Source organism: Tympanuchus pallidicinctus, unplaced genomic scaffold, assembly GCF_026119805.1.
Source record: "Tympanuchus pallidicinctus isolate F22 unplaced genomic scaffold, pur_lepc_1.0 scaffold4, whole genome shotgun sequence".
Classification (NCBI taxonomy): Eukaryota; Metazoa; Chordata; class Aves; order Galliformes; family Phasianidae; genus Tympanuchus; species Tympanuchus pallidicinctus.
Genome location: NW_026294758.1, coordinates 47,029,474 through 47,101,562, shown reverse-complemented (window position 1 = coordinate 47,101,562; position 72,089 = coordinate 47,029,474). Strand labels below are relative to the sequence as shown.

At 38.3% G+C, this 72,089-nt stretch overlaps 1 protein-coding gene across 1 annotated transcript; it reads left to right on the top strand.

Moving 5' to 3' along the window:
• Window positions 1–14,436: 14,436 nt before the first annotated feature.
• On the top strand, window positions 14,437–67,287 carry SLC1A1 (solute carrier family 1 member 1). Its single transcript, XM_052700944.1, has 12 exons — window positions 14,437–14,617; window positions 29,796–29,936; window positions 44,366–44,458; window positions 45,995–46,109; window positions 48,104–48,146; window positions 49,489–49,596; window positions 52,107–52,291; window positions 54,281–54,388; window positions 60,265–60,387; window positions 61,021–61,215; window positions 62,386–62,520; window positions 65,265–67,287. Exons 1-12 carry the CDS (start codon window positions 14,527–14,529, stop codon window positions 65,509–65,511), a joined length of 1,584 nt encoding a protein of 527 aa, XP_052556904.1. The 5' UTR covers window positions 14,437–14,526; the 3' UTR covers window positions 65,512–67,287.
• The last annotated feature ends 4,802 nt before the right edge of the window (window positions 67,288–72,089 follow it).

The following is a 72,089-nucleotide window of genomic DNA, read 5'->3' as shown; positions in this document are numbered from 1 at the left end:
ATGTTCCTTAAATTGACTCTTTGTAAGTTCTTAATGATACCTTGTTAGGGACCACGGCATTGCTCTGCTGAAATCTATTGGATGCATAAACAGGGGCAAATGTGGAAAAGGCATTGAGGTCTCAAGATATGCAATGGCAGAAAGCCAGCTGAGTCCATAGCTTAGAGGAATAGAAAGGCTACCACCTCATGGACACCATTCTGACAGCTTCAGAAATTGACTTGCCAGTTTGCAGCAGACCTGCAAATCTTATAAAGTATTTACCGATAATTTATCATGCAGAGACAAGCCAAGAAATCATCATAATGACAGCACTATTACTATTACCTGGAAGGCATCTTTGGAGAAAACATTTTTATTTAATTATGCACAACAGTTTCACAAGAAAAAGAATGACCCCAGCATATTTTTGAATTTCAAATTTGCTGTAATGGGTGATTCAAAGCATTCTCTAATTCCACTAGTAGATAATACCTAATTTCAAGGAAGAGAAAAATCTTTCTTTACGTGTAGATGCCATGAAAAATCTGTGTCACTTGTGAAGGTTTTCCAATGTGTAAGTAATGAACAGGTCAGGCTGAAGAAAGCTCTAGTTTTTCTAAATAGTTTAGAGGAGGATGTCCTGCAGGATTATAACAAGCAAGTCTACTAAATATATCTTCAGAGTAAGCCTCCTGGCATTGTTAAGTGTATGCAAAAATGATTCCCTGGTCATCACATGTGATTTTTGCAAGATTTTGAAGAACATAGGACCAAGTCCAATTCCAAACTGAGTTCACTAGAACTTAAATTGTTCTCTGATTGTTTCACCTACTTCTAGGTGAAAATTATGGCAAACATTTGTAGAAACTTGCACTGTGTCTATAGCTGTAGAGAAAGTTTATTATCTAATTATTATTTAATACCAGAGAAGATCCAATTGCTTGTTTTTTTCTGCTGACTTATTCTCACCCAAAATTTTTATCTTGCTTTCCAAATGTATTGAATGAATGCTCTGATTGAGAAGGTCCTAATTGAAAGCCTAATTGAAAAGCCTAATTGAAAGGCTGCTATTCACTAGTCATCTTGTGTCTGGGATGGTACACTCACACTGCGTGCTTCCAAGACCAGGACTCTTGGATCATGGTTCTTTGATTCACAGGAATGCATTGGTTTGCCCCAACTCTCCATGTATGTCCGGGCCCTGTTGCTTCCAGAAATCAGAAAAAGTACAATAATAAACTTTCATCATACTTACAGCTAAAGTGGCATGCAGTAATAAAACACTTTAAATATTGATTACAAACCTCCTTGCCAAACAAGTGTCATCAACTGGATACTTTTTTTTTTCCCAAAGCGAGAGAAAAATAAGCAGTGAGAAGCAAAAAAAACAAAACAAAACAAAACAAAACAAAGTTGGCATACAGATCTTCAGAACTTAATGTATTCTTTTAGCCCAGTGTTTCTAATTTTTCTCCAATTACATACATTCAGAAACTACATGTTCTGACATTTTCTGCTTTGTTTTGTCTAGATTGAATTCTTTGCTGTTTGTTGCAGTTTGTGATCACTCACAGTAAAACTGCTTCTAAAAACAAATTGACCAACACATCAATAAAAGAAACCTCTTCTAGTACATATCAGAATTTCCTCTTTAACTTTCCTGTAAAAGGTGACATTACAAACCAATAAGGTTTATGAACCCCAAGTTGTATACATACTCATTCATAACAAAATAAGAAATTATTTGATGAATATCTTAAACGTGGAACTTCTTCAAAACAAGCTTAATTGATCTTACAGTAGAGCTCTATTTCAGCATCCTACTGCTGACTTTTGCATTCACAAATTCTGAGACTAGACAATTCAGTGACTATACAACTGTCACTATTTCAGTACTAAATTTTCATTTACAACAGACTGCATTTTATTTTCAGTAAACCACATGGTCTTAATATGGAAGTAACAATCTTCAAAGTTATATTCACAATTTCTTTAGACTGATGCAGCTGGACTATCCCACAGACACAGATAAGGAGGACTTTCCCCACATCAGCTTATCTTGTGAGGAATATACACAGTGTTGTGATTCTTGTGATGTGACCCTTTCTTTGACAAATAACATGTTCTAACACTCTGTGCTTGACTGCATGATAATATCAGAGGCTACTGCCATGGTTGTATCTTTGTACAGTCATGAGATTCAGAGAACCAAGGTCTGAGAGCAGGAGACATCAGTGTAAAAATTCTGAAGCAAAACTACAGTTCAATCTATAACCTTGAAATATAATATTCTGCTAGACACTCGGTCCCAGGATTTTTCTGCTCTTTAGCAAGTGAAAAGAGGACAAAGTGGAAAAGCACTGGCATAGAGGTTTTCTCATAAATTGGGTTGAAGTGCAGAGCCAGATGTTCAGTGCAGACTATATATGTGAATGCTTTTATGTAGACAAAAAGGAAAGCTAGGAGAAAGCTGGAGGCCCAGCAGCAAAGGCCTTCTTCATCATTTCATTTCTGCTGCCATGGGAAGGGCTGCATTCTGCTGGTTTCTGAACTGACTGCACTGACCTCAGGCAGTGATGTGGAATCACTTTCATGCTGTTTCTTTGCTAGCACAGGAAAAAATCAACTCCTCACTTGTTAAAATGTTTTTGTAATTCAGTCAGTTGAAAACCTTACTGTGCAAATTTGCTGCACTGTCATAAGTCTGATGCATGGAGGAACTTTGTCTTCTTGGATGACAATGGGCCTCCACTGCTCTGCCTCTATAAAGACATTTTCAGAATGATTTATCTTTTCTCACTGGACATCTCTGTCAGAACTGTGAAAATGTTCTTAGCCTGCTGTGAATACACTTGCTTATAAACTTTGCTGTAAGCATTGGTGGAAATCCTACTGCTTGCCAAACTACAAGTTTCTTTCTGTTTGGAAAAGTCTGTTGTTTCAAATCCAGCAGCTTTTCCATGACAACAATGTGTTATAAAACTTGCATATTAACTCTCTAACGAATAAAAAGATCATTTCTTATGTTCTTCTTTCTATTTCCTACTTTGTATTTTAGTTATCTCTAGCTACAGAATTTCTAACATGCTAATTGCCAGGTAGACTTAGGGACCAAGGCAAAGCCTCAAGACTTCTCTTTTGGCCAGTGTAACTAAAGAAATAAACTAGAAATATTCAACTCCTATACAGTACTCTGTTCAGTTCTCTTATCAGTTACCTCTGGTGAGGAACAAACATCATCATCCTCGTTTCACAGATCTGAGAACTGAAGCAGAAATAAACAAGACTGAAATATTTAAAAGGTAGAAAAGAAGATGGTAAGAATGATAGTAAATCTTGCATGACTTGTGACCCAATATCAATGATGATGTTTATGTGTTACATTAAAACAGTGCTCACATGACAGCACAAACTGCTTGCAAAATTTGAACTTAAATGCAGTCTCTTACTTACAAGAAGTTGTGTGCAGATTTACTTATCAAATTGACTGGCTCTTTGGTGCTGCACTGTATTCATCACTTTGTTTCTTTCAGTATTTTTTTCCAGCAGCTAAGAAAATGAAACATATCATTGGTCACTTCAGGCTTTGCTACACCCACAGAAACTTGGCCCTTTTCTTCCACTGCCACTGAATGAAGTCCTAAACTTCAAGTCTCAAATTCTGCCTCCTCAACAAAAAAAAATCAAATATCATCCAATTTCTTACATATAGACTTCCTGGTATTCATTTTTTTTCCCCATTCAAGGCAGGCTGTGACTTGCCAGCCATCCCTTCACTGAAATTTGAGCAGATATGATGGCACAAAATGCTCACCATGTTTCTCTTGTGCTTTCATTCCCTGGCTCTTGAAGAAATTCTGTCTTTCCCAGAAGACATTTAAAAGTATGGAGAAAAGATACACAGAATGAAAGCTGTAAGGGTAAGGTTCATCATCCATCAGAAAAGCTTCATGACTTTAGGATCATGGGTAAAAATACCCCTTTTGTGCTTCAGAAGACATAAGGGGTTCTTCTGCTCTTACCGTAAGACCACTTAGCTTTTCATAAGATATAAAAGCTTGTCTAAAGCTTCTTCTCATCAGTTTGCCTTATTTCTGCCAAACATGGTCTCTGATATAACTATATCAGTCATCAGATGGGTCATAAAGAATGAGGAAATGCCGAAGACAAATCTACTTCAGATTTCCCACTGTAACCAAGTTCTGTGTTTCACAATCACATAGACCTATTACATAAGGAGGTTGTTATTAATTCCTGTCTGACCTGAACTGCCAGATAATGCTTTAAACTTTTGCACTATTCTACTAATCCTTGTAGACATACTTTGTTTCCCAGTACATCTTGAAAAAAGATGGACAAGTATGACTCAGAGGCATAGTTTCAGTGTAACATTATATATCACCTATATTTACCTTTAGTTTTGAATGTGAAAATCAAGAATAAAATCTAGTATATTGAATTAGCAAAAGAACATAACTACAGAATTTTCCACAAATCTCCTACTTATCTGCTAGTTGCATTTGAGCCATTAAAATATCTATACTACAAGACAACAAAAGTAAATCTGTATATTGAACTGAAATACGATATTATAGTGCAAGCTAGAATGCCAGAACTACTGGAAGAAATCAACATCATTCTTCTTCTGCTGCTCCCTATTTTTTTTTTCCAGAATGGAATGGAGTGGAATGGAATAGTATAGAACAGAATAGAATATCATTCAGTTGGTAGGGTTCTATGAATGTTCAACTGTCTAACCTCTTATGGGCTAGCCAAAAAGTTACAACATATTAATGATGAAATTGTTGGATATTATTCATATATATATGTCTATGTAATGAGGGCTCTTGAACACTTACATGGGGCATGTGGCATCAGGCACCTCTCTGGGAGGCCTATTCCAGTGTTTGACAACCCTCACAGTGAATAAATTTTTCTTGATGCTTAGTCAGAACCTCCTCTGGCACAGCTTTGTGCTGCTCCTGTTCATCCTGTCATTGGTGACAAGGAACAGAGCCTGGAATATCCCTCTACACTATCTGTCCTCAAGAAGCTGCAGAGACAAATGAGGTCACCACTCTAGCCTCCCTTTTTTTCCAGACTGGACAACTCAAGTTGTCCAGTCCTCAACTTCCTTCCTCACAGGACATGCCCACCAGCCCTTTTGCTAGCTTTTGTTACCCTCCACTCGATGCTTTCAAGAATCACAGCAACCTTTTTATACTATGGATCCACGTTCAAGTTCTGATTCCCCCAGCCCTGTGCTCAGTCATCACTTGTCCATCCCAACAACAATACAAGCTAAATATTTCCCTGCAATATTGCAGATCACTTTCCTTGCCAGGAAATTACATTATCATTCCCTTAAGATATCCAACAATCTGCTTTGGTCACGGAAAACTATCATCTTAAAAAACCTTACATCTCCTGCCATGAATGGTCAACGAAAATTTCAGTTAAGTAACACCTACAAGATCATTGCAGGACATGGTGTTTCTTATCCTCTCCTTCAATTTTGTATGCTAGTAACTTGAATACGCTGGTGTTAAGGGCATAGAAGCCACTGCAGATGGCTCTCACCATACCATTTAGAGATTGCACTAATGATAATGAAAACAATAACAACAATAACAATATCAATAACAACAGTATGCACTATCAGTAATTATACTGATGATAATGACTATTATTATTTTGATAGTGTATAGGATTTGAGACTGTCCTGGATCTCAGTTGCAAGAATTTTAGTATAATCCACACAACATATAGACAACACATAACAACAGATAGAAGTGATGTCTCTATCAAAATGAGTTTAAAGTCTGCAAAATCATACTGTAATTGAATAACTGAAGTTCCCCAGATATGAAGATCAGGTTTGAGACAACGTTAGGAACCTGAAGGTACACAAGTTCATGGGACTCAACAAGATCCATCGCCAGGTTCTGAGAGAAATGGCAGATGAAGTTGCCAAGTGGCTATCTATCATATTTGAAAAGTCACGGCAGTCTGGTGAAGTTCCCACTGGCTGGAAAAGGGGAAACATAGCCCCCTATTTCAAGAAGGAAAAAAAGATCCAGGGAACTACAGGTCAGTCAGTCCCACCTCTGTGCCTGTCAAGATTATGGAGCAGATCCTCCTGAAGGCCCTACTAAGGCACATGGAAAATGAAGATGAGGTGATTGGTGATAATACATTGGTGATTGCTTCTCCAAGGGCAAATCATGCCTGAAAAGCATGGAGGCCTTTCATAATGGACTTACAGCACCAGTGGATAAAGGAAGAGCAACTGACATTATTTACCTGAATTGTGCAAAGCATCTGACACCGTTCCATATGACACCGTGGTTGCCAGATTGGATAAAAATGCATTTGATGGATAGACTACCCACTGGATAAGGAATTGACTGGATAGTCACACTCAGAGAATTGCAGTCCACGGCTCAGTGTCCACGTGGAGACTGGAGATGAGTGGCATTCCTGAGGGATTGGTGCTGGGACCAGTGCTATTTAACATCTTTGTAGGCAATATGGACAGTGGCATCAAGTATACCCTCAACAGGTTTGCAGACAACACCAAGCTGAGTGGAACAGTTGATATGTCAGATGGAAGGGATGCTGTCCAAAGGAACATGGACAGTCTTGAGAGGTGAGCCTATGCCAACCTCATGAAGTTTAACATAGCCACATGCAAGGTTCTGCACCTGTGTTGGGGCAACCCCAAGCACAGATACAGGTTGGGTGGAGAATGGGTGGAGAGCAGTCCTTAGGAGAAGGATTTGGGAGTGTTGATTGGTGAAACATTCAACATCATCTGGCAATGTGAGCTTGCAACCCAGAAAGCCAACCATATCCTGGGTTGCATTAAGAGAAGTGTGACCAGCAGGTTGAGGAAGATGGTTCTACCCCTCTCCTCTGCTCTAGTGAGGCCCCACCTGGAGTACTGCGTCCAGTCCTGGAGCACCCAAGGCAGTAAGGACATGGAGCTGTTGGAGGAGGTCCACAGGAGGGTCACAAAGATGATCAGAGGGCTGGAGCACCTGCCCTACCAGGACAGGCTGAGAGAGATGGGCTCTTTAGCCTGAAGGAGAGAAGGCTTCAAGGAGACCTTTCAGCGGCCTCACAGTACTGGAAGGGAGCCTACAGGAAAGCTGGGGAGAGACTTTTGATAAGAGCATGTAGTGACAGGACAAGGCAAAATGGTTTTAAACTGGAAGAGCGTTGATTTAGACTAGATACCAGGAAGGAATTCTTGATGATGAGGTGGTGAGACACTTGGACGGGTTGCCCAGTGAGGTTGTGGCTCCCTTCTCTCTGGAAGCATTCAAGGCCAGGCTGGATGGGGCTTTGAGCTATCTGGTTTAGAGTGAGTTGTCCCTGCCTATAGCAGGGGTATTGGAATTAGGTGATCTTAATGATCTCTTCCAACCGATACCATTGCGTGATTATTCTACGATGATTCTGTGACAAAAGCCTGAGAGACCTGGGACTATTATCCTGGAGACAGTTGAGAGGGAACCTCCTTAATGCTTGTATATGTCTGCTGGAAAAGAGTCAAATCAGTTGGGTCAGTCTCCTTTTCTTGGTTAGAGAGGAAGGGGTGATGGGTAAAAAACAGTGACACAGGAAGTTCTATATGAACATGAGGAAAAAATTACTTTGGGGGAGATGTAGCACTGGAACAATTTGCCCAGAGAGGTTTGGAAAGTCCTTCTTTGGAGATATTCAAAACCCTACTGGATGCTTTCCAGTGTAATCTAGTCCAGAAAACCTGTTTCAGCAGGGGGCCTGGATTAGATGATCTGCAGAGGTCCCTTCCTACTCCAAGTATGTGATTCTGTGATTCCATGTGCTTAGGCAACTAAAAAAATGAGGTTTAGGCACAGCCCACTAATACTCTGAGTCTTGGTGACAACTTGGCAATACAATGTTTATCTCTGTCTGGAACTCATTTCAAGGGCACTGAGCATTTCCAAATTCTTGAAAAAATCAGAAGGTCAGATCATTTGTCTGTAACTCATTTTGGAGAGTTGCATAGCCAATAATTCTGAATGCCTTTCTCCACTTCACCTTCCAGATCTTTTAGTCTATAAATTAACCTGTTTCTTCAAACTTGCTCAACATTCTTCAAATTTGTCTTCACTCATTCAGCCATTTCAATGTGTGTCAAGAGACTTAAGGATTAAAATAATTTTGTCATTTGCTATTATTGCCTTCTGTCAAAAAAGTATTCAGCTTCATTATGTCTTCATTAAAGTAAGACTTCAAATGGTGTGTGCATGAACAAAGCCCTCAAATTCTATGTATGCAATTTGTGAAGAGTGGTAAAGAGCAACTGTCTCGAATAATCAATAATTTTGTAATTACATATGTATTGGAGTAGAAACACATATGATATATCACATAATGAGTTATTCTTCAGAGTCACTGGAGCAGCAGCAGAATATTTTCCTGTACTTAACCCTTTGTTCACAGTCACTGTATATTAGTGAACGCACACTTTTCACACTATGGAGATAAAAACAATGTTACTTCAGCATACGGAGGTAATTCATCTTTGTTTGGGGAACAATTTATTACTCTTCTAACAAAATGGTATTTAACATACTTTTACTTCCTTGTTTTTCTAGAATATAAGAGTCGAGTGCCAGGACAGTCAGGTGGTCCTGTATGTTGGACACAGGTCCTGTTGTAAAGGAACCCTTGCGCTGAGATGAAGGTGCCTTGTAGGTACTGGAGTCCCAAAGAATAACGTTGAATATTATTCTTTCCCTTTAGGAGAGCCAATAGCATATAATGTTTTCAAACATGACTGTTCCACTGCTCAAAAATCTTGGAAACATGCACAAATCCCAGTTCAAATTCCTTGCTAGTAGTTTGCTATGAGCAGTACATTTATTTCTGAGTCGGTGAGAATCTATTGCAGAAATCTAAAGGTAAGCCTGCACCTCATTTCACAGAATCACAGAATCATAGAATTGTAGGGTTTGGAAGGGACCTTCAGAGATCATCAAATCCAGCCCCCCTGCAAAGCATGACCCCTGCAGTAGGCTGCACAGGTTGGCATCCAAGTGGGTCTTGAATATCTCCAGAGAAGAGACTCCACAACCTCTTTGGGCAGCCTGTTCCAGTACTCCATCACCCTTGCTGTGAAGAAGTTCCCTCGCATATTGGCATGGAATTTCCTATGCTCCAGTTTATGGCCATTTCCCATTGTTCTGTCCCCACAGACTGCTAAAAAGAGGTTGGCCATGTCTCCCTGACTACTACACTTAAGATACTTATTATTCAAATGATTAATCAGATGATCAATCAGATGATCATTTGCTGATTTGTCTTCTCTATCTGATCTAATGTTAGCCTACATTTGGACCTGTCCAGTTTCTATAAACATTTAAAAATTGGTTTCTGAACCAGTTTGCCCATGATGGGATCTCTTGCACACAAATCTCATTTCTACTAAAATTATCTGCCAGGCATTTTTAAATGCTTTCGAGGAACTCTTGTTGGTATGTAGGGATAGGACAAGGAGTAATGGCATAAAAGTTAAACAGGAAGTTCCATACAAGCATGCAGAAGAACTTCTACACAAGGGTGATGGAGCACTGGGACAGGTTGAAAAAGCAGTTATTGAGCCTCCCTATACGGAAATAATCAAGATCCAGCTGGACATGTAACTTTGCAAACTACTATAGGGTACCCGCTTTAGCAGAGATGATTGGATGTGATCTCTTGAGGTCCCTCCCAATGCCTGTGATTCTGTGATTCTGTAACAGAAGTTTTTAATCAGCATGCATAATGAATTCATTTCTTATTACTAACAAAGATTCTTCTCATATGAGACTAGTGCAGAGTGCAGTGGGAAGTGTATGTTATTTAAACTCATTCTTTTATGTATTTAGGAAGGAAAACTGCAGTCATGTTGGTCTAGCTCTTTTCTAGCTCTTTTCATGCACATCACAAATTAAATTATTAACAAAAAAGAAGGACTATTTTTAAAAGCAATTGCAAAACATGCACATGGATTCTTACAGCTGCTTGCTCACTTCACAGCTATTTCATAATACTTTCTAGCAGGTGAAAACTGCTGGACTTTGGAAAACTTCTGTGTTTGCAGATTATGGTTTTTCCATATATCCATCAGAATCTTTATTTGCAAAACACTTTTTATGCCACCTTCTCACTCTGCAACCCTATCCTCTTACAACATACAAGGTGTGCAGACAGGCAAACTTACAAGTACCTTATGAATTGCTTGCATTTATTAAAATGAGAAAGAAAACAATAAAAACATTTTTCATTGATACAAATTCCTAAGATTATCATGATTTTGTTCCAGTTTCCATCAAATTCTGTGGTAATATTCACATAAAATGTGAACAAAAAAAAATGAAAGTGATCTAGGACATAGTGGTTTTAAGGATTTAAAAATGTAGCAAGCAGGTGCACCACTATCAAGAACTTCAATAGCATTTTATCATTACCCATTTATACTAGTTGGGCATGGGTGAATTCTTCTAAAGTCACAGTGTGAAGTGACTAATAAAACTAATATTTAGCTAATAGAACCAAATTTGGTTTTGGTAGGGAAAATGTACCATTATGAAGTGGCTATACATTGGTAATTAGAAATTCCAGCTTCAGATGTCATCTTCCTCCTAGCTGTGACTGTTGTTTTTGATAAAAAATCTCATAGATTTAGCACAGGGTTTCATTTAACAAAATTTTATTTTAGGCCAAATCTATTCTATTTAACCTACACAGAATGTGTTTTGATCATTAAATGAGCAATAATGGAAAAAAAAAAAAAAAAAGAAAAAAAAAATTAAGAAATCCCAAGCCCTCAATTGTAGAAAATAGAATAACTAATTTCGTAAGGGTTAGAGCGTGTTTGGTACCACAGCAGAAAAGCCCACGCAAAAGGAAGATAAAGCAGCTACTGGAAATCTTACTGGAAGTTAGAAGTAGATAAAAGGACTCCTCTGTGTTTCAGAAACAGCTACTGTAATAGAAATAAGTGAGTTTTTAAAGTTTTCTAAAAAGTGGATCAGATTAGTTACACATACTAGGAGAGTATGCACCTATATATCTTCAGCACCTTTAATCTAACTTGCATTGAATTAAAAAAGTTTTTTTGCGAACAAATTCATTATTGCCCTGTAAACTGAACCTCCAAACATAAATAAAAAGCAGCACCCTGCCAGCTCTGCCCCAGGGGACAGCCAGAGCATGTCAAAATCAAGTCTCATTTCTTTACTTATTTTAATGTCCAGAATTTTTTGGCCTGTCCAGCTATTTTATATAGCAGATGAGGCATGTAAGCTTAGAATTCAGATGTCAAGAAGTGCAGGTTCCAGGAAGGAACCTGCAATTTTGGATGCTTAGTAACAGTAGATTATTCTTAAACATGTAATGAACAGCTTTGTCCACTTCCTTGAGTCTTGGCTCTTGAACTGAACAGTGATCCAAGATCACTGTTTTCATTTCCACCTCTAATTTCATCCTTCACATTTGGCAAGAAAGATGAAAAATACAACCGAAGTTAGGTGACTTTGCTAATGACCTAATTCTGGAATTTGGAGTTAAAAGCACTGCGTTTGGTGACTTATGCTTAGTTAACTACATAAAGTTTATAGTCTTCAGCTCGCTGTATTCCAAAAACCAAAAGACTTGTAGTTGCATTAATAGTAAAAGAAAGCAGAGAAGCAATATGGTACAGTGGCAAAGGATGACAACTGGGAATGTTTACAGTACTTAAAACATAATCCTTTTTACTGTATTATTTTCTCATTAAGGATTCTATGTATTAGACAGAAACCAATTACTTTATGTTTTCATATTTCCTATGTGGTCTCTGGCTTCATAGAATGAAAAAAAATAGTTGCAAACTTCCCATCTTGTGGACTGGTTTCAAATAATAAAAAAAACCTCAGTTATTCTATCTGCATTCTAGGTAGAATATTAGAATTTTATTTATTTATTTATTTATTGAATCTGTGCTAAATATTTCTGATATATCAGTGTAATTTCAAAGATGCAATACGAACAATAAAAAAGCCCCCTTAAATTCAGCTTTTCCTTGTGATTTAGTATCTATAGCTCCTAAGGAGTATGAAGAACTCTTCACTTGCTAGGCTGTGCACTATACTGTGCTGTATATGCTTCTGTAGGATATCCCTGCTTCTCCTAGTTGAAACATTTGGATGCCTCAAAAAGGCATTTCACACCTGGGAAATATTTCTAGCAGTGAAATTACTTACGTTCTTAAGTAATTCACTTAAAACGCTGTTAAGATATTTCTACGTATTGTAAATGAATATTGAGACCCAGAGCTAAACATCAGGCCAGCAAGTGGTAAAAACTTATCAAATAGCTATTTATGAATTTATGTATAAACTCAGATCTACAACAAAGCAATGCAGAGAGACTTCAAGAAAAGAATCAGGCATGTAAATGCATTTCACATTTCTCCATGCAAAGGCCCTAATTTTCACAGTTCATTCATCTATGCCTTTCATTAGCATTTAACACAGATTTAGACCACAAAACTCCAAACCGTATTGTCATTCATACAAATTTATCTGTAATATATTCTGAGAACTTTTTAATAGCAATGTGGCTTAAGAGTGTATTCCTGTTACTTATACACTTAAAGTGCATTGACATCTTTTCATACACACATCCAATCTACTTCATAGTTAATGCAGGATCCTTGATATCTCTTGCTAGAAACTGTTTACATTAAATTTGTATTCCTGTTGCTCAGCAGTGTGTTTGATAGCTTCACAAACAGCTAGTCTCCAAAAATATTAGTTCTTTCTGTCTTCTATAGCTGTGTTCCTTTTTTTTTTTTTTTTTTTTTTTTTTTTTTTTAAATTAACTTCAGTGTTTCAAGAGTGACCCATGAGCTTCAATTCTTTTGCATTTTATTGGGACATTTTTATTACAGTTTTTTTTTTTTTTTAGCTCCCCATACCGAAACTGCCAGCTTGACTCTATATCCAGGACCAAAGCCAGCATCTGTCATTTTGTAATAGGAAGATCAAATTAAAAACAGCTTGCTCATGAGAATATTTAAAACAGTTCTATTTCACCTGCCTAAGCCTTTCAAAAATGCTTCTTTAGGTTTCTACATGAGTTATAATTTCCTTTTCTTCAAGGTCATGTTGAAAAAGAAAAAAAAAACAATACTCTCTGTTCTCGTAGGCCTGCTCCTTACCATCCTGAAACTCCTGAAACATGCCCGTTTTCTTTTTACACTTTTTCCATGACAGTAGTATAATGATACCCTTCTTTACTAAACTCTGAATGTAAGCATGCCACTCCTTGCTGTTTCTTTGCATTAGTTATTTTTGGTTAGCTTTTTCTTTGGCTTTTTAACATGGCAGTATGCCAGCTTTCCTTTCAAGCAGTCTTTTTTAATTTATTGATTGATTGATTTAATTATTTAATTAAACTAAAATGAAAATTATACTTCCTTTCTACCACTAGGCTTCTTTTTTTTTTTTTTTTTTTTAATTTTTACTTTTAATTACATCTGCCTGATGGTGATAGAAGTAGACAAATTACTGCAAGTGTTCAAGACACTGGAAAAATAAGGCAATAAGATTAGGGTTAGTAGTGTCAGTGTAATGATATAAACTAATCTTTTGTTCTGTACTCTCTTTCTACCTGTTGGTACTCTTGTCATTATTTTTTTTTTTCTTTCTCATTTAATTTACTGATTAATCTTCATGTTTGAAAATTAGAATCATCACTTTTATGAAGTGAAGACCCTACTATAAAGTTCCCCACAGGGAACTGAGTCCCAATACAGTACTGACCAGTCATGCTTATGAGCTACAGGGCGCAGAAGACCATCGCATAGAAATGAACGCTTCTGGTATAAATCCCAGTGGCAAATCTTGAGAACCATTTTTATACTCCCCAGCCTCCATTTTCTCACCAGGAATACATCGTAGAACATTTCACCTGGCTATTTAACTAGAAGCTATCCCCAGTGACAGCGATGCCGGCTTTCCACCGGCCACAGCACAACATCCCCAGCCACTTCTGCACGGAGACGCAGAGACTCCTCCGTCCGGGACGGTTCCAGGCACAGTGCTCATCCCGGGGGACAAGCTCTCCTCTGCCGCGGGGGCCGGCTTGCCCGCCTCTTTGCCCTTCTCTCTGGGACGGAGGCTTCACTCTGCGCTGCGGGGTCAGAGAGGGACAGCGCTACGGACAGCGAGCCCGCGGACTAAGCGAAAGGACCCGGCTCTCTGCTCTTCCTTCCCCGAGCCCTAAGCCGGCAGGAAGGCGCTGCGCCTGGGGCAGCACAGCGGGGACACCACGCCGTAGCCTAGCCGAACGGGCGGGGGGCGGCAGGGAAGACAGGGAAGGGGGCGGGAAGCAGCGTGGGCGGACCGTGGGCGGGCCGCGGGCCGGACTCCACTGTTGCCAGGTGAGAGCCCCGTCTCCGCCTCCCCGCTGTAAGCGCGGAGAAGGGCGGTTCGGCTCCGAGCAGCGCGCCCCAGGCCCGGCGACCCTATCACTGCCACCACCATGGTGAAGGCAGGCAGGAAGGGATGCGGCTGCCTGGGCTTCCTGAGGAAGAACTGGCTCCTGCTCAGCACGCTGGTCGCCGTGCTGCTGGGTAAGTGAGGGAGCGTGAGGGGGAGCGCGGTGCCTTCGCCCTCCGCCCGGCCCTGCCTGGAACAAGCCAGACCGGAGCTCGAGCAGTGCCAGCGAGGAGCGCTCTGCGGCAGAGGGGTTGGACAGTGTGCGGTGTGGGGCGGCGGCCCCCCGGCTCTCGTCACGGCCGGCGCTGATGGTTCTAACTGCAGGCATGGAATCGACCGCCCTCCCTTGGCGACGAGGTGCCGGGCGGGCTGAGGTGCGGTGCGCAGCCGGGGCGCAGTGTAGCTGTGCCTATGGAGAACAGGTCTGCAGTGACAGGGCGCCGCGGCGGCAGGCTGGGCCTGGTTCCCGTGCATCCATCGTCATAAAGTCTGGTGACTAGCAGGGTAAAACTGTATAGGGAAAACCCACGAGAGCACTACGCCGACTGGAAAAATGGGAACTGTTTGTGCTGGGCTGCTGTGGGTGTCCTCAGCAGGCCTATGGTGGGCTAAGCCTTGGGCTGCCTTTGTGTAGCTAGTGATAGAAGGCATGCTGGCCTTGTGAGCACGGTTGTGAGTGGCCTGTCAAAGAAAGCTGAAGGCCTGTGAATGGGGACTGCCCATGAAGAGCTAGCTGGACTCATGGAATATAGCTGGGCTGACAGTGCCTTCAGTTTGATACAGGTAGGAGCATCACTGTAATTGGGGCTGCTGCAGGAAAGCATTGTAGCAGCTGCATGATGGTCTGAGGGGCCAGAAAAGCTTGGCAGTGGCACACAGTTCACAGTGAGGTTCTCTGGGATGTCCTTTTAAACATAGAGTTATTCCTCAGCTTGCTGGCAAGTTTCTGAAGGTGCTTTCTGATCAGTAGATGGGCAAAAGGGCACAGTTAATCTGACAAAATGACTAGGACAGAGACATGTTTCTTTATGGTGTAAGCTATATGCCTTCTTTGTTACTTTCTGGTGATTATTTTTATGCTAAGCAAGGAGACCTTCCTTTACATAATTGCTTCTGTAGGGAAGGACTGCTTTAGATGCTTCATTAATGACACTTGGTGGCTTTGGATGCTTCTCTTTCAGGTGATGTTTCTGCTGATTAGGGTTCTGTCTGGAACGTATTAATTTCTGAGTATGTTTGTTAAGGAGAGAATTATTGTTTAGGAATTCCACTCAGCCATTTCTAAGCTATGATCAGAGGTGTATGTCTATGTATATAAGTGTTTTCCTCCACACATTTAGTATTCAAAACACCTCCATTTATTTTTGCCTCTTTAGTGAGCGGAAGGATATCTGTAAGTCCTGAATACGAAGCACAAAGGGATTACATTGGAAATCTGTAACAAGTGGAGATGTCTATGTGTGTGTTTTTGTGTGCAATCACCTTTTCATCTGCACTAGCCAGGTACTCTTTTGTAAGCTTACATGTTTTTGTAAGCTTCCCAGTTAGTAGACTGGAAAGTAGACAAAATTTGCCTCTCACCCTCTCCAGTGGGTATGGGTAGAGTACCATGCTGAGTACCACAGAGCCCAGTAATGTGGTAGCTCTGGCAATAGTTTGCTTCTAATCCCACTAAGCTAATACCCAATGGACGTTTGTCATGAGATGATGATGGGCATCCAAATTCATAATGTGTCTTTGAACATTTTAACTGCTACACCATAATTATAGTTCAGAACTCAGGGGAACTTTATGATGTGGCAGAGTAAGTTTCTATAAAAATTCTTTGTCTTCTGGATCAAATCACATTTTGCAGTAAGGTATATATTTGTGTATTTTCAGTATTTCTAGAACATGAAATAAGTTAAATCCTTACAAGGATGGCTTAGTTGCATTACATGTCACCTTTTACAGCTTCGGGGTTTATAATATACTCTGAGTCCACAAACACTTTCTAATTACATACTTGTGCTTTCTAAATATACATTGGGAAATTGCTCTGAGATTTATTGATCAGTGTAATTTGGAGCGACTACATTCATAGGCAGAAGAGTATAACTTACTGTTTTGGAAGCAGAAAATACATTCAGACTTTCCAAAAAAATTTGCATCAGTGAGGACTAGAAATACCAGACATGCGATATTGCATAAGTGTAATGCAAAAGCTGTCCAACTATACTGCAAAGTGTCTGATAGTCCAGCACTTTGATGACATCATGCTCAGCGTCCTAACAAGGTATATCTGTCCTTGCTAGTAGCTTTCCTATGCTGAAAAATTTTTCTGGTTACTTTTTGTCCTCATCTCTGAAGAGGCAGAGACCTCTCCTAACTCCAGACAGCTATTCCTTTAGGAATAGTTACATTGTAATTACACTTGAGACCTTTGACTGGATGCCTGCTATTTGTGTTTTTGAAAATACTGGACTTTATTTTACAAAGCTATCTGCAGGGGAAAATGATTTAAAATCTGTACAGAGAATATCTTAGCAGTGTCACATCTTTTTGGTGAAAGCACCTAAATACATTACTCAAAGAAAATACCACTTGAGATTTGATTGCATATTTCTCTTACCTCAGTAGAAATTCTGTTTCAGATTAACAAACTAAATGATGAGGGCCTCTGAAGTCATGTTCAGAGTTTGAAATTGACTGAATTTCAGATTCATGACTAATTCTGAGACTACCGTAATTCAGGGATTTGTATAATTTGAGTGAGAGATCTGCCTGATTACTGGATCTCAGATATTCATTCGTGCTTAGTACAGAGTTGAGGTATGCATTGGATCCTCTTTATTGACTGGTGACTCAGGGATGAAGGTTGGGCTCACTTGTACTTTTTCTGTCTTACTGACCTTTTTCTACGTGTCAGAAGGAGAGGTGCAGCAGAGTAGCAGCCTCATGTAGCTAACTGGAAAGGAGAGATGTTTTAATGTCTTTTTGTTCTATTGGCCTTACTGAAGCTAAGGCTATTGGGCTTATGAAAGCAATTTACAAGTCAGATTGCTTCAAGGCTTCCTCTAACAAATAGGGTTATATTGTTTCCAAATCATACAATCGAATCAGTGAAAAACATAAATATCACTGAAATTCAGTCATTCTGAAACAGGTTTCTGAAAAATGATTGAAAAGGCACAGTTTAAGACACACTTCATAAGTTTCTCATCTATTTTTTTATTTTCACTTTGTTTCCAAGAGGTCACTGCTGAAGCACCACCAAACCAGTCATAATAAATAAATAAATAAATTAATACAAGTTTGACATGTGAATATTGATTCATTAGTCTGTGGGACGTAGCCTAGAAGCGTGTATTGCTGAATATTTTTCACTAGAACAGGTTTATTTATTTGTTTGCTTGTTTTTGTTTATTTATTTATTGAGAAGATGGAAGTGTTGGGTACAGCAGAACTAAGCACTGAGTTGCAGCAGCACGCCGCTGCCATGTGGAGGTGACTGGATGGCACGGCTGGGAAGAGCAGAGGCGGGAGAGCCGGGAGCTGTCCAAGGTAGCTCACGTCTTCGGAAAGGGACGTCCGCTGAACGGGTGAAACTCAGAGCTGCAGAAATTAGGAAACGGGACGCGGTGGCGTTAGGCAGAGATGAAGTGATTGAAAGAGGGAGGAGGTCGGTGGACATCACCGAATATCTGCTTTTACATCTTTCAAAAAGCGGGGAAGCTTAGGCAGTGTTTGCAGCTCAGACTCCTTCTTTGTGTAATTCCCGTACTGGAAGATTGTGACTAGCGTCACACCTCATTTCTGCCTGCATTTAGGAGAGACTGAGATATATATAGGTCTGGTTTGTAACATAAGCAATGCAGAAAATGTGAGTGGTGTCACTATGCCTTTTTTCAGCACTTGATGGCACAGCCTCCACCTCTTACATCTCTGTATCACCCTAACATCCCATATGCCATTTTTTTTTCTCATTTTAATTAAAATGATTATATTATCTTACAGTAATGAGCTGTAGCATCTCCCTACGGTAATATGTTTTTTTCATTAAAGTGTCTCTGTTAAAAACAAATAAATAAACAACACTGGTGTATTTACACTGTAGCTAGATGGGATAGGCTTTCTTTGTAATCAGATGCAAAGGAATGTAGCAATTACTTTTAAAAACATTTTTAGTCCATTTAAAAGTCATCTGTGTCTGCACATACTAGTATTACTGGATGCTCATGAAAGTGAAGACAAGAACAGAATAATTAGTAACATATCACTCTGTTGATAATGTCTTGCACATGGAATGCTGTTCTAAGTGCAGAGACCATGCTGTATTCCTCAGGGGAAGAACTTTCATGTACAAATGTGGCCTGGGAGCTCTGAACCTCATCAACCTATAGAATCTTTCAATTTCTCTCAGTAAGCTCCTTCTGTCTCTAACACAGGTGTAATTTAAACAAAACAACCCCATTGTGAAAGCAGAGTAATGTTTTGCTCATTTCATTTCCATCTCCTCATACCTTTACCAAAAAACCAAAACAAAACAACAAAAAAACAACAAAAACAAACAAACAAAAAACTGATAAAAAAGAGGTGTGTTGTGTCAGGTTGGGCTTTCTACTGTACTGTTTCTCTCTGCTTACACTATGCAGTGTATTGAAAAGAAGCAGATTAACTAATTCAAGTTGCTCTAGCAAAGACAGAACTCTTTTGTCCATAGCAGAAAAGTGTAAATTAAGGAAATATACTAAAGCAAAGGAATTACTATCCCGTAGTTTTCTGACAAGTGTAGATGTAGAATTTGAATCTTTAAACAAAGGAAGCTTTGAAAAGAATGAACTTCTGGTCAGTTTGCAGTCTACAGAGCTCCAAAGTTGATTAAGCTAATAAAGTAAGTGAAATATGCCTTTATATTTGAGGAAATAACACCACTACTAATACCTACAAATGATTTCTTGTTTCTAATTTCCCAATACCATTTATGGAAAAATGCTACCATTTAATTACAGGAATATTTTTTTTGTGTTCTATTTACATCTTTACAAAATTTAAGAACAATGTTTCATAATATACCTCATGAACCAGCAATGTTGAAGTTACTCACAAACACTGTTTTGTACTATTGCAAATCTATTTCTTTTACAGAAGACAAATTTAATGGAATGCCTGCTTTTTTTCTGCTATTTTACTGTCTAACTCTTGTTTCAAGTATTGTCCATTCCACAAGACCTGATAGCATGTCAGAAGATTAAATGTGACTCATGATGACAATTCCATGAATTTTAAATAATCCAGCCCTAATTATTTTCACAATATATTTCAAAGTAGCCATTTCTCATTTCTTTAATGCTTTCGGAATAACAACCAACCTGGCCCTGCATAATATGAATTAACTTTTTAGATCATATCTCTGATATCTCAATACTTCAGTGTCTTCATGAGTTTCTGAATAATGATATTTTGAATGTCGCTTTCTCTCTTTAGTACTGCTAAGTAGTTTTTCCAGCTATTTAGTTTGAATTATGACAGTCAGAACCATTCCACTGCCTTTCCAGTAAGAGAGTAAGTAGAATGCTCAGTCCTGTTTACTGCTGTAGCGGGAGAGAAAGAGTGAGGAATTCATAATATTAGGATAGTAAATACTGTAACTAACCTCACATATTTAGTGGGTCACCAAGTTGGTTGAAAAGTTATGAAACAGCTAAATTATATTTCTATTATAGCCTCATTGTCTCAAGAGAATTAAGGACTAATCAAGACAAGGAGCCAGGGACCACTATAACAGCAGAAGTCAACAGGGAGACTGAAGGAAAATGCTTCAAAGGAAATGAAAAGTTATCCTCCAGAAAGGTGACAAGGTGGGCTGCCCAGCTGAAGTGCCTGTAGGTTAATGCATGCAGCTTGGGAAACAGACGGGAGGAACTATAGGCCATTGTGCTAATTGAAATCTCCCAATGTTGCTGTCACTGAGACCTGGTGGGATGATTCCCGTAACTGTAGAGTGGCTGTTGATGGGTACAAGCTGTTCAGAAGGGGGAGGAAGGAAGGAGGAGTAGCTGTTACCTCTACATCGAGAAAGAAGTTGAATTTGAAGAGCCCTCAAGAGTGGCCACAAAAAAGTTAAAAGCTTATGAGTGAGAGTTAAAAACCAAGGCAATGAAAGCTTGTGGTTAGTAGAGACTACAGGCCACCTGATCAAGTGGAACCTGCTGGTGAAGCCTTCTTTCTCCAGCTACAGCAGGCATTGAGTTTGCAGGCTCTTGTCCTTCTGGGGGACTTCAAACACCCTGGCATCTGCTGGAAAAGTACCACTGTGATTTACAGGCAATCTAGGAGGATCTTAGAATGCACTAAGGATATTTTAATGAGCCGAGCAATAGACAGCCCCACTAGTGGGATGTGTAAATGAACCTGCTGCTCACCAACTCCACTGAACTTCTTGTTTACATCAAGAGTGGAGATTGCCTGGGTTGTAGCGATTGTGCAATGATCGCTCCTTATTTGAAATTATGCTCCTGAGGGAAACGGGACAGGCAAAGAGTAAAATCAGGATGCTAAATCTTAAGAAAGCCAACTTCTGTCCCTTCAGGGAGTTAGTCAACAAAGCCCCTTGGAAAACTGTTCTCAAGGACAGGAGAGCAGAGCAGAGCTGGCAGATCTTTATGGAAACTCTGTAGTGCACAATAGCTCTCCATCACAGGTGTAGGAGGTCAGAAAAGGCATGGCTGAAGTGGTCAAACTGGAGCGCAAGAAGAAAATGCATAGGCAGTGAAAGCATGGACAGGTATCCCCGGAGGACTACAGGGATGTTTCTAGGCTGTGTAGGGATGGTGTCAGGAAAGCCCAACTAGAACTGGACTTGGCAAGAGGAGTGAAGAAGAACATGAAAGAGTTCTGCAGGTACAGCAAGCAGAAAAGGAAAATCTGAGAAGTCATAACTGGCAACTGTGGACTAGGGGAATGCTGATTTACAACAACTTCTTTGCTTAGTCTTCCCTCTGTAAGTGAAGATCATGTTCGTAACTGCCTTAGGAACTATACTGAGGTAAATGGAGACTTTTTGGTTATCATAGTGCTTTACAGTTTTGTGAGAACACTGATTCTGTAGAAGTGTAGTCACTTGATAGCTAGTCTTCAGTGATTTAATTTTCCTTTTCCTGGTTGAATGAAATAGCCTCAAAATAAACATATTTGGTTTGACTAGTGTTGTGGTGACTCCTTTGTAGGTCTGCAGTGGAGGGTCTTGTCAATGTAATCATTAGCCTGAACTCAGGTTCCTGTGGAAAAGAAAATGGAGGTTTCATTACTTTGCTAGGAAGGTTTGTAGAGACCTTGCTACCTGCTGTGAATCATGGGGGGCGGGGTGCGCCACAGTAGAGAAGCTGGTTATTCCCCTCTGGCAAGTACTTCATCTACTTCATTCCTTAAAGTCCATCATAGAGATTTACTGTCCGCCTGAACTTTCCTTACTCTGTAGTCAGATTACACTGTGTCATTTGCATGAAGGAATTTACAGCTGCTGCACCCAAAGCAGGTTAATCAGCAAGAAGACCCAGTGGAGTCTCACCACAGCTGAGGAATGAGCATACCTTCCTCCAATACTTCCCTACGAAATACTTTTCTGTAGATCAAAGTCTCATTTTGGAACTGTATTCTTCTAGAAGTTTTTCTGAGAGGACTTTTCCTTACACGTATTTCTAATGAAGCTGATAGCCTTGGCAACAGCAATATTTGGAGAGTGAAGATTTGTTGCCATGCTATTAAGACTCAGCTACTCTGAAATATACCTCAGTAGTTGCCTTTACTTTTCTAAGAATATTTTTTTGTCAGTCAACATCACTATGTTTATTAGAGTGTTAGTTGTAAAGTAAAATGTGAAACAGCAAACTGCATAACATTATAAAAAGTTAAAAGTAATCAAAAGAGAGCTGAATCAATAGATTTATGGTAATATTCTCCATTTTGAAATTACGGAGTTTGCACTATGTACTCTCTTGTAGGTAAGAAATAGCTGGTAATATTATAGAAACTTTATAGAGCAGAAACAAAATGCATGTTACAAAATATTTGTGAAGGATTCAGACTGCAAATATATTGCCTGCATGGACTACAACTTGATGTACTTATATGGAATTTTTTGTACTGTGTATTAAATCAAATCAGTGAACTTTCTTTGCAAGCCTTTTCTGTCATGAGTCATCAGCTATAAAGATAACCCAATTAAGACACAGCAGTGTGATACAATTAATTGTATTTTTGTTTGTCCTTTGAACTGCAAAACTGAAAATATTAAAAGGTTAATCATTTTGTTGATAACATAATCCATGTTGCTTCAGAACAATTAAGTAATATAAGAATCACCCCATTATAGTTGTCTGCATTTTTTTTTTTTTCAATGCCATTATCAGAGTTAAATACCCATAATTCCCCCACTACCTTATCAGTACTGGGCAGAATGACCAACTCTGCTAAAATGAGTTCCTACATGCCAGAATTACACCAAAACAGAAAAGAGTAGAACTGTGTCTTTGTTATGAAATGACCAGCATGGTTTCACCAAGGACAAGTCCTGCCTGACCAACCTAGCAGTCTTCTGCGGTGGTGTAACTGTATCTGTTGACAACAGGAGAGTCACTGATGTAATCTCTTTGGATTTCAACTAAGGCTTTTGGTATAGTCCCCCATAACATCCTTCTCTCTGCATCCAGATATGGACTCAGTAAAGGAGAGACATACTCCTGTTGTAGTGTGTCCAGAGAAGGGCCACAAAAATGATCTAAGGGATGGAGCACCTCTTGTACAAGAACAAGCTGAGAGATCTGGGACAGTTCAGCCTGGAAAAGAGAAGGCTTCAGGGAGGTTTGATAGTGGCGTTTCCTTCTCTAGAGGGGAGCATTAAGGAAGATGTGGTCAGGGTCTGTTATGATAGGACACAGAGATTTTTTTTTTTTAATTTTTTAATTTTTTTTTTAAAGGGTGATTTAAGTTGAACATAAGGGGAAAAAAATTTGCAAGAAGGATAATGAGGCACTGGAATAAGTTTTTGAGAGAGGTGGTGAATGCCCCATCCTTGAATACTTGGAGATTCAATATCAGGCTGTACAGGACTTTAAACTACTAAATCTAGCTATGGATGTCCCTGTTCATTGTAGAGGAGTTGGTTTACATGACTTTTGAAAGTCTCTTCCATCTCAAATGATTCTATGGTTTTATGACTATATTTTTCAGAGAGGAACATGGTGTTATTCAGAGTAAGTCATTTACAAAATGACTAGTTGTTCTCTAGTAATACAAACTGGATTTGTTTTTCTTATCTTCTTATGGTTCATTCCTAAGGAACCTTCCCACCATAAACGTAGTAGTGAAGATTGCTTGCATTTTCTCTGGAGTCAGCCCAAGTTGGTGGAGTGATAACTCCCTGCCAATTAACATTATGCAACCCTATATCACAGTTGTCATCAATGAATGCAAATAACATTTTAGAGAATTTTAGAGAATCCTGTTGATCACTAGGTATGTCTTTGTATGAGCATCACTTATTTCTTTCTAAGTTGTAAGTTGTTTGACCTGCTAGAGAAAGTAAATCCAAAAAGTGTTGCGTTGACTTGCTCTCTGAGGTATAATTATGTTGTGAAGATTATCTAACCCACAATGAAAATTATATAAAGCAGTTAACTGTAGTCACTTTATACTGCAAGTCCTGGTCGGTTTTAATTACTTTAGTGGTTCTGAGCTTCTGGATGCAAGATTTGTCTTGCATCAACCCCACATTTTTATGCAGGAATACCCTCAGGATATAACTATCACTGTCTGTAATGCAGAAAAAACTGTAAATAGTCTCTACATTTGGTTGCTCAGGTGAGAGGACAGGTCCTCCTGAGAGGACAGCACATTCTGACAAGTTTACTGTAACTGTAATAAAATCTGTGACATTCCCTATGTGTGCTAGTACAAATGAGCAAAGAGACGATTAATTTTTTTTTTTTTATTAAATCACAGAATCACAGAATGGTGCAGGTTGGAAGGGACCTCAAGGATCATGAATCTCCAACCCCCTGCTACAGACAGGACCACCAACCTCCCCATTTAGTACTAAACCAGGTTGTCCAGGGTCCCTTCCAACCTGGCCTTGAATACCTCCGGAGATGGTATATTTCTTTTATTATTCATTTCCAGATCTGTGTAAAGAGTTGCAGCATGCTACTTAAAGAGAAACATTGTACTTCTGTAGTTGTTCCAGTGCAAATAATACGTATTTTTTCTTACAGAAAGTTTCAGAAGCAACAGCAGTATGGAAAAAGACATACTTTGGTGGTAATAAATGGCTTTTCACCTGGTGTCCAAATTCACAGAGTTAGATTGCAGATAAGCAGAACGTATGACTTACTGATCTTCCAAGATACTTTTTACCAGATTATCACTCACTGACTGATGGTCAGCCAGTCCCCAGGCGTAGGCAGCCTCTGCAGCCAGCTACCCATTTCATTGTTCGCCATGACACCACCATGGTGCAGAATATTGCTTTGGTCAGTTTAGGTCAGCTGTCCTGGTTCGGCCTCCTTCCAGCAACTTGTGCACATCCAGCCCCCTACTGGTAGGAGGGTGTAAGAAGCTGAAAAGTCCTCTATGTTTAAGTAAAGGTTGCTCTGCAGTAACTAAAAGATTGTGTGTTATCAGTATTGTTCTCATCCTATGTCCAAAATGCAGCATCATACCAGCTGCTAGGAAGGGAATTGACTGTTGCAGTTGAAAACAGGACACTGAGTATCACAACAGGAAAATGATGTACTATGCTTTAGAAATAAAAAGTAAATTATTCCATAAAAGTAAAAGAGAAAAACAGAAAGAAAGGAAAAATCTTAACAAAGAGTAGAGATGTTGCCTGCTGCAGGGTGTTTTGTGGTTGTTAGAACTGATTACATGTATAAGAATTATCTTCACAAACAGTGGACTATGACGTTCTACCAGACTTTCATTGTGACTTGCTCAGGGCTGCTATAATTGAAATACATTTCTGCTGGCTCAAACTTTTTTTGTGTGTGTTATAGTTCCTAGGAAAAAAATTCGAGTGACTTGATTATTGAGATGAAGATCAGAAAGTTCTATACTCATCTGATTCCAGAATGTAAACAAGTCTACTTCCTGACCCATCTCTTGTTGCTGTCACCAAAAAAAGTTTCTTCCTTTATTCTCATGCTAAATGGGAATAACAGATGACAGATGTCAGTTCCACTTAAAGGGTTAGCTACGTTTTACAATACTTTGTCATCCTACACAAGTTAGCATGAATATCATTGTTGCTGCATCTAATAAAACAGCAGCATTAAAAATGAAGTGAGAGCAATAATGCAATTTGGAATTTTTTTATTTATTTATTTTTTTTAGGAAGTCTGTTCTGTGTTACTGCCACTAGGTAAATAATACCATGTCCAAAAATATACAAATACAGATACAAATATAAGCAAAAAGCTTCAAAAAATCCTGCAATAATTTTGAGAGGGTGTGAAATGGTAATGGTTTTATAGTGAAATCCAAAGAAGTAGAAAAGAGGACTCTGAAGAATGAGAATGAGGGTAAAACTTTCTGTCTTTTAGTAATCCTGATAAATGATCAAACTTTCCAGCTAGTGAAACATAATTGTTGCTGCTGGTAAGGAAGGAATCATAATTAGAAAATGATCTGGTCACACTAGCTCAGAGTAATACTCCCAGCTGAAAGAAAGGAACAGAACATGCTGCCTCTTTAAATTTTCTTTCGAAGTGCAGTGGATCACAAATAATTTCCTTCTTTGATCCTGCTCAGAAACATGCAGGATCTCCCCCGAAGACACACACAATTTAGTTATCTGTGTTATTGCTGGAACACCTTCTATATATCTATATATATATAGAAATAGATATAGATATACAGATATGTATGTATATATATCTGCTCAGGGCTGGTGATATTCCTGTCTTCAGAGAAACACTTCTGTTGAGGGCATAGTTCTGACTCCTTTTGGCTAGATTTTCCTGTTTCTGTCATGAACAATGTATTGTGGATGTCCATCTTTGTTACTCTTTGAGGAATATGTCTAGCTTCAGGGGTCTTTATGTGTCATCATTTTGGCAGGATCAGAGCAGGAGTGGAGGAGTCTGGCGTTAAAATGAGGCTGGTACAGTTATGTCTGTGATCTTGTTATGGGGCATGGACATCTTGTTTAGAGATATGCAAAAGGAAAATCTCTTACATGCTTCAGAAATACAGTAACATCTGTGCAGCAGCCTTTTAAGGCAGTATCTTGTATGTAAGGAGGAATGCTCTATACCCTATTATAAAATGGAATTGCACAACTTTTAGCAATTATATTGTCTAGTATTGCTGCAATTTAAGCATATGCCTGCCAATCATATGAACAGTCTGAAGACACAAAGAATGCTTATATGCTTATGTTCAGCTGTTTACATTGGTATTTGCAGGATGAAAACCTTAGCAACTTCAATATGTGTGATCATTTACAAGCTGACTAATCTTACTTGGACCTATCTCAAAGTTGTCTAGTTGTTTTCAATACAGTGAACACAGTTTAGCTTCTAAGTGCAGAGATCATTGTGTCTTATCTGACAACGGGCATTTTTGTAATATTGCAAACATCTTCAAGACTATTAAGATGTTGCAAGGACTTTAAGTTGTCTGTATTTTCTGACACAGATAAAACCTACATCAAAGATCTTAATAGTTGTTTAGAGCAGCATCTTTGCTTGGAAAGGCTAACATTTTTGTTTTCTTTCTCCTTATTAACATTAGAGAGTTGATAGGAGATTGTAATCTTCCTCTGTTTTCCTTCAACTTGTTTCTGCAAGTGCAAGTGCAGAGAAAAGACAGCTCATAGTCTTTTTTCTGCTATCGGAGGCAAATTCTGTGAAAGTAGTTTACTTTTTTTTTTTGTGAACTAACCTGCAGACAGCAGAAAAAATCTAGCACAAAACGCCCCCATGATGAATCTTTAAGGAGGAACTTTTCAAAAATTCCCACTTTCCAGGTGAAAATGTTAATTATTTTCTTCTCTGATAGATTATTTGATATGGGATCCCTGTCTATTTTCTTTAGTATTAACAATGCAGACAGGGTTATCTACGGATTTGCCTAGATCTATTTCTGGCAAATGATCCTATAAGACTATTTACTCTATGCCAGCTTCTAGTGTAATGTCTAATTTAAATGCCTCGTTTAGCATTAAAATAAAACCAAGGGAAGAGGTTTGTTCGGCTTAGGCACTAGCAGTGTTACTAGGGCTCTGCAAGTTTACATGAGTCAATGAGGCTGGTGAAGGTAGGTTGAAAGTACTTGAGCTTTTGTGCTGCAAAATACACATCATTGATGTCGTTAAAATAAAAAGGGACTGTAAACAATTACATTAACTTCAGTGAAACTGTTAATAACTTTGTTAAAGTTATTATATGAATAAAATCTTTCAGCACTCAGTGAGTAGTGAAAGCTTGTAAGTGACTTTTTTACTCGCTGAATCATCATGTTATAAATTGGGTCTCTTAATATTCAGTTTACCCAGGACTATAGCATTTCAAAGTTCATATGTGATACTGATATTTCCTTTAAAAAAAGACCTCTTAGCCTCACCTCTGTGTTCAGAAGATCATGAAGCAGATCCTCCTGGAAGTTATACTAAGGAACATGGAAAGAAGAAGGTGATGCAGGATAACTTGGCTTCACCAAGGGCAGGTCCTGCCTGTCTAACCTGTAGCTTTTTTATGATGGCTTAACTTCGTCAGTGTACAAAGGAAGAGTCACTGATGTCATTATTTCTGGCCTTTGATACAGCTCCCTGCAATGTCTTTCTCTCTAAATTGGAAATATATTAATCCGCAGATTACACCAAGCTGTGTGGTACAGTTGACATGCCTCAGGGTTGAGAAGCCATCCAGGGAAACCTAGACAGTCTCAAGCAGTGCACCCAGGTGAACCTCATGAGGTTCAACAAAGACAAGAGCAAGGTCTTGCACATAGGTTGTGGCAACCAGTTCTATCAGTATAAGTTATGGGACAAAAGGTTGGAGCAAAGCCCTGTCAAAAAGGACTTTAGGCCACTGATGGATGACAGGCTGGACATGAGCCAGCAATGTGCCCTCACAGCCCAGAATGCCAACTGTATACTGGGCTACATCAAAAGAAGTATAATCAGCAGGTCAAGAGTAGTGATCCTGCCTCTCTACTCTATGCTGGTAAGACCTCACCTGTAGTACTGTGTACTCAGTACAGGAGAAACTTGGAGCTGTGGAGCACATCCAGAGGAGGATAGCAAAAATGACCCAAGAATGAAACATCTCCCCTGTGAGGACAGATTGAGAGAGCTGGAGCTGGTTAGCTTGGAGAAGGCTCTGCGGAGACCTGATAGTTGCCTTTCAGTGTCCAGTGGAAGGGAACAGACTCTTTAGCTGTGTCTCTTATGATAGGACAAGGGAAATGGTTTCAAACTAAGTGAGGGAGGGTTTAGATTGGATGTAAGGAAAGACAATACATTAAGGGTGATGAGACACTGGAACAGGTAGCTCAGAGATATGATGGATGCTTCATCCTTGAAGACATTCAAAGTCATGCTGAACAGGGCTCTGAGCAACCTGATCTGTGTAGATGTCCCTGTTCACTGCAGGGGAGTTGGACTAGATAACATTTAAAGGTTCCTTCCAGCTCAAATTATTCAGTGATTCTATGATTCTACTGACTGTAGTAATAGTTTGGTATTTCATAGATTGGTCGTGCAGACAAATGAGTGTAAAATATACTTAATGGTATTTTCATTGATTAATTTCTTGGAAATAACTAAATCAATTTAGTCATTGTAGTCACACTGATTATGTAGAGAGTCAATTACTGAAAGTGTTGCTGCTGAGTAGGTATATTTTCACCACTATTCAGTATATTTTATTCAGTATATTTTATCACTTCATTTCTTAAATGTGCAGTAAGAATGTATGTATAATACTATTTTTTAATGCTAGTTAAGGATTTCTGAGAACTGGAGAGAGCAGGTAGAGTGTCCGTGCTGAACTGAACTGATAATCAGAAGTGCAATCAAGGTTTTTCCAAAGACACATCTAAAAAGTCATCCAACTTCACAATTATATGTATTTATTATTGTTACTGTAATCAATATACAGCACAAAAAAGGAATGACCAAAAGAAATGTCTCCAGTTTGCTTTAGAAGTTTCACCACAGCTGTAAAAATATGTCTATTCCTACCCTTTTTTGTTTTCTTTTACATTTCTTTCCTTTTCCCCATGAGTCTCTTATAAATTACTGCTAAGTTTTGTCATGTTTTATGTGTTTTTTAGGTATTGGAGTTGGCATGCTGGTACGAGAATATGGCAAGCTGTCTAACCTGGATAAATTCTACTTTTCCTTTCCTGGGGAGGTGCTGATGAGAATGCTCAAACTTATCATTCTGCCATTAATCATATCAAGTATGATCACAGGTATGACTGGAAATGGGCTGTTAGTATATGGTATTATCACTGTGGCTTAGCTATTCTTTCTCAATTAAATTATCTTTAAAAATAATTCAGTGGAACTACATAATGAAAACTATAGATGTATACATTTAGATTAGGCTTCTTTATTAATAATGAAAGTGAATTTGGAAAGGTTATCACTATTATTTGATAATTAATTTAATAAGAACTATGAAGTAATAAATTCCAGGTTTATAGATTCTTCCTGTTTTCAGGAATGGGTTAAATGGTTGCAGACTGTAAGCTCAAAACTGCATATTTTCAGGTACAGGGTTAACTATTATAAGCTGTCTCATGTCATCATTTCATAAGGAGATGTGATCTCATACTTCATGGTCATAGAAAGAGTAGATTTCTCACCTTACTTTTTCTACTCTCTACGAACTTTCATGAAGGACCTTGCATGAGCTCTGGCATTTACTGAATCCCTCTGTATGTCCATTAAATTCATTAAAAAAAAAAAATAAATCTGTTTGATATGGATGGCTCAAAGATGTTTTGGGGAAATGCAAGAGAACAGAAATTTGCTCTCTTGGAAGTAGCAAGCAAGCTTTTGTCATAGTAAAATTTGCTAACAACTCATCCATTAGGAAATATTTCGAAAGATCTGAAGGAGCAAACTGAAAGTGAAGAGACAGAAAAGTATGTCAAATAAACTTTCAGGCAAAAAAGTAAAGAAAGTCAAACAAACGTATCTGTATTCTTCAAATCTTTACTGAGGGAGCAAAGGTTGTGACTATTTTCTTTTAGCTTACTGCAGTGACTCAGGACGTGTTTATCACTACCATGTTGTCCTTTGTCTCTCCAAGAACTGGATTTATTGCCAAAGCAAGATGCACTCTTTCAAAAACTACTTATAAGATAAAAGAACCAGTGGAATGAAAAACTAAAGGAAGATTCAAGATGCGTCTTCATCTACACTTGTAAACAAGGCAGACAACACTAACAACAACACTAACCTCATTAGTGTTAACAGCACAGTCTGCTTTTGGTGGTGAACTTCCCAGGGAGTAAGAGAAAATATTATTCTCAAAAGTAGCCTCACTATTATTGAATAAACACTGAATGTACAAGGATAGCACCTCACACTGCATGCTGACTGCCCTTGGTGGGGCCAGAGGTCATCTGATTATGCCCATTTCTTCAGGATCAGCACATTATGCAGGCAGGAGAGTGTATGTTTTCAGAACTCTGTTAGGTGTGTATCTGATGATCATAGCTGTACACTTGTACCAGTGTACAAGTTCATATGCTTAGTGACAGCTGTTTAGTGCCCCAAACATATGAAGCTACTGCAGTAAATTAGTGACAGTAATGAAGTCTTCTCTGCACACATTTGTAGTTCATAAACTAAAGGGATGAAAGGTAGCTTACCAGGAGAGCAGCTTGAAGGTTATCATGATATGTAGTTTGCAGCAATCTGAAAGAGTGCACACAGATGCAATTGCAGCTGGCCATTTGGTGCATATTTCTAACTAGACCCTGTAGCTGGGTCCTAGAGAGGCACCTAGAATGTTTTGATGCTTATAAAAGCAGGAATATATTTGTGAATGTATGTTATGTCAAAATATAGGATTTTGGTGAGTAGTAACATTTTTTCAGAAGGTGTTATTGAAAATACAATCTGTAGTTTTCTTTTTGAAAATTAGAATGTCTTTGTCTGTCAGTGTTAATCCTGAAAAGCGTCCCCTTATACATATGCTTTTAGGACAGTGAATTGTCTATCAATCCATTTGTATATAGTGATGTAACTCATTTTGCACAGCAAAGGCATTTATTGTGGAAATTACTCCTTGATATTTCAGAAATTTCTGCAGTTTTTAGTATTAACAATTTGTTAGGGGGAATTCCTGTGTTAGTGAAAAAAGCTCTCACTGGTTCTCAGTTAGAGCAAGGGCACAGTCAGGCTCTTTCCAAACTGAAGACAAAATTCTCCCTCTTGTGGTTAAATGGAAGGCTTTACAGAATGTGATTTTCATTCACAAACTGTTCCTCAAAATGTAAAGGATGGAAAGCATTATTTAATATTTATTTTACATGTACAGTTTGAAATTTGCAGAATTTTTTTCTACTTACTTGCATTGGAGGCTGAATTGTAGCCTTATAAAGAACTAGCATAAACACTAAACATTTGTTTGTTTGGAAACATTTTAAAGGAAAGCTTAATAGATCTTTTATTTGAGGACGTGAAACTCTGAGTAGTGGGATGCTCTTTTAAGTTAGTGTGGCTTAGAGACCAATTTGTAATAATTGACGTCTATAAGTTATTTTAATGGATGGCAGATACAGGTTTAATTTATTCTGATCATTAGCCCACACTAGTAATTCAGTCCAAAATATGTAGTCTTATTGAATCTCCCTTAGATTGCTGTCCCTCAAATTCACTAGTAGTATAATGATAGTATAGTACACCATTCATGTGAAGGAATAATTTGCATTTTCTATTTCCTTCTGTAGTGGCAAGGCAAGATTCTAAATGAAGAGCCTCACACATTACTCAAGACAACTGCTATAATATACAGAACTATGCCTGTGCTGAGCATGATACCCAGCAATCCAGATCAGCTTATTTGAAGTACTGCTTTAAAAGAAGAAATGATTATTTGGAAAGTACCTATTTTTGGTGCCCTTTAGGAAGAAGGAAAGAGGGGGAAATCTTCAACTTGCGTACTGGGAGTTTTGGGGCTTCAATCTAATTAGTCTAGACTCATTAACTACTGGGAAGAGAATCTTGATTATAACTGATTGAAAACTACTTGAAAAGGTTGTTTGTTCTTTTCCTTTGTTCACAATTGTACAGTTTTGTACCTTGGATCTACTTTTGGGAGGTTACCAGTTTGCTTTATCACAGTGCTGCTTAGTTCTGTGAAGGAAGACAAAATGTACTAAATAGGAGACAAAAGAGTTGGAATGCAGTGAGAAAAATCAGAGCATTAACAGGATTGTTCCACAATCTTAATAATTGCAGTTAAAATGCACAGTGGATCCCATAAGGTTTTTCTCAGAAATAGACCTGCCAGCTCCATTGGGTATAAAATGTCACAGATTTAAAATACTTTGAAGGAATGTAGGAGCAGGAATGGTAGGGGAAGAAAGCAATTTTCTTTTGGTATCATCATTCTTGGATGACCATTACCCCAGAAGTTTGTATTCATACTATTCCAGGAGGTGCAGCTACTGAGGGATGCTCTTCTACTAAGGCATTATTAACACACCTGTGCTTTACCAGCAAACTGACTACTTTCCACCCACTGGGGAAGCTCTGATCTAGCTTAATATACTCAGAAACTGCCTGTTGAAATATCTCTGTTCTCTTCAGTTTCCTATCTGTGTTTTGAAAGCCACAAGAATATTGATAATATAGAAACCATGGCTTAGACAGATAACTCACTTTGTCCCTTTGTATCAAAGGGACACCAGGCAAAGGATAAAAGGTGTTGCACTACTGTTAATGAATTTTACTTTCAGTGGTACTGAGGGATGCGTGATGTCCTGTCCTCCTTGTTCATGTGCAGTCATTGAAGCAGGGAGGACTGCAGAGTCATGTGCTATTAAAGGACAAAGCTTTGTGCCCATTGCCTTCGGATTAGATCTGTAACAATTATCTACTCCTTTCCCATCACTATCATTGACCTTGCACAACTGAGACAACTTCTATATTACTTAAGGCTTTAAATTATGGTGACAAAACTATGATATATACTTAAGACACATGGAGCATGGTTACCACCAACTCTCAAGAGCAAAGAGCCCCAGCATAGCAGCCATTCTGTGGCACTGGCAGCCATTGCCTTCAGTCCTAGCTGTACCACTGTGGGGCTGCTAGTGGCTTCACTGTGTGTGAACGTGAAGTGAGTCAGTATCTTCAGCTCTTCTGTTCTGGTGCTTAACAATTCTACTGTAAAACAAATTACCTTCATTTTTTAACTCCGCTTCTGTATGTGTGGACATGATGATCGATTAAAGAATGTTTTTTTTTTTTTTTTTAAATGAGAGTCTGGAAAGTAAAGCTTGTTCACCTATGCCTTTTACCTGCAGTACTTTCAGAGTAATTCAAGTAGTTTCAGTACTCTATATTTTCTATATTTGTGGTATATGTATTTCACCTGCAACACTGCAGAGGCTCTGTTTGCTGCATTCATGAACTGAACCTGATTTCTTATATGAATCTTGCTACTCTGTCCAGCCTGGGAGATTGATATGTTATCTTCACTCCTTATAGGCTTCTATTATATTCTACTTGAGGAACATTATATCTCCTGAAAAGGCATTAACTTGAGTTTATACAAAATCTTTCTTTCTAGATGAGAATTAAGTTTTTCCTACAAGTGGTACTGCTTGCAAATAAGAGGAATGGAAAACAGTACTGATACCTTCCTTCTTGTGCATGTAGTACAATCAGATCTTTAGCAAATGATCATAATACAATACTGCAATTTTGATTTTGCCAGCAGATGGGCACAGCAGTCCCTTAACAAAAATGCCTAGGGTCAAAAATATTTCTGAACATCTTACCTGAACCGTTCCATTTTATAATTATTTCATTCCTTTAATTGCCATAAACTATCAATACTCTATTTATTTTCCCCCTTTCTATTTGATGATTAGAAAATTCATAACAACTTTTTCAAATCCTTGAATCATCCAGGATGCCCCATTTGAGTACCTGGACAATTCTTTGTAACTGTTACTGTATTCCATGCTTTGTTCTGTCTCTTGAGAACAAAAAAATACGTGCTTTTCAGTGCCTTTTCAAAGTCAGAAGACCAGTATTAATCTTGCTAATCCAGTGGTAGTTTCATTAGGTCATACAAGTAGGAAATAAAAAAATTCTGTTTCTGAATGTCTTTGTGGCATTTAAATAGCACTAACAGATGCTTATTCATTACCTGCACACATTTGCTGCCCTTCCCCCTCCTCAGCCACTGACTTGCAAGATCACAGAATCACAGAATTGTAGGGGTTAGAAGAGACCTCCAGAGATCATTGAGACCAACCCCCATGCCAAAGCAGGTTCCCTACACCAGGTCACATAGGTAGGCATCCAGGCAAGACTTGAACATCTCCAGAGAAGGAGACTCCACCACCTCCCTGGGCAGCCTGTTCCAGTGCTCCGTCACCTCACTGTAAAGAAGTTCTTGCGCACATTTGTGCGGAACTTCCTATGCTGCAGCTTATGTCCATTTCCCCTTGTCCTGTCTCCATATACCACTGAAAAGAGACTGGCCTCACCACTATGGCCCCCACACCTCAGATATTTATAAACCTGGATTAGATCCCCTCTCAGTTGTCTTTTCTCAAGGCTAGATAGACCCAATTCACTCAGCCTTTCTTCATAGGGGAGATGCTCCAGGCCCTTCACCATTTTTGTGGCCCTCCGCTGGACTCTTTCCAAGAGGCCCCTTTTTTTTGTACTGGGGAGCCCAGAACTGGACACAGTACTCCAGATGAGGCCTTATCAGGGCAGAGTAAAGGGGGAGGATCACCTCCTTCAACCTGCTGGACATGCTCTTTTTAATGCACCCCAGGATGTCAGCTAATTTATTAAGAAATTCTTGTATTACAATTATGCATCAGTACTAATGGAAAAATTTACACTCTTAAGAAAAGCAAGAGATTAATTGTGTTTCTGTCAAGTTTATTAAAAGGGTAATTGCTGCAAGCTGTCAAACAAGTGATTTTCCTTTCCAATAAATTTCAACAGACAGCAAAACTTCTGCTGTAGAGGGACTGGTAGAATAGAAATGGGAGACTTCTGATAACAAATACGAAGACAGAGGTGGTAGGTCACCAAAAATTTCATTTGAGAAATTGCATACTACAGAATCTGGGTTTCTATTTGCCATGGATTCCTTGGTGATGAATGGTGAGAACTATCCTCTTAATGAGAATTAGCTATATATGTCATATTTTATTTGTGTCTAGTAGAAGACTAGGCACAAAGAAAAACACAAATCTATGGGGCTGGATGATGTGAGTTCCAGGGTCCTGAAGAGACTGGCTAATGTGATTGTCAAGCCACTTTTCATCATATTTGAAAAGTCATGACAAAGTCCCTGGTGACTGGAAAAAGGAAAACATCATTCCTATTTTAAAGAAATCGAGAAAGACCTGGAGAACTACAGGCTGAAGAGCTGCATGTCTGTATCTGGAAAGATCATTGAACAGACCCTTCTGGAAGCTATGTTAAGGCATGTGATAGATATGGGGAGGTGATCTGAGACCGTTAGCACAGCTTTGCCAGGGGCAGATAATGCCTAACCCATCTGGTGGCCTTCTACAATGGAATGACAGCATATGTGGACAAAAAAAGGGTAACTGGTATAGTCTACCTGAACCTGTGCAAGGCTTTTGACATGGTCCCACACCACATCCTTATCTCTGGATTGGAGAGAAATGGATTTGAAGGGTGAACTATTTGACAGATAAATAATTGCTTGAATGGTCATAGTCAGAGAGTTGTGGGTAACAACTATACATCGAGGTAGAGGCTGTTCTGAATGGTTTCTCTCAGAGGTTTGCTTTGGGACCAGAACTCTTTAACATCTTGACAGATGATATAGGCAGTGAGATTGATTGCACTGTCAGCAAGTTTGCTTGCGACAATAAGCCGAGTGGTACAGTTGATACTATGGATGGAAGGGATGATTTCTAGTCAGACATGGACAGGCTTGAGAAATGAGCCCATTGGAACGTAGTGAGATCCAAGGAGACCAAGTACAAGGTGTTGTACTTGGGCCAAGGCAGTCCCAGGTGTGTATGCAGGCTGGGAAGAGAACTCCTTGAGAGCAGTCCTGTGAAGAAGGACATGGAGTTCTGGTGGACCATAAGGTTGACGTGAGCCAGCAGTGCGTGGAAGGCCAACAGTATCTTGGGCTGCATCAAAAAAGGGGTGGCCAGCAGCCCAAGGAAGTTGATTGTCCCCGTCTACTCTGTCCTTACAAGGTGCTATCTATAGTACTGTGTCCATGTCTGAGGCTCCCAAGCAAGAATGATGTGGAACAGTTTCAGTGGGGTGAGAGGAGGTCCACAAAGATAATCAGAGGTCTTGAGCACCTCTCTTATGAAAAAAGGTCAAGGAAGCTGGAGTCATTCCATTTGCGAAAAAGAAGGCCTCAGGGAGATCTCATTGCAGCTTTCTAGTACTTGAAGGGAGCTGTCATGGTTTTCCATAAGTATTCCATAGTATGGCATTCTGCAGTGAACTAATGGAAAGGGGTAACTGCTAAGGGAGAACTACAGTTCTCAAAGTGCTCTGGTCCTTCCTGCTTTGTTTCCATGAGGTAGATACAAAGTGACAGTCATTTTTGCTCCCCACTCTGAATTTGCAGCGCGGATGTCACTCGTTTTCCTGCTTGTTTCATTTAGTACTCTTGATTCCTTTGTATCGTATGATCTCACATTACTTTACCATTTTTAGTATAATAGTGTTCTCTTTATCTCTGTCTAGCAGCATCTCCCCCTTCTCACTTCTCTGCTGGCTTCCTTGTGGGGAGAAGTGGGTGGAGAGAGTTAGGGGGCTAAGTTCCTGTTGCATAACAAAGAAAAAGAATTCAACCTGTGACTGTTATTGGTACCCAATGTGGGACATGATAGCAATGAAGATAATAGATTTGACCAGAGCATACCGTGATTTTGAACAGAAATCTTCATACTATGCCAACTTGCTACTAATAGCTAAAAATAGCAAAAATAGGATTTTTCTCCTATTCAGCATAGTCTTTTAAGGAATTACACACATCATGCTTCACACTGTATTACTTAAAACCTATTGGAGCTTTTCTTAAGAAGACCACTCTATTTTTTTAGGGCTGTATATATATATATATATATATATATATATATATATACACACATATATGGGCTGTATATATATATACATATGACAGCTTAAAAGAACTGATGGTGACCCCCATCTGGTGTTTGTGTGCTATGTAGCACAGTTAAGCATTAAAAATTACACTCCCAAGAGTTAACATTTTAACTTCCTCCACTACCTTTTCAGTGAGTTTGCCAATGGAACAAGAGATATTTAAACCTGTTTTCAATTTTTACTCCTCTCACATTTTTCCTTTTCTCCCCCTTGAAATTTTCATACAGTTCTAGACTGTCCAAACTGGCATAATGATATTGTCATGTTTCCTGAATATGAATTCCTCCATATCGGTATTGGTCACAGATCTTCCCCAAAGCTGAATAATACTGAGTGGCAGTGGATATGGAGGAATCTGGGAGAAAACTTAGAGAAGTGGGCACCCTGAAAATTGAGGCAAGTATTTAAGAGAGGACTATTGTAGCTCTGGCAAATCTAGGGAGGCACAAAATATGTGGGGCCTAGCTTATGCCTACTGAGCCCTATTGAACACTTAACAAGGGAAAGAGAGTGTCTCTGAACTTGCAATGGAGAAAAAACCTGTGCTGGTGTCACCTCTATAGGAGAAAGAAAGTTGCAGTGAAGGTCATCTTGTCTATAATGAAAAGAGGAAAAAGAAAGAGGAGACAGAAGTAGAGGAAGAGGAAGGGAATGGACCAATAAAAAAAAAAATAATTGTAAAAACACTGGCAAAACATCATCTGAAACACAGAAAGATGAGGAAGAGATGACAATGATCCAAATTCAAAGCCTGAATGTCATGGTTTGGACTTGTTCAGCCTGGTTTTGTGACAAGGGTGAGAAGGGACCCATGGATCCATGCTCTGTGGAAATGTGAGGGGAAAAGGAAGAGGTAGGGAGATGTGCCTGTATGAGAAAGAACAGCAGCAGCAAGCTAAAGGGAGAAAAAATTCATTTACTAAATATAGTAACGGAATGTGAAATAATACAGTATAATACAATATAATTGAAATTGAAGCTAATAAATAAAATGCCAAAGAGAGTTTGCAAAACTGAAGTCTTTACTCTAATGCTGTTGGTGAAAGCCAGGGAGCAAAGAGCGACGTCTCACGACTTCTAGTCCATTTTATCATTCTGTCTGAATGGAAAACAGAACTGGAAGAATGAAGTCTTCTGGGAGTTATAGTTCATTCTTCTCTTCTGAGACCATGCAACTGGATATATTGACAATCCGTGGAACTTCAGGAATAACTGTTTAACTCCAACTGCACTGCATGTTGTCGTGATGTGGAATACTGATGAAAAACCATAAAACCATGACGCTAACTGAGACTTAAGATATGCAACAAGATTTTAGCCGATATCCAAATGAAAGTGTTGTCATCTGGTAGCTCCAGTGCTGAGATGATGGAGCATATAGTGAGAGTCTGGAGGGCAGTGAAGCCTGCCAGCTGGGATCTCTTGTTGAGGACCCAGTCATTAACAGAACAATTGGCAAAAGGGATGATCAGCCTTGCACCCCCAGGAAGCGAATCCTTACAGCCATGAGGGAAAGATATCCTTCCAAAGAAAATGTGATGCTTAATCTAATTAAATGGATCACTGCTGAAAAAGGTATCTGGAGATACCAGAGATATCCAGATTATTGGCTGTGGTGAAGATGCTGTGTGACAATGTATTTGTGCCTGATGATCCTCATACAATCCGTGATCCCTAAAGAGCTAGGTGTTCACCAGTTATGTGGCAGAAAGTCACAGGAATTGCACCAGAAGTGTCTGCCAGTACACTGGCAGCAATGAAATGGAAAGATGATGAGAGATCCCAGGTGAGTGATTTGGTTACCGCTCATCAAGAGTATGAAGAATATTTCATCTCCTCCATATGGGCCTGTGTCTCTCAGCTGTAGAGAGTGTCCAACAAACTCTAGATGCTCAACAAGCTTCATAAGTTTGACTATGAGGTCCAGTAATTCAGAAACCCTGTGTCCTACTTTCCACATGTATGAGCCAACATCTCATCTATTAGAAGCAGACATCCTTGTGGTCTTCCTGTTCAAGTGAGAGGTAACAATGAGTATACACTGTGTGCCACCTTATAGTTTTGACTATGTGGTCATGAGGACGGTATGAGGAAGTGGGATGGAAAACCCACCTCAGTCCTACAAACATGGGTAAGTGAGTTACAGAGAAGGTTAATCACAAGTAAGGGCTCCTCAATGAGAACCACTGCTCCTCTTGACACTATAGATGTTCTGATTTTGATAATTAGTCTTTTGCTATACATCCATGAAAAATGAGTGTTGGATGCAATAATCAGAATAAGAGGGGCCCTGCCTCCAGCCAGGAAGAGGTAGGGAATAATTGAGTGTGTTAGGCTGTGTAGATTAGATGGCCTAGCACATCAGAACCAGAACCAAGAAGTATTAAGCTGATGTCTGCCAGATTTAAATTATTTCTCAACATAGATATTATTAGCTATGAAAGAGAAGAAAAAAATAGAAGTGTCAAGGAAGAAGCTATGATGTGGCTGGCAACTGTATGAAAGCCTTTTAGCTGGACTTTTCCTTCCAGCACTCAGTAACATTTAAAGAGAAAGACCTGCCAATAATGCTAGAAGCTGCACAAGTGGTATTGATCTCTGTACAGGGAAAACTCAGATCTTGATAATAAAGAGCAGTGCCGTTAACAAAAGGAGATAAGCAGCCCAGACTTTTGCTAATTATACTTAATGATTAATGTGTTGTGGAGATGAAGTAATATGGTGAAAGGAACAGATTCTGTCAGCTGATATTCACTTGATTTCTTCTGGCCTTGTTAGTAGCTGTGATTACAGCTAGGAAGTACTGCAGGAGATGACACTAGAATTTTTAGAGCAGAAAAAAAAGGCTAAGGGACAAGGTACGATTGTTGCTGTTGAACAGAGAAAATCACAGCACTCACCTATATATGCAGTTTCTTATGTTGTATGGGTAAAGAATATCTGGAAGCATTGTGCTCTGTTAAGGCAAGTCTACAGTTGTATGTCAAACTCTTAGGGATGTAAGTATTATCTCTTAGGAATCTGGTATGATTGTAAGCACTAGAAATCAAAGAGCCTTGGTATTGTTTCTAGTATTTAATGCAACCCTGTTCACTTCCAGATCACAGAATATCTGCATATAATACCCAAAGTGCATGCCTCTCTTGTTCAGTTGAGGTTCCTGTGACATCCCTTATTCCTGTTGTGTTTTGGTTCTGTCTAATAATACCTTGTCAGACAAAATTATCATTATTTGTGTAATTTTTCCCATTCTTTTCTTAAGTAAGTTTCATAGGAAGTGCAACATTTGATTTTGGTTGGATCTTGAGGTTCTGGAACAAGAAAGAGAAGATAAGGGAGAATTCATTTCACTCTGTGTTTCCTTTTTTTTTTTTTTTTTTTTTTTTTTACTTTTTTACAGCTGTTATGTTTTGTAAAGTAGATAACACTGGGGGAAGAAAAAGAGATTAAACTAACACAGATAATTTTGAATTGGAGATATAGAAAACATGGAAGCTGAGGTGCAGAAGATTGGGCAATTGATTTCCAACTTTGGCTTCAGTTATTAAAGATTTTTATTCTGTTCAACTGAAAACATATAGATAAGATTTAGATAGACTACTAGATTTTAACATCAGTTAATGTAACTTTGTGATCATCTCTCTTAAGACTTGTGTTTTATAGCCACAAAATTGCATTCCATGCTTCAGTTTCTGTGGCTAAATTAGAATATCTATTGAACGAAAATTTAAGGAACTAATTTGAAATACATTAATTTTGAAATGCCCAAGTATGAACGAGAATCCATCATTCATAATAAAATTCTGTAAACTACATTTATAGTCAATCTTCTCAAACTTACTTAAACAATATAAAACTCAGGGATAGGCCAAGGGAAGGAAAGTTCAAATAAAATAGATGTAAAAGTTCAGTGACAATCCGCAGTATATACAAAAGTTGTTAACTATAGTTGTTTTGTAGTCTTTATTTACAACACTTCAGGCTTTCCATTTTGAGTAGGGTATGTGCCATCTTAATTAGAGGAAGAAGTTTTCATATGGGCTGAGTCAGCTGTATGTTTTGTTTGTTCTCATCAAACTGTTCAGTTATTTGCAAATAAATTACAAAGCCCTGATGTGTTTTCAATGGAAATTATATTCTTAATTGGTTTGAGAAGAAGTTCCTGTAATCATCAGTTAAAGAATACTGTCAATTGCTCACTCATGGCAGTGAGATATGTCAGGAAAAATAGCTACTTTTGTATACTGTGTTTTCCTATACATTAACAAAATAAACTTGTGCAGACTTGTCTATACAATGGATGCTACTTCAGTCTCAAATGCAATTATAAACCTGAATGCAGTTTTGTTTCAGAATACAGCTGTCTTCCTAAAAAATGCCACAACTGTCATACTAAGAGCACACTTGTGCTTAGTCATGTCTGCCTGACTTATTTGTGTGTTTTCATGGCTTTCAGGAAAACAACACCAACGTGGCAGTGTAAGCACAAGCTAGACTGTAGAAGTGCTCACTCACTAACAGAGTTATTATCCAGTTCAAAAATGCAAGGGCAAAGATTACTCTTAATTATGCCTCTCTACCTCCAGTGAATATAGCAGTTTGCTACGGATTTCATTTGTAGCCATAGAATTGCTGTCAATTTAGTATCTTGCTAATTGTAGAATCCTTGTAAGTGAGTACTCCAGGAAAATAACCCTGCATTATTATTAGGCTGTAGGCTGGTTCAACAAGACTATCAGGCATAATATTTTAAAGCAAGCTTTTTAAGAAATCCTGCCTGTGAGTATTATCTTACTTCTGCTGGCTATCTAATCAATACCGACAATATATACAGCAAGCTTTAGTTTAGAAATCAATTATTTATTATAAAATATGGATCTTTGGCAGTAACAGTTTGCTCTTCCTTATACACAATATGATATCTTCTAAGTTAATGGAAAAGATGTGAAAAGTTTCAGCGTGGACAGTCATTGAAATCAGTTCTTCTATTGTCCACAGAATCCATTATTTATTATTATTAATCTAAAGACTTCTTATTATCATAATTGCCACAGCTTAGCTCACCACAATGTGAATGTCCTCCTTTCCACTTGGTTTTACCTAATTGCCAACATGAGAATTGAAAATAATGGCCCTGATTGTATGTCCACTGTGTTGTTTGCACCTCAAACGAGCTGACAGCCTTCTATAATAGCTGTGGCAGTGCTTTTTTCTGTGCGCTGATTTGTGTTCCATTGCAATATTATTACATTTTTAAAAATTATTATTTGCTATACAAGTGTGATAGTCTTTACATCATGGTTTCTGCATATATATGTAGTTCTTCTGCAATCAATCTAGCTATATATACTGTCTGTGGAAAACCCCCAAATCATCAAATAAATAATAGAATAACCTTCATTCTCCCCTCCCAGGGTTGTTTGCATTTTCAGTAACAATTAACAATACAAGTAAGGCATTATATGAGTGCTCTAGGCACAAGTTGTTACTGCTGTAGTATATCTTTTGAAACAGGTTTTAACACACAGTTAAAGTATGCTTGCTGCAATCCCTTCTGAGCTCAAAGATCAGAAAGTTTATCATTGGAAATTGTCAGTGTTTTCCTCCCTAGCTTCTGAAACTTCATTCTTAACACAAAGTTATGCATTTCTGGGACTAAATATCCTCATGGTATTTTTGCTTTCCTATAAAAGAGAATATGGCCAGTGTTTGATAATCTGACTCAATAAACATAAAAATATAAAAGGATCACAAATGTGTAATAAAAATATAGTAGTGAATTATTAACTAGTGTGATTATAGTCGGTCAAGTTTTACAGTCAGAATGCTCATTTTGCCCTGGTTATTGAGTTGTATGCCTACAGACAGTACTGTAAATCTTCTAAACAATTAAAAGGTATTTCCCAAGCAGTCTTATATAATATTTTTTACCAGAAGCTGAACTGACCACAGAGCAACACCTTTCTCAGCACTTTCCCTGCCTCCTTTAACAAAAGCTGCCCTCAATTTCCAGTGAAGAGTGGGTACTGCCTGCCTGCAGAAGAAACTTAGAAAAAAAAAAAAAAAGTAACTAAACCTGTTAACACAGGCAAACCTGCTAGGAATAAGCCTGACATGTATGTCTGTGTGTGCGTTTGAACAGCCTGTGACAACAGCCCTCAGCAGCTCCCTTCTTTCTGCCTTTAGTTTTAAAGCTGAAACATTACAGATTTGATGAAAGTGAACTTATTATTTAAGTGACAAATAGATTGCAGTGTAATTTTGTTAAACAGAAGTCTAATTCCTCAACAACATCAAGGAATCAGAAAATACTCATTAACTTTCCTAGAAAAATCCAGTAAATCACTGCTAAGAAGCAGAAGCCTGTTACAGTGATTCTTCAGAAATGCAACTGGCAATTAACGGTTAAGAAATATCTAGAATAAGGAAATATTTATTGAATAGAATTTAGCCTCCACAAAAGTATTGAATTTCTTCTTAGACTATTTTTTATCATTTTGTTTTGTGGTTCTTTTTTCAGGAGTTGCTGCTTTGGATTCCAGTGTTTCAGGGAAGATTGGTTTGCGAGCCGTCGTATATTACTTCTGCACTACAGTCATTGCTGTAATATTAGGTACTAATATTAGGTTATAATGTTAAAATCCTCAGCATTGCCTAACTAGAAGTATATGGTACTGTGACAGTACTAATTTGCCAAGACAGCCTGGTGAGGAGAGACAGGAATTACGCAGACATTATTATACACACTTATAGCCAGATGCACAGAAAATTTAGTCCTGCTATTCATGGTTGAACTGTGTTCATATCCAACAGGTATATTGCAGGCAGTTTTGCTTTTAATTTCAGGCAAGATTAAAAGCTGTCTAGTTAGGTAAACTGTGACCAGCAGTGGAAATAGGAGTGAACATCTTGCCCTTTTTAAGGCCTTCCCTAACTACAAAGTAAATTTCCTCAGTAGCAATATGATAGATTCTCACATGCAAGAAAGTATTATCTGTATCTGTATTTTCTGCCTGAAAAAGTGAGAGAAAATATTGCTGTCCTTGTCACTCTGTTCCCTTCTTAAAATGTTGTTACCTTTTCTGCCAGTTCCAGGCTCCACCTTGACAACTCTGAAGTCCGTATCTCTTGCAGAAAGTTCATTCCCTACAAGAAGCCTTGAAATCTTATATATTTACATAATTAGACATCTTCAGGCTGTGTTTTTAAATAGCAAATAGAATTAAACTCTCTGCTGTCAGCTGCCATGTCACTTATGGCTTATCATTGTTTTCTGAGTGAATACTGTGCACAGGTATCACACTATCACCTACTGAAAATAAACTGTTGGATAGTTATTTGAAGGACAATATGTGCATTGTATGTTGTCTGCAAAGTGATATTTAACTATAGAAAAAAAATCATGTACTGATGTGATACAGACATTTAGACTTGAATCATTCCTTGATGTTACATTCATAGAGAATAATATGTCACTGGGTAGGATAGTATCTCATCTGTCTGGAAATTACAAACGAATACACAGTGAGGAAGGCTTAATAAAGACTGACATGGATCTTTGGAATTGTGCCAGCCCTGGAAGAGGGATTAAACTGAACAACCTCCAGAGGTTAAATATTACTTGTTTTACTGTACAAATTTACACAAATGAAATTCTGCTTTTATTTACGGCTGTTATTAGAAAATTTTATATTTGTATCTTGCTGAAGGACATCTAGATACCTTGTCCTTGCTGCAGTGAGATTTAGTAGTTTGATTTACTTTTTGTTTGTTTGGATTAAAAAACAAACAAACAAAAAAAGTGTATATCTGGAAAAGACTAGTATTTCATGTAAAATGCCTAAAATGAAGCCACTAATGTCAATTAAAAGTTAGTTCCTGATTTCTATAGTCACAAGGTTAGACCTAACATTTTCTGCCAATAAATTTTTGTTTTATTCTGCTTCAAAGTAAAACATAAGTTTCTTAGGTTACATTATAGATGTATATACATTATACATCACTAGCTATAGACTAGTTTTACTGAAACAAATAGAATTTGATGAATTTAACTCATGAAGAATTTGCTATACAGGATGCTTTACATTAGCAAGAGGCACCACTGTCTCTGCTTGCAATGTGAGCTCTTCCCCTACTTCTCCTTCTGTAGGGATTGTCTTAGTTGTGACCATTAAACCTGGAGTACCTCAAACAGCAGATGAAATAGACAGAGTGGGCAGCACCCCGGAGGTCAGTACTGTTGATGCCATGCTGGATCTGATCAGGTGAGTTGTTTTTTTTTTGTGGTTGTTGTTTCCATGTTTTGGGGTGTGGAATAATGTAATTGTGTGTAAAATTGTTTACTATAATAATAATTAAAAGCATATAAATAATAAATAAATAATAAATAAATAATAATTAAAAAGTCATAATGCATAATACAATAAACATGCTTTCCAATGATGTTGGAATGAATAAGGAGAGAATAACTTGTTTGCTAGCAGGTTTGACATTTTAGAGCAAGTTTCAAGTGGTTTGTTAAAATATGTCGCATCAACATTTTCTAAGGGAACTTTATCACAAGTCTTTTCTGTGTAATGTCCTGGTATATAATAGATATGTAAAATGGTTAGAGTGAAGCATCCCCTAGAAAACTCTGGAAAAGATTTGAGCAGATTTTCAGGATTGATTGGAACTAAACAAATTCTAATTTATTTAAGGAATTTGGTAAAATCAACAAGAACAGTAATAGTGGCTAAGTACTCACTGTTTCCTCACAAATGTTTCTGAGGATTTTTTTTTTCCAACTGCCTCTGTTCTCTATTCTATATCACTATTCCTACTCTCTAGAATTTTTACATAATCCATCACGTAAGATTAACTGCATTCTATCTAACAGTGACCTTAGCATTCTTAATTTCATGAAATGTGACTGACATTTGTAGATACAATTCCAGATTCACAGTTGTTCGACATTTGTTGTATGTACGTATAAACCCATGTATAGGTGTATGTATGTACATGGCTTGAAAGAATCGTATTTAATAGCAAATGTTTGTGGCCCTTTGGTGCATATGTCCCAGTGCAGATCAAGGTATACCTCTATGGCATGAACAGATCTCAATCCCATAGCCACACATCTGACAATCCACAGTTGTCTCAGGTTCTATCTCATCCTGCAGTTCCTTGGAAGGTTCACTTAATTCCTTGTGATAATTTGCAGCAGGAATAAATTGGTGTGCTGTGTGATCAACTGCTTAAGAAAACCAAATGCAGTCTGTTATCAGTAACTTCCACATTAATATGTCCATGCACGTTAAAAGAACTGATGAAAATCATTGCATAAAAACATCCTTCTATAACAAGAAGCAGAGTGAACCATAATTTAGTCTACTTTGGGTTTTTACTACAATTTATACTAAACAAATGTAAGACTGTAAATTAGAAGTCACAGTTGAAATTTAAAATTCTGTTTAAAGGGAATTACGATTATTTTTTCTACATATTATTCAGATTTAAGATCCAAATCCAAACTATCATGTAAAGACTGGTGAAAATCCCAAGCTTGTAAAAACTACTCTTGCTTTCAATTAAATTTTACTTTAAAAACTTAAAAAATGAAGCCAAAGAGTTTGTACAAGATCTTAAAAAGACGTAAAAAAATCTCCTGCATTATAGAAATGGACTTTCTCTGTACCAGATTGGTTATTCAATAAACATCTGTTTTCTGCAATTGTTTGAATGTTGAAATTGGGCACCAGAAAGGAGGCATGCAACTGGGTTGCATTGCTTCTGATCTAATTTCCTTACATTTCAGTGAAAAATTGATGTTGGAATAACAAATGGAAATCTTTCATCATCTAGATTAATTTATGATTTCAAAACTACAATAGAACATTAAATATGTGGTACTTCCATATTCTTTTTATCCAACATACATTTTACAAGTCACCTGAAAGACTTCAAACTGCCTCCTGTATTCCTTGAACAATTGGTGGAGGTGACACAGCAGAAAAAAAAAGAAAAAAAAAGTGTAGTAGCTAGCAAGCAGAAAAATAAAATATTGAAAAATAAGCTCAAAAAATTCAAAGTACAGAAACAGACTGATCATTAGAAGTCCTGAATCTTTGATTTTTCAGGATTGAATCTGTCAGCGCAAGCTACATTTTTCTCTGGGTAAAGAAGCACAATCTGATCTGTCAAGCAGCAGATTTTATCATTTTATTTAGATAAGCAGTGTTTGTAGTCTAATGTTAAAGTACCTCTACTTTTAAAATAGGAATATGTTCCCAGAAAATCTTGTCCAGGCCTGTTTTCAACAGGTAAGTTTAAATACCGTTTTTTTGTTACTGTAATTTTCGTTGCTGACTACAAATTTTTCTTTTATGTCTCCCAAAATTATGTAATACAAGAATTCTTAGAATGCCAGGATTAACTTAGTCTCCCATATAAATACTTTTTTTAAGGCATCTTGGTTTTGTATCCATTATGATAAAAAATCTGTTGTCAGCTCCAGATCAACCTTTGCAAAAATATCCTTTTTAGGACTTGAATGCAGAAATCAGCCATTGTGTTAATATATTTTTCCATTCTGGGATGGGCAGAATTACAAGAACCATGTTGTGAGAATTTACTTCTTCTTAAAAATTCTCTATTATTGATGAAATTTGTGTAACTAAGCCCTCACACCACTTTATCTCACATGCAGTGTCCATTTCTAGAACTGATGATTGATCTTGAGAGAAAGGAGACACCTCTTTTGGAAGCAGTGAGATTTGGAAGATGAAAAAGGAAACCCTTGTCTGTATAGTCTTACTTCAGATTCAGTCATCTTAATCCATAAACATATCCAACTGTGTTTTGTGATTATCTCTGTTTTTCCTTTTTGTTTTCCCTAGTGGCTACCTACCAGTTACTTGAAGTTTGTATGTGAGATAGTTTGCCTTCCCCATCAGATAATTATATTAACTGTCCTTCTGCTCACAACACTAAGTGTCTTCCAGTTTACAAAACTTCTCCATGCAGATGATTTCATATGTTAACAACTTTAAGGACAAATCTTGTGCCTCACTGAGCTATAAAATCCTGTACTAAACCTTTTAGAAAAAAAAAAAAGTAGTTCATCTTTTTATGGGCCACATAATAGCAATATTGGTGTAACTATCCTGATAGTGGAATGCTGTAAGCATCCTTTATAGACAGTGAGACTATCACACCTGCTCCATTGGTGTAGAAGATGAAAGCAGTGTGGGTTGAATCAGGTGCATCAACACAACAGACCTGTTCTAGAGTGGCTGAGTTTCCATAGTGTTTCCATAGAGTTTCCATACTTGGAAAGAATGTTGATGAGACTACATCTCAGCAAAAAAAGGCTTTGTCTTTGACTGGAGCTATGTCTTATCCCCTGCAAGACTGCAGCAGATCCACCAGATGCCTAGGAATCTGAAGAGCAAAATTTACAGCAGATTACTGTGAATCACTTGTTTCATACACAAAATCCAAAGAAAAAAGAAAATGGTGGCTCACATTAATTGGGAAATAATGTATGTGTATGTCAGGTTGCTTCATTTTCCCCTTATTTTTAGTGGGCAGCTATGCCTTTGTTTGTTCTTCAGTTTCCTCATATTTCTAAATCACCTCTTGTTTTTGAAACAACTTTTTCAGTACAAAACCAAACGTGAAAAAGTGGAAGATACAACTGGTGTGGATAAAAATGGCTCCACATTTACAGAAGAACTTGTTACAACTGCTACGACAGCAGAAGTTTTGGAGGTGCGACTTTTATTGCTATATTTCATAGTAATATGGGAAGTGAGAAGGAAGAATATAGATTAAATCTGATGTAATTGTTATCATAGAACTACAGGATGGCTTGGGCTGGAAGGGGTATTAAAGACTGTTCAGTTACAACCCCCCTGTCATGAGAAGAGTTGCCATTCACTAGATCAGACTGCCCAGGACTCATCCAAACTGGCCTTCCACATTTCCGGGGATGGGGCATCCACAGCTTCCCTGGGCAGCCTGTGCCAGTGCTTCACCATTCTGTGAGTAAAGAATATCCTCCTAATATCTAATCTTAATCTCCCTTCTTTTAGGTTTAAAATGTTCCTTCCTGTCCTATCCTTATCAGACCATGTATAAGACAATCTCCATCTTTTTTAGAAGATCAGTTTAAGTACTGATATTGAAGTTAGTGATTGAGATAAGTAAGGACATGGTTGACATGTGGTTGACATGGTAGAAGGAAGGAATGCTATTCAGAGGGACATCAACAGGCTTGAAAGGTGGGTCCGGGTGAACCTGATGAGGTTCAGCATGGCGAAGTGCAGAGTTTTGCACTTGGGCCAGAGGAATCCCAGGCATCCATACAGACTGGAAGGAACAATCCTTGAGAGCAGCCCTGCAGAGAAGGACCTGGGTATCTTGATGGATGAAAAACTTAACATGAGCCAGGAGTGTGTCCTTGCGGCTCAGAAAGCAAATGGTATCCTGGGCTCCACCAAAGAGGGGTGGCCAGCAGGGACTGGGAGGTGATTGTCCTCCTCTACTCTGCTCTTGTGAGGCCCCATCTGGAGTACTGTGTCCAGGTATGGAGCTCCCAGTACAAAAAACGTGGAGAGAGGGTCCAGAGGAGAGCCACAAAGATGATCAGTGGGCTAGAGCAACTCCCCTATGAAGACAGGCTGAGGGAGCTGGGCTTATTCAGCCTGGAGAAAAGAAGGCTGCAGGGTGACCTCATTGCAGCCTTTCATTACCTAAATGGAGCCTACAAACAGGAGGGGAATCAACTCTTTGAAAGGATAGACAACAGCAGGACAAGGGGAAATTTAAGTTGAGGGAGGTAAGATTTAGGTTGGATGTCAGGGGAAAATTCTTTGCAGAGTGAGTGGTGAGGTGCTGGAACAGGCTACCCAAAGAGGTTGTGGATGCCTCGTCTTTGGATGTGTTCAAAGCCAGATTGGATGGAGCCCTGGGCAGCCTGGTCTAGTATTAAATGGGGAGGTTGGTGGCCCTGCATGTGGCAGGGGGTTGAAGATTCATGATCCCTGAGGTCCCTTACAACCCTGGCCATTCTCTGATTCTGTGATTCTGTGATGGTACATAGATATATTTTAGGAAGGGCATAACATGAAGTAAATTCTAGTGGTAATTTTGAGGATTTTCAGGTAGGCTTAAGAAAACGTGAGGACTCCATTCGTTAATAAGCAATATTAAGTTTAGTGTATTATATAAGGAAACAGTGGATTTATATCCTCCATTAAATGTATATGCAAATTAATTGTCAATTTGCTGAGAAATTAAGGAAAACACTTATTATTGGAAGTTTGCATATGTATCAGCAGTGTGCTTAAGCAGCAGTGAAGTAACTGAGTATCCCATAAATAAATAAACAGAAAATCATAATAAAATTTTGTGAAATGAAAAGTAGAAAACATTTGTTATGTAATAGCTTGCTATTCTAGAAAGAATAAAAAAAAGACGAAAGTAAAGAAGATGTCTAGCAAGTTTCTGATTTGAGGTCTGAAATGCTTATGGGTTTTGAAAGTTTGTAAATCCTTTAATTACATTAGAGTAAGAAAGGAATTCAATATTCTGAAAACATAGAACTGTGGAAAATAGCAGGTCAATGTTCTTTTTACTGTACCTTTTCCAAATTTCATCTCATATGTATTAAGATCATGAGAATATGGGCTATATGAAAGGACATGAATTAAATTTTGAATGCAGTAAGCAATTCTGTCTTTCATATATGAATATTACACAAACTGAGGAGTGTGCAAATGCCTACCTAGGTAGTGTGTTTTTTATGTTATATTCTTCTATAAATTATGCAGTGTCACTGATTTCAGCTGAAAAATAGATTTCTAACTGAAGGCAAAAGTGCACAGCATCATCCCAGTTCTTACACAATTGACTGTTTTAATAAATCTGGGCAAAAGACCTTGACTTGCATGGAAGTGACCACAGGGATTCTCTGTCAGTTGGGTTTTGTTCCCCATAGCAGGAAGTAAGTCTTGAATATATTGAAGGCATGACTGAGTATACCAGACCTTACTATTTGTGTTGGAAGTCTATAGAAAGTTGCTTTACTCTCACCTAAGATTTGGTTGGATTGCTGCATAGGTCTAAAATACACAACTTTTAAAGGCTCCCAGAGTAGAGTGATTGGGGTAAAGCTCTATGTCTTTTCAAAAGTCTAACTATGTTTTCATCTAAGAATACTTTAAAGTAAACTCAGTGTTTTCAGATTGTAACTTTTCTCCCTTGAATCTGATATATAGAATAAAACTCAAGAATATAAGATCGTGGGCGCGTATTCTGATGGCATCAATGTTCTTGGCTTGATCGTCTTTTGTCTTGTTTTTGGAATGGTTATTGGAAAAATGGGAGACAAAGGACAAGTTCTAGTGGATTTTTTCAATGCACTGAATGAAGCTACAATGAGGATAGTTCAGATAATTATGTGGTAAGTCCAAGGACATACTGGCATGTTCTAACAATTTATTTAAGTGAATTTCGTCTTTAAGTGAAAATATAGGAGTGGACTTATACTTCATGTTTGCTTTTGTATATGTGCTTTACAGCAAGCAGCTTTAAAGGAAGGCTGGTAAGCAGTTTCATTCTCCATATTTTGATCCTTTTCAGGAAACTAGAAACAAGGCTTCTACTTACTGTATACTAAAAGAACAGTGCCACTAGTACACAAATTTTTCAGACATTCTCACTGGAAGATCATATCAAGACTGTGTATCTGTGCTGATGATTGGAGGGCTGTAAATCAGTACCAACATGGCCTCTTCAGTCTTGAACACTATTCCCTATTGTGTTCACAGAGTAACTGTTCTTGGAGTTAAGTTCATTTAGAAATATAAATTAATGTACAAGCCACACAACTGAGCAAAATGTGAAGTGATATGCAAGATACAGCTGGCATCATTTACGTTGTACTTGTAGGCTTTGTGAGACAACATTCTCAAAATATTCTCACATAATGTTCCCAGATAGAAATAATAATAATAAAAAAAGTGCAGCACCTCATCTGATAGTATTTGATTGGACTTCATAGCAATTAACAAAACTTGTGTCTCTACAGTAGTTGTTGAGCAGATCACAATTACAGGATGAGCATCATAAAAGCACTCTCTTCTTTCCAGATTTTGATCCTACATGCAAGCACATTATTTTACTATGGTTCTCTGCTCATACTTGCCTGTTTCACTCTGAAAGTAACTTAGCAGATCTCTTCCTTTCATGGATCTTCTCTCCATTCCAGCACACTGAAGTTTCTGCAAAACAGTAAGCATATTGAAAGCTAAGCTGCACACTTCTACCTTTAGAGAGAGGTAGTTCTATCTCTGCAGTTTGCTCTGAGCTATATAGCTCATCCAGTTCCCAACTGAGTTAAAGCTCTGTGGAACAGGCTGCCTCACTGTGCAACTAACAATGCTCTAGAGTTAGCATAGGATACAGATAAAGGTTTCTCCCCATATGCTGACTATCCTTTGTTTTTCATGTGCCCAAGTTGGTAGCTATAGACATATATAGTATGTCTCTAGAATGGGAGCTGCTGCTGTAAATAAAGTAACCTTGGACACTGACAATGTGAGGAACTAGTTCTGCTTTCACCCTTTCGGAGCTTAGCAGAAACCAGGAATCCACATTTGCATCCCCCATTACAGGGGGAAAGTACTACTTCATTCATGAAGTGAAGCACAGATATTTTTATTAATTAGCAATTAAAAATTTTAAATATATATTTTTCATAAATTCACAGATTTATAGATTAATTGGAAATTTTCATCTTGTCTGTGTCACAGCCTTCTCTGTGGAGCTAAAAGAAATGAAGCAGAGCTGGTGCTAGTGTAAGCCCTTTGATTTTGCCTTTGATTTTGTCTGTTGCAGGCCACAGCCCATGCAGCTATTCATTACTGCTAGAAGTGGCTCTGTGCACTCACTGTGGAAAGAAGCCCTCCATCAGGAAACACACTGATTATGTGCTATCCCAACATATTAAAATCATTCCCTTATGCAAGTGATTCACACATGGCTTCTAGTGCTATAGGACAACTCCTGGAAGAGCAAGAGTCCTATACATCTCTGTGATTTCAGAGAGCACTTTGGCTTCAGCCCTGAAAACATCCACTTTCAAATAAGGTTAAACCACTCATTTTCTACTGTAGGACAAAACTCGCTCTTTTTCCCAACTTCTGTGTATTCTGCGACACCATGCCATGCAGACAGACTATATACAGAGTTAAATTTCTTCTTTCTCAGTATTTTTTCTTCACCTCTAATATAATTTTGTTTCAAGCAAGTAAAATCAGATGTATAATACAGTATCAGAGGAAATTCTTCAGACTGTTTTAAAAAGTTACACTGCGCAAGACATTATTATTTAATGAGCATGAAGTATTTCTGAGAATAGAATTTTAATTGTTCTATTTTTGCTCTCTAGGTATATGCCAATTGGTATTGTGTTTTTAATTGCTGGGAAGATAATAGAAGTTGAGGACTGGGAAATCTTTCGTAAACTGGGTCTTTATATGGCTACAGTATTAAGTGGGTATGTCATATTCTAAAAATGATATTAAATATATACAATTTTGGGGATTCAGTTGATTGCAGTTTAATTTTCCACAATAACCGGTGTTTTCTAGGTCAAATACAAAAATTCCTGACAGTGAAAATCATGTTTTGTTTTTAAAAATGAGTATTTTTTATCTATTGTTGTATTCATTATTTTATCTTCTCACCTTGATGCTGGAATAGATTATGTCATTGCATTTTTGAAAGTAGAAAAGTTTCCAATTTTAGAAACTAGAAGTTGGGAAAGAGTTAGAAGTTGGGAAAAAGGGGCTTTGTAGGCTATTCAACATACAAGAATATCAGAATGAAGTTGGGAATCAGTATGGGACCTCAGAATCCACTGTGTGTCAGTTCTGCTTCCCTATACAGATGCATTGTGAATGCAATACTCAGTAAATTATGCTAAGCCCAAAGGACTTTGAGCACTTCTCACCTTGACACAGAGCAGATTGCTGATACTGACAGATCATGCTGTCAGTTTATCTTTCAACACAAAAGTAGCTGTTGAAGCTGCAAAACCAGCAGTTGTTAACTGCATAACGTAGCCAAGCATCAAAACACCTTTGCTATTCTTTCTGTAGACCTCTGATTGTGGAGAGCAATAGTAGGCAGAGGCACTGACAGAAAACATTTGCAGATTTGAAAATTGAGAAGGGGCAGCTTAACTGCTTTAAATGATATAAATTGTAACACTAGATCATTATATTCTCTGAAGAATATTACTGCAAAAAAACAACAAAAAATCTCTTTGGAAAGATAAATAGTTATTACGGACCCAATAAATCAAATGTATTTAAATTGCTATTTTCAGTTCAGTGAAGCATAGATTCTAGGCTGCCTTGGTTCATTGCCCTAGCATTCATTCCTATAATTCCTTCACTATACAGTATCCTTCACTATACAGTAACTTATTTGTGTTTTGTCTAGAAGCTCTATCCAAAGTTGTTCAGTAGCTTCTATCTCCTGCATGCTATTTTCTTCAAAAGTTGTTCACAAGCTTTCTGACAACCAAAGAAAGAGAAGAGGAATATATTAATCTTAAATTCAATAAATTCATTAAAAAATCAAGAAGGATCTCTTTTCTGCCTAATTTTCTGCTAGATAATAATATTTAATTCAAAGTTGTTGTGTTTACATTTAAGCATAAGCCAGCATTTCGAAAAATCAGTTGAGATGTGCGACTTCCTAGGAAGCTTTAAAAATATCACTGAATCTCCACTTTACCAAACTGTTACAGAAATGAGTGCAATTTATGTTCGTGTTACACATAATGCTGCTTTATTTAAGTTTCCATTTAATGTTTGCTTGTTGCTGAACAATGGGTGTGTGTTTGGGGCTGTACCAGGCTGTTTAGTGGGGAAGAGCCACTGCCATGATGTTGCAGGACAAAGGGCAGCTCCAGGAACGGCTGTGATAAGCTGCATGTAGCCTGCAGGTCCCAGGTTGGACTTGCCTGCTCTAATGCCTTTGCTCCAGTTGGCCACTAAGTATCTTCAGCCTATCAATTTTCTATCATAGCAGCGTCATAAGCAGGATGTGTTAGCAGTCACAAAGGAGAAAAATCAAAGTAGGAGGCATTTGCCAAGGTCTCTTAATCTGAGGAATTAATAAAACAAGGAAGCTACAGCAAGCAAACTCATGTTTGTTTGTCTCATCTGAAAGCAGCCAGGCAGATACATTTCTTGAGTGCTGTAAAGTATGTCAATCTGAGAAACAAAAACTTCTGCTTCTTGCTGTCAGTTGCATTTCATACATGCAAATAAATATTACTTCTAATTTTTTTTTTTCTTCATGATAATCTGTAGTATTGGAACTAATATGCACAAACATTGCTTTGGGTAATGCCAAGTTCATGCTGGCAGTAGTAAAGTGAGAATCTGAAATTTAAAAAGTACATTTGTTTGGAAATTTTTGTTTCTGGAAATAAATATTACTTGAAAAGTTTTTCATCAACAGTTTTGTTAAGACACCCAACAGCATTCATGCCTATATAGTTTTTCTATGTTCTGAAGAATTCAGCTGGTTCTCGGGAACCACTGTATGAATCAGTAGGTTTCATATTGTAACATTTTAGCAAAATTTTATTGATGCATATTGTATGCTTTCATTTACATTTCACTGAATAAACCCTTTCGTGAATACAGGATGCATAGTTAGATTTCAAGGTGATGTGATTGTTGTTGTTTGCTTGTTTTTTTATGGAGTTGAGGATTTCTATACTATAGCTACAGCTTTGTTAACTCCCTGATGTTGGCAGAACAGGTAGTACCATGATATATTTCTGTCTTTATCAAATACTCTAAAATCATAAAGTGTTATTACAACATAGTATTGTTCACAGGAACATCTTGTGAGGACAGAATAAAAAACCAAAGGTCATACATCCACAATTCTGGGCATTGTGTTTCCATGCTATGATAACTTATCTTCAAGAAGAGCTGATGTTGCCATTATTTGTGACCCTGGAATACAGAAAGTATTGCACAACATTTTGTGTATATTTCATTTCAAATATACTTGTAGCAGGCTGTTTACCTCTAATGTTAATACTCACGAATTAAGACACACTCAATATCCAAGCAAATAAACCTGAGTAATGTATAAAGCCAAGAGGACAGTTTGATCTTTTGCATATCAACAGAATTAATTCATAATGAAAAGTAATTGTTTCAAAAGACAGTATTTCAGCACCTTGCAACATGAAAGATGGTAGAGTGATATGTATTTCATTTGTAGTGTCTGAACTATCACAGAATAACAGAGTAGTTGAGACTGGAAGGAAACTTTGAGATCAACTAGTCAAACCTCCCTTCTCAAGTGGAGTCCCCTAGAGCATGTTATCCAGGATTGTGTCCAGACAGCTTTTGAATAATATATGCAGGGAAGCAGACTACATAACTTCTCTGGGCATTCCCTTCCAGTGCTTGGTTACCTGCACAGTAGCTTTTCCTCATGTTCAGATGAACTTCTTGTGTTTCAGTTTGTTCCCATTGCCTCTTGTTTGCTTGGCACCACTCTGAAGATTCTAGCCCCATTCTCTTAATACCTCTCCTTCAGATACTTACCTACATTGATCAAGTACCTTCTGAGCCTTTGCTTCTCCAAAGTGTAGTGGCCCAGATGCCTCTATCTTTCCTTGCATGCTCCAATCCCATTAATGACTTTCATAGACCTTTATTGGACTCGCTCCAGAAGCTGTGTGTCTCTTTTACTAGGGGGTCCAGCACTATTTATAGTACTCTAGGTGAGACTTCACCAGAGCTGATGGGGGAGATGTTTTACCTCATTTGATCTGCTGGCAGTACTCTTTCTAATATAACCTAGTATACTATTGGCTTTCCTGAGCACTAGGGCACATTACTAGCTCATGGTCAACTTGATGTCAAGCAGAATTCACAGGTCCTTCTCTGCAGGGCTACTTTCCAGTAGTCCAGCCCCCAGTCTGTACTTCTGCATGGAAATATTCCTCCCCAGCTGCAGAACCCTGTAATTGCCTGTACAGAATTTCAAGAGAAATTCTGTCCACCCATCTCTCTAACCTGTTGAGATTGTTGTGAATGGCAGCACAGTCTTCTGTGCTATCAGCCCTCTTCCCAGCTTTGCATCATCAGCAAACTTGTTGAGGATGCAATCTACCCTACCAATCTACCCTTTACCCAAGTCTCTGATGAATAAAATAAACAATACTGGACCCAGTTCTCTATGCTGAACAATCCCAGCTTTGTCAGCCTGGCTAAAGAGAGATGCTTCAGCACTCTGATAATCTTTGTGGCCTCCACTAGACCCACTCCAATAACTCCATGTTTTTCCTGTGCTCGGGGCCCCACACCCAGATTCAATATTTCAGATGAGGCCTCACGAGAACAGAGTATATGGGGGCAGTCACCTCCCATACCTTGCTAGCAGGTCCTCCTTTGTTACAGCCCAGTGTACACTGCTGGCTCATGTCTAGCTTTTCACACACAAGGACCCACAAGTCCTTCTCCATAGGATTGTTCTCAGTAAGTTCTTCTCCTAGTCTACACACATATCTGGGAATGCCCCAACCCAAGTGCAATATTTTGTTGAACCTTATTAGGTTCAACATGGACCCCTTTCTCAAGATTCTTCAGATCATCTTGAATGACATCCCTTCCTTCTACTGTATCAGCTGCACATCTCAGCTTAGTGTTATCTGCAAACTTGCTTGAATGACCTCAATTCCACTATCTATGTCACTTGTGCAGATGGTAAAGAGGACTGGTCCCAAAACAGTCTCTCAGGGAGTGCCACTTATGACTAGCTTCTACCTGAACATAGAGCCATTGAACACAACCTTCTGGGTGTGACAATCCAACCAATTCTTCATTCATCAAATAGTCCATGCTCAAATCCATCTCTTTCCAATTTTGAAATAAGGTTGTGGTGCAAAACCATGTCAAAAGCCTTGCAGAAGTTTGGATAGACAACACCAGTTACTTCTTTTCTGTCCACAGATCCCATCATTCCATCTTATAGTGAAATCGTAGAATAGTAGAATCATTAAGACTGGAAAAGACCACTGAGATCATCTAGTCAACTGCTAACCCATCACTACCATACCCATTAAACCATGTCATAGAAATCTGCCAGATTGATCAGTCATGATCTGCCCTTTGTGATGCTGTACTGGCTGTCTTAAGTCACCTCCTCATCTCATATGTGCCTTAACATGGCTTCCAGGAATATCTGCTACATGATCTTCCCAGGCAGAGACATGAGGCTTACTGGCCTATAGATTGCCAGGTCTTCCATTCTTCCTTTCTGAAAAAATGGGAGTGATGTTTCCCTTTTTCCAGTCACTGGGGACTTCATCTGACAGTCATAACTTTTCAAATATGATGGAAAGTGACTTGGCAAGCACACTAGCTAGCTCCTTCAAGACCCTGGGGTGCTTGTTGCAAGGATTTTCAAGAGAAGATAACGGCAGGACATGGGAAAATGGTTTTAAGTTGAACAAGAGAAGATTTGGATATCAGAGATATAAGATTTGGAAGGTTGGATATCAGTGGGAAACTCTTTACCGAGAGAGTGGTGAGATGCTGGAATTGGCTGCCCAGAGAGGTTGTGGGTACCCCATACCCAGAGGTGTTCAAGGCCAGGTCAGATGGGGGCCTGGGCAGCCTGGTCCACATTAGATATGGTCTCCTGTCCCCTTTTCTTGATTTCTTATTGATAGGAATGCATCATTCTTGAGAATGGAGAAAGTGTTGCTTGAATACTAATGAACTGTCTTGGACTCCTTTTTCTTTTAGGGCCCCTTTCCTTTAAATTCTTCCACTATGGTCCCTGGACAGATCAAAGTTAGCTCTCCTGAAATCCCGGGTTGTGATCTTATTGTATTGCTCCACTTCCTCTTCACAGGATACTGAATTCCACAATCCTATGGTCACTGCAGCCAAGGATGTCCCAAGCCTTCACATTTCCAATCAGTGCTTCCTTGTTTGCTAGTACAAGGTCCAGCAGCACATCCTTCCTCATTGGCTCCTCCATCTGTATGTCAGTTTTGTATATAGAGTCAGTATATAGAGCCAGTATATAGAGCCAGCCATAAAACAAACAAATGTTTTATCATATTTGAAATAGCTGTATGAATATTGGTTTAAATATTATTTGTTACTTTACTTTTCTTCAGCAGTTTAAAAGTATTTCAAATATATTGATTAATCCTTGCTGTACCTTGGAAAGAGATACAAATAATAATCTCTTCCTCCTTACAAAAAAGTGAAAGAACCTCATTTTTTTTTTTTGACAGTCTTACTCTCTAAATTGTAAAATTTTAAATCATAAATCTAAAGAACTCAATCTGTTTAACTAGTCGATCTTGTTTTCCAGACTTGCAATCCATTCCACTATAATTCTGCCACTGATCTACTTTATAATAGTAAGGAAAAATCCTTTTCGATTTGCCATGGGGATGGCTCAGGCACTTCTGACAGCCCTCATGATTTCTTCCAGGTAAACAAAAAGATTTATCTTCTGTAATGTTCTTAGTACTAATTGCATTATTTGTACTCTGATTTTATTACCACTTTGTTAAACAACCTGATTTCACCTGGACAATTGTAAATTCCATGGAAGTTGAAATGCTACGTTTCTGCAGTACCCAAAATGACAGTACAGATTGCAGTGAAGCTCTGCTGGCCTTTTACAAAACTAGAATCTGCCCTTTGCAACATATCTTCAGGAAATAGTTTTTTTGCCATTCTATACTCACAAATCTTGATGTCAAGCAGAATTCACAGGTCCTTCTCTGCAGGGCTACTTTTCAGTAGTCCAGCCCCCAGCCTATACTTGTGCATGGGATTATTCCTTCCCAGATGTAGAACCCTGTAGTCTACTTCAAAGTTACATACATAGTGAATATTTTAATGCTTAATTAAGACTTTGTTATTTCCTCCCACAATTAGAAGAAAGAGCAAAGCTTACATTGCTTTAAAACTCAACTCTTAAGTTTCATAATGTAGCCTTCCTATCTGATGTAGATCTCCTTTTGTTTCTTAGAGCAAATCAGGCTCTCAGAAAAAGGAAAGATAAAGGATATGGTACACCCCTACTTGCATTTACTTTTTGTGTTTATTTATGTGCCAGTTCAGCAACTTTGCCCGTCACCTTCCGATGTGCAGAAGAAAAAAACTTCATTGACAAAAGAATTACCAGATTTGTACTTCCAGTTGGAGCTACTATCAACATGGATGGCACAGCTCTCTACGAGGCAGTAGCAGCTGTATTTATTGCACAACTGAATGACTTGGAACTAGATATTGGCCAGATAGTTACCATTAGGTAAGACTAAGCTTATCACATAAATTTTGTTGATGTTGTGTTGCTGTGGGTTTTTTTTTTAATTTTTATTTTTTATTTTTTTAGTAATGAATTCTATATTTACTTTGGATAGCTCATGGAAAAAAGTTGAAACTATCACTCAAACCATAGTAAAATCCAGAAACATTGTCTTTTCTTATTCCATGACCTTGCCTATGTGACCTGATGAGGAGGTAGGATGGGCCAGGATGTGCAGCATTGTTCTGGAAAATGCCATTAGTTTCAAACAAAACACTTGGAAACCTAACTCTTCCTGGGATCTATCTAATTTGTGGGTTAGATATACATTTACCTATGTATTAACATTTGTTACTGTAACAACTGATTGCCTGCCCATGAGATATGTGTTCTCCTACACAGTGTCTGAGATGGCACTGATTTCCCCTGTACTCAGCACTAGTGAGGCTGCATCTCGAATACTGTGTCCAGTTTTGGGCCCCTCACTGCAAGAAAGACATTGAGGCCCTGGAACGTGTTCAAAGGAGGGCAGCAAAGCTGGTGAGGGGTCCAGAACAGAGGCCATATGAGGAGAGGCTGAAGGAGCTGAGAATGTTCAGCCTGGAGAAGAGGAGGCTCAGGGGAGACCTCATTGCTCTCTATAACTTCCTGAAGGGAGGTTGTGGTGAGCTGGGGTCAGCCTCTTTTCTCATGTCGTTAGTGATACGATAGAGGGAATGGTTTCAAACTACGGCAGGGGAGATTCAGGCTGGACTTTAGGAAGTATTACTTTCCAGAAAGGGTGGTCAGGCACTGGAATGGACTGCCCAGGGAGGTGGTGGAGTCACCGACCCTGGGGGTGTTCAAGGAAAGGCTGGATGTTGTGTTGAGGGACATGGTTTAGTGGGAGCTACTGGGAATAGGTGAACAGTTGGACTGGATGATCTTTTAGGTCTTTTCCAACCTTGGTGATTCTATGATTCTATGATTCTATGATTCTATGATTCTATGATTCTATGATTCAAACACACCTCATAGTCTTGTTCCCGAACCAGGTAGATAATGCTCCACAGAAAAACTAGAACATAAGAACAGCTTTCTGGTAGTGAAATATGTCTATTTGTGTCAGAAAATAGAGTTTCTGTAAGCAACACTTACTCTGAATGTTTTTTCCTGGCTTTATTTGGGATTTAGTGTCACAGCTACAGCAGCCAGCATTGGAGCTGCTGGTGTTCCCCAAGCTGGACTTGTCACCATGGTGATTGTTCTGAGCGCTGTTGGCCTGCCAGCTGAAGACGTTACTCTGATCATTGCAGTTGACTGGCTTCTGTAAGTTTAAAGCACTTAGTATTAGATTATTATTTTTTTAAAATGTTTACACAAGCATGTGGGTCTGCATGAGAAGACAGTAAATCATGTCCTATAGGTCTGCAGTAGAAATTGAACGAATATTCTTCTTATGGTTGGTTATAACAGTAGCTTTAATTCTGACAGAAATCCTGCAGCATGAAATGGCAGATATTAATCTCACATCCAGAGGTGCTGTTTAACCAGTGGACACAGTGGTCTTTGATTCTATATGCACACACACTGCAGACTGTATGTCTATTCTGCCAGTATTACTTTGCTAGGGTTCTTCTATACCGAGCCCCATAACCAGCAGGTGCACACTTGCAAACTTGGAAAGCGTTTGTTATACCTGATCCCAACTACTTCACTGGAGCACATAAAGAGCACATAAAAACCTCTCAGTTGCATTAAGCCCTTTTTGAAGGGAGGCATTTAACCTAAAGTCTTCTGTGTTCAACTTAGACATTTTTATGTTACTTCTGCAAAAGGAAATCAGTGTCCAACTTTCTCCCATGATTTACTGGGAAAGAACAACAAGATTTCTTATTTTAGGACTATAGTTTATAATAAAGCTTTTTTTCTCTCCCAAAGTGTCTGTGCTGTAATGCTCAGAATGAGATCTCATTAATTTGCATTAACTCAACATTAACTCACCAGTACCAGTGCAGAGATAAAAATCATTTTGTGTCTTTGCACTTCCTTTTCTTATACTTACATTTACCTTCAAAGTAAAACCATCTATTTTCCCTATCCATGTTTCCCAATAATTTTCTTGAAGGATTTGTTGGCCTGCAGCCTATGTATTTCACAGATAAACTTATTTGATTTGATTGTTTAACTCAGTTTCACAAGATGTGGGGAGAAGCCTTGATCTCCAGTAGAGCAAGACTGAAAAGAATTCAAGAATCAACTCAATTGCAATATAACATTATTTTTCAAGAAAACCCCAAAAAATCAAACAGCTCCAATTACAGTGCATTCTCTCCATGAGCTGTCTGCAACAATGTCTAATAGGTTTGTTTGCCATACTGCACAGTCATTTAGTTTTCTCAAGCTTTTTTCTAGTCATTTAGTTTGGCTAAGGATAGGGAAGATCTGTACAAGCCAGTGGCTTAGAGAAGGCATAAAAAAGAAAAGTGAGAACAGAAAAATTGCGTGTTGATACCATTCCCCAGCCTCAAGGAAGCTGTTACTCAGAGTTCTTAAGATAGAGGTGGTTTTTTTTGTTTGTTTTTTTGTTTTTCTTAACAGTTCTCATTGGATTTCTTTTTACGTTAAATTTTCTTATTGCACTTTGAAGCATCCATAAGTTATGTGAAGATGAATTCCACAATCTTTCAACGTGTTGTATAGAATGTATTTTGCTTTGTTTTTTTCAGAACACTTCCCGATCATTTTATTTGATACCCTCTAATTCCTTTATAGAAGTGAGATTGACAGAAAAAGAGAATAGTCATTCCTAAATTCCACCACAGACATAATATTATGGACCCTTTCTTTTCTCTAGGTTAGAAGTTTGAAGTTCTTAGACACATTTAGGTGTTCCATGAATGAACTACCTGTTCCACCATGACACAGATGAATAATTGGAACCATCTCTTAATTCCAACTGAGATATTTTTTCAGATGAGAGTGTTTAGCTGTACAAAGAAAATTAAAGATTAATTACATGTACCAAGGGTCATTGGCAGTGCATTTGCACCTCAGCAGACAGAATACGTTTCTTGATGCCATGTAGATTATTAACACTTGCCTTTTGTACTTCATGCCTAAAATGCATTATTTTGAAACCTGCTAGTAGTGTCTCATTAACAGTCCTCTAGTTAATTCTGAACTTACGAAAGTTTTATTACATAACCTTGAAGACATCTTCCACGTTTTTAATAAAGAGGTAGAATAGAAATATTATGCAAGATGAGTTTCCACTGTGGCTCACTTGTCACAGTACTCCTACCAGAATTTTATTTCACTTCCTTTCCTTATCAGTTACTTCCCTTCCATATGGAGAATACACATGGGGTTGTATACATGGTGTTGTTCAGCAGCTGTTGTAGAAAAACATGTTTTGGACTGCTTCACTTCAGTGTTGTTTTTGACAAATCCCATGGCAATTTACAAAATTTACTATCTTGCATGATTTTCAGGCTTTTCTGCCAAGTAGTGGCAGATTATTTTTTCTCCTGATAGAAAAAATCAGAAGTAGAAAAGTATCACATTCCTTAACGTATCAAGAAAACTTTGTACTTCAACCCTTTAACAAGGCTTTGGGCCAGAATACTAAGCACTCCTCTGGCTGAGGAAATGACTGTCAAAAAGACAGAACACACAATGTGGACTCTTCTGCTTTTTTTTACCGCAGTCTTTCCTCCCATCAAAAGTGGCCTCATCACAAAGTGAACCAACTGTGCAGCATACTTAGGGGCCTGAGAAAAACTCCCCATAAGACCCTTCAAGACTGCGCACAGCCCTTTGGTTGCTGCTGTTAATAGACCAGTGATGTGACTTAAAATTTTACACATCCTGTACAAAGCCCTTAATTTGGGAAGTCACTCCTCATTCTACAACATTTTTTATTTTAGTTCTAGAATTATACAGCATCTGTTTTGCGGGGGAAAAAAAAAGCTATTGTAGAAAGTTAGCCACTTTCTACAATAACTTACATTTACTAAAAGGATTTTCTAAGTAACACACAGAATGATTTGCCTGAGCTTTTTATTCCGTAGAGATCGATTCAGAACAATGGTGAATGTCTTGGGAGATGCCTTTGGTACTGGGATAGTGGAGAAGCTCTCTAAAAAGGAACTGGAACAGATGGATGTTTCCTCTGATGTCAACATAGTCAACCCTTTTGCCTTGGAAACTACAATACTTGATAATGATGAAACAGAGACCAAGAAATCATACATCAATGGAGGCTTTGCTGTAGATAAATCTGACACCATATCCTTCACGCAGACATCTCAGTTCTAAAGCCAGTAGCTTTCAGATGAAAGAGAAGCACTACAGGACATGGCTATATGCAAGATCTTTAAAAGCTTGAAGGAATATTGAGAATGAATTATGTCTCGCACATATATGATTTACTGTAGAGACTCTGATCCTCATCACCAATTCTGCCCCCTTCTGATCATCTCTCAGCAATTTGAATTCACTACTTTTGATCCTTGTAGAAGACAAAGACAGATATTTTTTTTTTTAAGTATATACTATTGCTGAGGATATGAAATGCCTCTTTGGATTCAGCATGCTCGTAAGTGGGGATTAATAGCTGGAATAGCCAAATGTGTTTTTCTCAGGAGTAGCACAGCATTCCACATCTCACCTGCATTATGAAACACCTGTATGAAGACTGTTTTAACATCTTTGCCTTCTAAAAGCATCGCACAAGACACCTACTGTATCTTGATCACATGCCAAAAGACTCATTTCTGCAGCTGAGAGGTCACCACTAGGGCAGATTGATTTAGAAAAAATTCAGAAACCCGCGAGGCTGTGTAATAAGGATTGTATTGCAAACAAGGTTTCATTTTTTAATCATTAAATAATTGGGCACAGAAAAGTTTCCATTGTTTGTATAGCCACGTTTCTCCATGTCTTTCATGTAAATGCCATCCACTGGCACTGGCTTTCAGAGGTGAACCAAAATGCTGTGGGCTTAACATTCTTGTATTTGAATGGGTTTAAAAAAGTGAAACTTCTCAAGTTTAGGTGCTTTAGTGACAGTCTGATACATTTCCATTAGAAACAATAGTAAGTTAGATTACCTTTGACCATTACGAAATATTAAAAAGCCCAAAGTAGGCAGAGTTCTCAAAGATAAAAATAGACTATAAAGTAATATGGAATGCGGATACTAAAGCTTTACTCCTTAGAACAAAAATAATTATAGTATGAAGAGTTTAGGAGGCATGCCTTGTTATAGAAAGCAGCCACTGTCAGTAAGCTTTTTACACAGTTTGTGTAAACATCAAGTTTGCAGCTGCAACATTACTACAGTGCCAACATATCAGACAAATTGTATCTCATGAAACCTATCTTAACCCAGGAAGTCATGTGTTCTCATGGCTTTCTGTAGGATAATAAGCACTAAGAATTTCCTCATGAGAAATCTGTTTTCTAACACATTTTATACAAGATTTCCATGGTGCAAAGACCACTCTCTCTAGGGGAGATCCTGTATCAAATGTTTTGCCTTGCATATTACAGTTTGTTATCAAGTTTATTTGTAAACTGAATTCTTTGTAAGTAAAGTTGTGGTAAGCCTATGAGTGTATGCTAACAAAAACCTTTCAGGTACCTGCAGTGTTATATACTCAAGTCAGGCCTAGCTCTTGTATTTAAGTAAATCAGAAGTGTGCCAAAGAGAACTGATTAAGAAGAAAATATTTACTGTAGGTTTTCATAAATTGCACCTTAAAACAACAAGTCAATAAGATGTAATGCTGTATTTAAATTAAGTATTGTAATCGATACAGAAAAGTACTAGTTTATACATTAAAAGGAAAATTTACAGACTGAGTACATTATACTTTTTACCAGTGCATAAATAGTTTGAAACAGTCTTCATTTGTGCAGCTTTGCTTACAAGAAGAAAGAAAACACCAGTATCCACAAAGTGTACAATCTATGTCTTGTCTTTGCTTTTTAAAGTCACCTTTCTACAATCACCCCATTATGTAGTCATCTATTAACATGTACTGTGAATTGTGTTCCTAACATGCTTTAAATAAATAATTTTCTCCTTCACTGTTGCTTTATACTCCAATCCTCTATGCACTGCAGAGTACTGAGTTCCTTTAGCTAGGACAGGAAAGACAAAATTGGGTGAATCTGTGATTTCTGGAATTGTCATTGGTGACTCAGCTGTAGTTTTGGCATGAGTTAGTAGCATTTTTCAGTAAAATAATTACATTATTCTTGGAAAAACACAGCACTGAGCAAGCAAACTCATCTACTATGGAGGATATAAGCTGGGGGTACTTTTTTAAACACATGCTAAGTAACAGATTATTTATTTATATGGATCAGATTAAGGATTGCTGGTGCTTTGTTGCCATTCATTCTCTACTTGGGCACCCTGAAAATACCGTTAAGTCTGAAGATATTTCTCCTAACATGATTTTGATTATATACCTTTTTGCAAAGCAGGAGATACCCTTCACAGGCTTTTCTCCACAGCCTTCTGGCCTGGAGCTATCAAAGAGCAGTCCCACCAGAAAAGCATCTTCAGATTGAAGGCCTTTCAGGCATGGTTTGCAACAAAGATTGTAACAGGATCTTTGAGGCTCATGAAGCTATGGCAGGACTGAACGTGTTACTTTAAACAATGTAAGGCAAGATTACCCACTCATGCGTCACTGTTAAAATACTTTGGGATTTGTAGTTGACTTTCTAACACTGAGCAAAGAAAGCACCTGGAGATCCCTATCAGCACCACAGCAGTTCACCTACTGTTTACCAGCTGTTCACCAGTGCACACACAGTCAGGGTGTGCAGGTCACTTGTTCTCTCACCTTCCTGGTTAAGAGCAGGAATGGCCCATCTGGCCACCTAGAAAGCAGCCAATAGCTGCTCCAGAATGGCTGCTAGCTGTGGTCCTGCCCACCAACTTCTTGGTTTCATGCTGATCTGACTACCTGAAATGGACAGCAGAGCACCCCATACCACTTGGCTGGCAAGATGCTGAGCAGTGTGAAGTGCGCAGCTGCTGCTGCAGCTGCTGCTGCTGCTGGAGGTGGTGGACTGCTGAGGAGTGCCTTCATACTGCAACTCTTCCTAGCTACCTGCTGGAGGTGCTGTGCAGAGTTGTTTCAATCTGTGTTTCACATTGGAAAGCTGCTGCATTGTGAAACTTAGTAACCTATATATTTTTGGACTGCTCTGCCATAGTCTTTGTGGTCAACTGTTTTAGAGGCTGTCATCTTCTCAGGTATTCCACTGCCCCCTTTGGAGAGGTACGTGCTCAGATGACGATATATATATATTTCTGTACAGTTTTACTGAGTATAGATGCTGTGATAAAGAAGGCTTGTGAACAAGGTGTGCTTGCAGACAAGTGATGCAATGGCTTCCAAATTCCTCTCTGATTGATGTTTGTACTTTGTAAACTCTCACCAAATAAGGCTTTGGTTACAAAGGTCACTCGATAATTTTAACTTAGAAATTTTGGACTTAGTGTGCAGGCATAATAGGCTAATCAATACAAACTTCTCTGCCCTGAGTGGCATAAAGCTGGAGTTAGTTGCACATCCAATTCATGATACAAAGGGGAGTCGCATACAAGGGGGAACATATGTTAGGCAGATCGTGAAGTTGTAACCTCCAAAAGCTTCAGCCAGTGAGTGAAGGAGGAGGGACTATGCTGTTGGGAGATGGGAATAAAAACAGAAGGCTGTGCCCTCTGATATTTTGAGACTTTGGAGACTGTCCTTGTGGACTCTTCTTTTATTTGAATAAAGAAAACTGAAGACTCTCCTCTGTCTCTTTTTGGGATAAATACAATTGAGCAAGCTTATTTGAGCAAAATTTTTCCTAACAGTTTGGGAGTTTGTTCGGGATCATTTCACCCTCTGAGGTTGGTTAGCATTTGGGTGAACTGATGGATGCCTTCACTGATTTATGGCGATTGGCTCACTATGGGGGCCACTTGGGGATTGATTGGGTTCTCAGTACCATCCCAGAAACAGATGGAACAATGGACTGGGAAGTCTGTGAAGAGAGAAGAAAAAGATAAAGGAGGAGCTGAAGACTCTGAAAAGAAGTATACTGGTGAGTTGAAATGGGAACTGTGGGGAACAAAAAGGGAGAGAGTGGTAGTAAGTTGAAGAAAGGCAAGAGGGATGACAATCCCTCAGTACTCCTGGATAAAGCCTTAGGAATTATGTCAAAGTTCTGGAGTAGCCAGAGACATAGTACAGGACAAGGAAAAAATATAAACAATGGCTGGAGCGATGGTTCAGTTACTACAGCCTCCTTGGGGAGGAGTGCAGGGCCAGTAAGACTGCAAGGCAAAGGGGTTGGGAGACTCCTGAGGGCTAGAGGAGTTGAACATCCTGCAAGGTGGGAATCTCCTTGACCTAAGCTAGAAAGGGATCAGTGTTGGAGACATGATTTCAGAAACTGTCTGCAAAGGCAGGCTGATCTAGAGAAAAACCATAATCAGGAAGAAGTCCAGATCGTTATGCAAGCATGTCCAACACACAGCCTGCTGTCCACATGCAGCCCAGCATGCAGTGCAGCCCATCCCTGCATCATCATTGATTGGTGCATTGGTGGCTCTGCTCTGGGTGTATCCTTGTTTGACAACAATCAAACCACTGGTTTGTGATCAGGACTCAACCAGGGCATGGGAGAGCACAGTGCAGTGCTGACTCTGCTTCTCATGGCAGTCGCACACACACTGAGCACCATGTGTTACTACATGTGGCATGTGCTTGCACTGCTTGTTAAGAAAAACACTTTGATTGCTGATACTAATAATTCAACCTGCCTCACGGCATCTCAGAAGAGAACAGAATTCAGAAAAAGGAAAAACATGAATGATGGAAGAGTGTTCAAAGAGAAATGGGGAGATGAGCACTTCTTTGTTAAAACAAATAATATGGCACTATGCTTAATTTTTAAGGAAACTTTGTCAGTTTTTGAATATTACAATTTAAAAAGACATTATCTGCATAAATATGCTGCCGAATTTGATGCATATCAAGGAATGTTTCATAAAGACAAAATAATGGAATTGAAAAAATGTCTGCCATCTCAACAAAATCTTTTTTTAAAAGTTATAAAAGCTAGTCATAAAAGCTAGTTATGTGATAGAAAATCTGATTCCAAGAAAACTCAAATCTGTTTATCAATGGAGAATTTATTAAGCAGCATTTGGAAAGTGTGGCAGATATAATATATCTTGATTAAAAAAAAAAAAAGAAAAGGATTTTTCTAAAATCAGTTCATCTCAACAGACTGTAGCCAGGAGAACTGAAGAAACAGAAAAATCTTTTGAAAGAAATTTGAGGAGTAGAGCTGCTAATTACAAAACGATAGATTAAAGTACTGATGCTACAGATTCAGCTCAACTTGCCATTTTCTGGCAAGATATTGATATTGATGGAGATACTGATGATGAATGTAATGTCACTGAAGAAATGGTTTCTTTGGTGTTATTGAAAGACACAGCTAAATCTGTTATATCTCATATATATGAAGCGGAAAGAATTGTATCAAAGCAATTTTCTCACCCTTGTGAACATATCTAGTATAGCTTCTGATGGTTTGTAAAAAAGAGGAACTTGCTTATTAAATGAATAGAATATGATTCAATTGTCACTGGCAACTTATGCTTGATGAAATATCACTTCATCATACGTCAAGAAATCTTATGTGCCAAAGCCTTAAAAGAGGATAATGTCACATGATTTGTCACCAAAACTGTGAATTTCTTAAGGTCTAATAGGCTGAATCATCATCAGTTCCAGGAATTCCTTAAAAGTGTGGATGCTGATTATGAGGATATTTACTTTTCTGAAAGAAGATAGTTAAGCTAAGGTCATGTGCTAAAAGGTTTTATGATTTGTGAAACGATATCAGTTCATTTATGGAATCAGAAGGAAAATTTGTGCCAGAACTTCAAGATGAAAAATGTCTCACATGTATAGCATTTTTGGTAGATTTGAATGCTTATTTAAATGAATGAAACAATGTGAATATAAACTTATCTTTGCTATTTTCCAAACTGTAACAACATTCAAAATGAAGTTTAAATTATGGCAAGTAATTTCATGCATTTTGATACATTGGCTAAACACAAACCTGTGAATAGCAAAAAACATGCAGCTGTGCTTTCAGTTTTGGAAACTTATTTGAGAGTAGGTTTCAAGATTTAAATTTATATATATATATATATACATATATTTTTTTATATATATATTTGTGACTTCCTTTTCAGTTGACATGAATCACCTACACATTTTTAAATGTAATGAAAAGAGTTGCAATCAAACACGAAAAAATTGATCATGTCTCTTTACTAGACTTCTGTAAGACATATCTTAACAGAGAAAAAATCCCATGCTTCACAATTGTGTCTTATTCATCTTACTGCTTTTTGGCAGTATGTACATTTGTGAGCAACTATTTTCAAGGATGAATCACAGAATTGTAGGAATTGAAAGGGACCTTTACAGATTATCGAGTCCAACGCCCCTGCCAAAGCATGCTCCCTACAGCAGGCTGCACAGATTGGCATCCAGATGGGTCTTGAATATCTCCAGAGGAGACTCCACAACCTCCTTGGGCAGCCTGTTCCAGTGCTCTATCACCCTCACCATGAAGAATTTTTACATTTGTTTTATGTTTTTGTTGCTGTTTTCAAAGTCTTAATTAAAAATACCTATAAAAGTAAGTTTTGTTACTCATACAGATTAACTCAGTTATATATTGTATATGCAACTCAAGATAATTTCTCTCAGTGCATCCCAGATAAGCCAAAGTTGGACACACATGACTTAATGGAAATGGATTGCTTGGAAAGGGGATCACTTTGTTTCAGGACC

Bases quoted from the DNA above. Each gene is read 5' to 3' on its own strand.
- SLC1A1 (XM_052700944.1), top strand. From the start codon at position 14,527: ATGGTGAAGGCAGGCAGGAAGGGATGCGGCTGCCTGGGCTTCCTGAGG. The intron at 61,216-62,385 runs GTAAGACTAAGC...TTTGGGATTTAG, and splicing joins GGCCAGATAGTTACCATTAG to TGTCACAGCTACAGCAGCCA. The intron at 62,521-65,264 runs GTAAGTTTAAAG...TTTATTCCGTAG, and splicing joins ATTGCAGTTGACTGGCTTCT to AGATCGATTCAGAACAATGG.